Source organism: Salvelinus sp. IW2-2015, linkage group LG4q.1:29 (genome assembly GCF_002910315.2).
Source record: "Salvelinus sp. IW2-2015 linkage group LG4q.1:29, ASM291031v2, whole genome shotgun sequence".
In the NCBI taxonomy this organism is placed as follows: Eukaryota; Metazoa; Chordata; class Actinopteri; order Salmoniformes; family Salmonidae; genus Salvelinus; species Salvelinus sp. IW2-2015.
The window spans coordinates 58,556,130-58,628,218 of record NC_036842.1 but is presented as its reverse complement, the minus strand read 5'-3'; the positions used below and the strand labels follow the sequence as shown (position 1 = coordinate 58,628,218).

Genomic DNA, 72,089 nt, shown 5'->3' with positions numbered 1-72,089 from the left:
CTGCTAATCCCGTCTGTCATGTTTTGTCATGATATCATGTCTTGTCCCTGTGCTTCCCTCTATTCGTTTCCCTCTGTGCTGCTATTAGGTCTTTTCCTCTTTCTATCCCTCTCTCTCCCTCTTTCGCTCTCTCTCTCTATTTTCCGTTCCTGCTCCCAGCTGTTCTCATCTCCTAACTACCTCATTTACTCTTTCACACCTGTCCCCTATTTTGCCCTGATTAGAGTCCCTATTTCTCCTCTGTTTTCCGCTTCTGTCCTTGTCGGATCCTTGTTTTGATGTTTGCTGTTCTGTGTCCTTGTTCCGCCCTGTCGTGTTTTTGCCTTCTTCAGATGCTGCGTGTGAGCAGGTGTCTATGTCAGCTACGGCCTGTGCCTTCCCGAAGCGACCTGCAGTCTGTGGTCGCGTCTCCAGTCGTTCCTCTCTACTGACGAGAGGATTTCAGGTTCCTGTTTTGTATTTACCTAAGATATATCCAGGAGTATCGTTTTTGTTTAAGACTGGAATAAAGACTCTGTTTCTGTTAATGCGCTTTTGGTCCTCATCACCAGCATAAACAGAAGGATCCGACCAAGAATGGACCCAGCACTACGGATTCCGCTACACTGCCGTCGAGATCCAGGAGAATGCTCTGGCAGACACGAGCAGGAATTGTCTGCTGCTCGTCATGCCTTTGAGACCTGCCGCTCAGGTCTCCGACCCTCAGAGCAGTTTCAGAGTCTTCGCTCGTGCCCCAGCTACTTCTGCCTCCGAGTCTCCGGAACCTAGGGTTAATAACCCACCATGTTACTCTGGGCAGCCCACTGATGCCGCTCCTTTCTCACCCAGTGTGATATTGTGTTCTCTCTCCAGCCCAACACATACTCAAGAGAGAGAGCTCGGATCGCCTACGTCATATCACTCCTTACTGGTCGGGCTCGGGATGGGGCACAGCTATCTGGGAGGCAAGGGCTGAGTGTACTAACGATTATCTGAACTTTAAAGAGGAGATGATACGGGTTTTTGATCGTTCAGTTTTTTGGGAAGGAGGCTTCCAGGGCCCTGGCTTCCTATGTCAAGGTGATCGATCCATAACGGATTACTCTATAGAGTTTCGCACTCTTGCTACCTCCAGTGACTGAACGAGCCGGCGTTGCTCGCTCGTTTTCTGGAGGACTCCACGCTGAGGTTAAAGATTATTCTCTCCCGGGAGGTTCCTTCCAGCGTGGACTCTTTGATTGCACTCGCCATCCGCATAGAACGACGGGTAGATCTTCGTCACGAGCTCGTGGAAGAGAGCTCCGCGTTAACGGTGTTCCCCCTCTCCGCATCTCAACCATTCTCTCCACCGGCTCAGAGACTGAGCCCATGCAGCTGGGAGGTATTCGCATCTCGACTAAGGAGAGAACGGAGAATCACCAACCGCCTTTGCCTCTATTGCGGTTCTGCTGGACATTTTGTCATTTCATGTCCAGTAAAAGCCAGAGCTCATCAGTAAGCGGAGGCTACTGGTGAGCGCTACTACTCAGGTCTCTCCATCAAGATCCTGTACTACCTGTCGGTCCATCTACGCTGGTCTGGTTCGGCTGCTTCCTGCAGTGCCTTGATAGACTCTGGGGCTGAGGGTTGTTTTATGGACGAAGCATGGCTCGGAAACATGACATTCCTCTCAGACAGTTAGGGAAGCCCACGCCCATGTTCGCTTAGATGGTAGTCTTCTCCCCAGTATCAGATGTAGACACTACCTTTAACCCTCACAGTATCTGGTAACACAGTGAGACTATTTCCTTTTTGATTTTTCGTTCACCTTTTACACCTGTTGTTTTTGGTCATCCCTGGCTAGTATGTCATAATCCTTCTATTAATTGGTCTAGTAATTCTATCCTATCCTGGAACGTTTCTTGTCATGTGAAGTGTTTAATGTCTGCTATCCCTCCTGTTTCTTCTGTCCCCTCTTCTCAGGAGGAACCTGGTGATTGTACAGGAGGCCGGAGGAGTAATCATGATCTGCGCACGGTCTTCAGTCGGTCCAGAGCCAACTCCCTCCTCCTCACCGTCGTATGATTGTTGTATTGATCTCCTTCCCGACCACTCCCCCTCGGGGTAGACATACTCTCTGTCGGCTCCCGAACGTAAGGCTCTCGAGGATTATCTGTCTGTTTCTCTCGACCGGGTACCGTGGTCCTTCTTCCTCTCCCGCCGGAGCGGGGGTTTTTTTTGTTAAAAAGAAGGACGTACTCGCGCCCCTGCGTGGATTATCGAGGCTGAATGACATAACGAGTAAGAATCGTTATCCGCTTCCCTTATGTCGTTCAGCCTTCGAGATTCTGCAGGGAGCCAGTTCTACGTAGTGGACCTTCGTAACGCTTATCATCTCGTGCGCATCAGAGAGGGGACGAGTGGAAAACGGCGTTTAACACTCCGTTAGGGACATTTTGAATACCGGTTCTGCCGTTCGGTCTCGCTAATGCTCCAGTTGCTTTCAGGCATTAGTTAATGATGTACTGAGAGACATGCTGAACATCTTGTTTTCGTTACCTTGACGATATCCTGATTTTTTCACCATCACTCGAGATTCATGTTCAGCACGTTCGACGTGTACTCCAGCGCCTTTTAGAGAATTGTCTCTACGTGAAGGCTGAGAAGTGCGCCTTTCATGTCTCTCTGTCACATTTCTCGTTCTGTTATTTCCGCTGAAGCATTCAGATGGATCCCGCTAAGGTCCAGGCTGTCAGCGATTGGCCGTCCCTAAGTCACGTGTCGAGTTGCAGCGCTTTCTCGGTTTTCGCTAATTTCTATCGGCGTTTCATTCGTAATTTCGCGTCAAGGCGGCTGCTCCTCTCACAGCTCTTACTTCTGTCAAGACGTGCTTTAAGTGGTCCGTTCCGCCCAGGGAGCTTTTGATCTCCTCAAGAAGCGATTTACATCCGCTCCTATCCTTGTTACTCCTGACGTCACTAAACAATTCATTGTCGAGGTTGACGCTTCAGAGGTGGCGTGGGACCATTCTGTCCAGCGCTCCATTCAGACGATAAGGTCCATCCTTGCGCTTATTTTTCTCATCGCCTGTCGCCATCGGAACGCAACTATGATGTGGGTAACCGCGAACTGCTCGCCATCCGCTTAGCCCTAGGCGAATGGCGACAGTGGTGGAGGGGCGACCGTCCTTTTGTCGTTTGGACTGACCATAAGAACCTTGAGTACATCCGTTCTGCCAAACGACTTAATGCACGTCAAGCTCGTTGGCGTGTTTTTCACTCGTTTCGAGTTCGTGATTTCTTATCGCCCGGAAATAAGAACACCAAGCCTGATGCTTATCCCGTCTCTTTAGTTCTTCTGTGGCTTCTACCGACCCGAGGGGATTCTCCCTGAAGGGCGTGTTGTCTGGTTGACTGTATGGAATTGAGAGACAGGTAAAGCAAGCTCTCACTCACACTGCGTCGCGCGCGCTTGTCCTAGTAACCTTCTTTTCGTTCCTGTCTCTACTCGTCTGGCTGTTCTTCAGTGGGCTCACTCTGCCAAGTTAGCTGGCCACCCCGGCGTTCGGGTACGCTTGTTTCTATTCGCACGGTTTGGTGGCCTACTCAGGAGCGTGACACGCGCCGTTCTGTGGCTGCTTGTTCGGACTGCGCGCAGACTAAGTCAGGTAACTCTCCTCCTGCCGGTCGTCTCAGACGCTTCCCATTCCTTCTCGACCATGGTCTCACATCGCCTTAGACTTTATTACCGCGTCTGCCTTCGTCTGCGCGGGAAGACTGTATTCTTACGGTTGTCGATAGGTTCTCTAAGGCGGCACATTTCATTCACCCTCGCTAAGGCTTCCTTCCGCTAAGGAGACGGCACAAATCATCATTGAGAATGTGTTCAGAATTCATGGCCTCCGTTAGACGCCGTTTCAGACAGAGGTCCGCAATTCACGTCACAGTTTGGAGGGAGTTCTGTCGTTTGATTGGTGCTTCCGTCAGTCTCTCTTCGGTTTTCATCCCCAGTCTAACGGTCAAGCAGAAAGGGCCAATCAGACGATTGGCCATATTACGCAGCCTTTCTTTTCGAAACCCTGCGTCTTGGCAGAACAGCTCCCCTGGGCAGAATACGCTCACAACTCGCTTCCTTCGTCTGCTACTGGGCTATCTCCGTTTCAAGATAGTCTTGGTACCAGACCTCCTCGTTCTCGTCCCCAGTCGCCGAGTCCAGCCTTCCCTCCCGCTCAGGCTTTTGTCCAACGTTGTGAGCGCACCTGGAGGAGGGTCAGGTCTGCACTTTGCCGTTCTCGGACGTGGTCACCAGTACTTAGTGGATTGGAGGGTTACGGTCCTGAGGAGAGGAGTTGGGTTCCATCTCGGGACGTGCTGGACCGTTCGTTGATTGATGATTTCCTCCGTTGCCGCCAGTGGTTTCCTCCTCGAGTGCGCCAGGAGGCGCTCGGTGATGGGGGTACTGTCATGTTTTGTCATTGATTATCATGTCTTGTCCCTGTGCTTCCCTTCTATTCGTTTCCTCTGCTGGTCTTATTAGGTTTCCCTCTTTCTATCCCTCTCTCTCCCTCTTTCGCCTCTCTCTCTATCGTTCCTGTTCCTGCTCCCAGCTGTTCCTCATCTCCTAACTACCTCATTTACTCTTTCACACCTGTCCCCTATTTGCCCTCTGATTAGAGTCCCTATTTCTCCTCTGTTTTCCGCTTCTGTCCTTGTCGGATCCTTGTTTTGATGTTTGCTTTCTGTGTCCTTGTTCCGCCCTGTCGTGTTTTGCCTTCTTCAGATGCTGCGTGTGAGCAGGTGTCTATGCAGCTACGGCCTGTGCCTTCCCGAAGCACGACCTGCAGTCTGTGGTCGCGTCTCCAGTCGTTCCTCTCTACTGACGAGAGATTTCAGTTTCCTGTTTGTATTTACCTAAGATATATCCAGGAGTATCGTTTTGTTTAAGACTGGAATAAAGACTCTGTTTCTGGTTAAGTCGCTTTTGGGTCCTCATTCACCAGCATAACACCGTCAGTTCAGCATCACCACCGGCACCACCGGCACCTCCACTAGCTAGTAGGCCTACAAGGGAGGGGGGCAGTGCATCCACCACGAAGTGCTCTGAGCAGTAGTCATTTGCTGTTCAAGAACAAGCAAACGTATTTCCCCTGGCTTGTCATTCAGAATTCAAAGTTGGGCTGTACAACATGCAAAAAGGTAGGGAACTTGGGTCTAGAAATGACTGGAGGGATTAAACTAGCAAAAGAGTGGGTGGAATGTACAGTAAATTAACATCATATGCATCAGATGTAAAAAAACAAAAAACAAAGAGCACTCAGAAAAAAGGTTTTTGAACATGCCTGAACCAAGGTGCATTTGGTGGCAGCAAGCCTTGTAGACAAGGCTAAAGAGGACACCCAAGTTAACAAATTTTTGGGTGTAATACACACAACAGTCAGAGTCTTCAGAACAGACTTAGAAGAGGCTAAACATCACAGCCACATGCCCGCTCGTGGCTTTGAGCAAGAAGTTGACTCTCAGGAGTTAAATGGACTTGACATGGGGAGAGTCATTGTGGGAGGTTTTGAAAACTAAGGTAGGATTTTTTTTCCCCTTTACCTTCACAGCACAGAACACATTTGTATTCTGAATATGTGCTTTATATTATCACATAGGCAGGAGGTGTTCTGCTGTAGCCTACAAGTTATATTCCGATATTTGTTCTACTGCTACATTGATGTCTTTAACATTATATGAAATTGGGGTTTTGTAAGCCCCACAGCTGAGTATGTGTGCATATGGCAGGTGTTCTGCAGTGTCGTCTAAAAATGTTGCTGTACATTGATGTCTCGAAAATTTGCCTAAAAGAAATTCAGCCTTGTGTAAACCTCGCAGCTATACTCAAGTATGTGTGCATACTGCAGTGACGTCTAAAATGCTTTGAATTAATTAACCTTGGGCTGTCGGTTTCAACACCATAGATAGTAGGCWACTTGGCTGCTACGTTGTGTTTTTTTCCTCATTAGCTGTGTTCGAATACTCATACTAACCGTACTATTTGTGACGTAAATAGAGTATGTAGCATGCCATAGTTAGCATGCCAAAAGTTCCCTGATGTCGTACTAAATTCACCAAAATACAAAGTATACAAGCAGTGAACACTATTTCTGTGCTTTTAGGGCCCATAATGCAATTCTTCAGAAAATGAGCGTGGCTTCACAACGTTTTCAGATTTGAAGAAAATGGCGGAAAAWATGCAGCCGAAGTCTGACGAGAGCGGATACAAATTCATATTGCTTTAATAACTAATTATGACAAATGTTAATAAAATGTTGAGCAACATAATAAAGTAATGACTTTTCAAATAAGTTACGTTAAATGTTATGTTAGCTGACAAATTGTTAGCTACGCTATCCATACGATCCGCATAGTATTACAGCAGTATGTACAGGTATGTTGTTGCCAGCAGCACAGTTACAGTTACCAACACTCTGGATAGCATGAAAACAGCTTAACCAGCTCTGCTAGGGCGAGTAAAATGGTCAGAGTGAGGTGTTCTTTCATTTGTYTCTGGAAACAGCTAGCCAACGTTAGCCAGTTAGCTTGGGTACTTGACTGCCATTGTGAGGTCAGAACGCTCGGACCAACCCTACTCCTCAGTTAGAGCGTCCAGTGACGCACTCCGTGAGAGAAACGCTCTGAGTTTAAGAAATGACAATCTGACAACGCTCTGGATTTACATAAACCCAGCACTCTGAGCGCACTCTGGCACTCCAGATTGAATTTACGAACACACCCGAAAAACGTAAAATGTCTAGCTAGTCACCTCGTTGGTCTTTTCAGTTCGCTGCAGCTAGCGACTGGAACGAGCTGCAACAATCACCCTAACTGGACAGTTTAATCTCAATCTCTTAATTCAAAGATTCAATCATGGACACTCTTACTGACAGTTGTGGCTGCTTTGTGTGATGTATTGTTGTCTCTACCTTCTTGCCCTTTGTGCTGTTGTCTGTGCCCAATAATGTTTGTACCATGTTTTGTGCTGCTACTATGTTGTGTTGCTGCCTTGCTATGTTGTTGTCTTAGGTCTCTCTTTATGTAGTGTTGTCTCTCTTGTCGTGATGTGTGTTTTGTCCTATATTTATATTTAAAAAATATATTTTTAATCCCAGCCCTCGTCCCCGCAGGAYGCCTTTTGGTAGGACGTCATTTTAAATAAGAATTTGTTCTTAACTGACTTGCCTAGTTAAATAAAGGTAAAATAAAAAGCCACTTTGTTTTCATACTGCTATACTCATTTCATATGTATATACTGTATTTTAGTCAATTCACCTCAGACATTGCTCGTCCTAATATTTATATATTTCTTAATTCCTTTACTTTAGATTTGCGTGTATTGTTGTGAATTGTTAGATATTACTGCACTGTTGAAGCTAGGAACACAAGCATTTCGCTACACCCATAATAACATTTGATTTGATACACTTCCGGGAGACAGGCAAAACGCTAGTAGGCTCAACTGAAAGGATACCGTTTGTTTACAGTATACTAAAATGAGCTAATAGTACAGTATATACTACACTCATTAAGTATGTAGTATACAGTATGTTAGTATGGGTATTCAAACGTATTCATCCCCCTTGGCTTTTTTCCTATTTTGTTGCATTGCAACCTGTAATTTAAATTGATTTTTATTTGGATTTCATGTAATGGTCATACACAAAATAGTCCAAATTGGTGACGTGAAATGAAAAAAAACACTTCTTTCAATTTATTTTATTTAATTACAAACGGAAAAGTGGTGCGTGATTTTGTATTCACCCCCTTTGCTATGAAGCCCCTAAATAAGATCTGGTGCAACCAAATTACCYTCAGAAGTCACATAATTAGCTAAATAATGTCCACCTGTGTGCAACATGATCTGTCACATGATCTCAGTATATATATACACACACCTGTTCTGAAAGGCCCCAGAGTCTGCAACACCACAAGGCAAGGGGCACCACCAAGCAAGCAGCACCATGAAGACCAAGGAGCTCTCCAAACAGGTCAGGGACAAAGTTGTGGAGAAGGACAGATCACGGTTGGGTTATAAAAAATATCCAAAACTTTGAACATCCCACAGAGCACCATTATTAAAAAAAGGAAAGAATATGGCAACACGACAAACCTGCCAAGAAAGGGCCGCCCACCAAAACTCACAGACCAGGCAAGGAGGGCATTAATCAGAGAGGCAACAAAGAGATCAAAGATAACCCCGAAGGAGCTGCAAAGAGGAGATTGGAGTATCTGTCCATAGGACCACTTTAAGCCATACACTCCACAGAGCTGGGCTTTACGGAAGAGTGGCCAGAAAAAAGCCAGTGCTTAAAGAAAAAAAATAAGCAAACACGTTTGGAGTTCACCAAAAGGCATGTGGGAGACTACCTAACCATATGGAATAAGGTACTCTGGTCAGATGAGACTAAAATGTTGCTTTTTGGCCATCAAGGAAAACACTATCTGGTGCAAACCCAACACCTCTCATCACCCCGAGAACACCATCCCCACAGTGAAGCATGATGGTGGCAGCATCATGCTGTGGGGATGTTTTTCATCGGCAGGGACTGGGAAACTGGTCAGAATTAAAGGAATGGTGGATGGTGCTAAATACAGGGAAATTGAGGGAAACCTGTTTCAGTCTTCCAGAGATTTGAGTCTGGGATGGAGGTTCACCTTCCAGCAGGACAATGACACTAAGCATACTGCTAAAGCAACACTCGAGGGGTTTAAGGGGAAACATTTAAAGGTCTTGGAATGGCCTAGTCAAAGCCCAGACCTCAATCCAATTGAGAATCTGTGGTATGACTTAAAGATTGATGTATACCAGTGGAACCCTTCCAACTTGAAGGAGCTGGAGCAGTTTTGCCTTTAATGGGCAAAAATCCCAGTGGCTAGATGTGCCAAGTTTATAGAGACATACCCCAAGAGACTTGCAGCTGTAATTGTTGTAAAGCAACAAAATATGAAAAATGCCGAAGGTGGTGAATGCTTTCGCAAGCCACTGTAGACTGACCAGGTAAATCCAGGTGAAAGCTATGATCCCTTATTGATGTCGCTTATTAAATCCACTTCAATTAATGTAGATTATGGGGAGTAGACAGGTTAGGTTATGATTTTTAAGCCTTGAGACAACTGAGACATGGATTGTGTGCAATTCAGACAAAATATTGAAGTGCCTTTGAATGGGGTYTGATAGTATTTTAGCACTTAGTTAACCCTTATTTTACCAGGTAAGTTGACGGAGAACACATTCTCATTTACAGCAATGACCTAGGGAATAGTTACAGGGGAGCTGGGGATGATTAGGTGACCATAATAGTATGAGGGCCAGATTGGAAATTTAGCCAGGACTCTTACAATAAGTGCCATGGGATCTTAAGTGACCACAAAGAGTCAGGACACATTGTTTAATTTACCATACGAAAGACGGCACCCTACAGAGGGCAATGTCCCCAATCACAGAGGAAAGAGTGCCTCCTACTGGCCCTCCAACAACACTTCCAGCAGCATCTGGTCTCACGTCAAGGGACCGARCAGGACCAACCCTGCTTAACTTCAGAGGTAAGCCAGCAGTGGGATGCAGGGTGGTATGCTGCCAGGCGCACCAGTTTGTGTCAAGAACTGCAATATTTCTGGATTTTCACGCTCAACAGTTTCCTGTGTGCGGCAAGAATGGTCCACCACCCAAAGGACATCCAGCCAACTGGACACAACTGTGGGAAGCATTGGAGTCAACAAGGGCCAGCATCCCTGTGGAACACCTTGTAGGGTCCATTCCCTGACGAATTGAAGCTATTCTGAGGGCAAAAGGGGGGGGGTCAAAAACATCCCACTCCCCAACCCCTCGATCCCTGGTACCCAGCAGTTAAGAGCAATTGGCCAGTAACCGAAAGGTTGCTGGTTAGAATCCCAGAGCCATTGAGCAAGGCTGTTAACCACCAAATGCTTCCCGATGACGTCGAGCAAGGCTGCCCCCCCCCACACCTCGCTGATTCAGAGGAGTTGGGATGCATGTGGAAGACACATTTCGGTTGAATGCATTCAGTTGTGACATCCCTCCACCAAATCAAATGAGACATTTCCTCTGATATTTTTGGCAGGAACACCTGGGAGACAGGGAGTCAGAGAGGGACTAGTCCGTAAAATCCCAGGCTAGAACCATAACATAACAAATAATACTAAACAAACGATACAGAAAGAGAGAGCGGTTACAAGGGAGAGAGAGTGCTATCAGGCCCCCTGTGGAGCTTTGAAGCACCGCTCTGGGGGCCACGGTGGGCACCCGTAAGAGAAGCTGGCCCTGCAGGGCTCTGGACAAACTCCTCTGAGGATTAGTTTTGCTATGATTTCACGTCGTTCTCAGTGGCCTCTTGAATGCGACAGATGACGGATCTATTTTCCTACACTGTTTCACCTGCTCTAAATGGAACCACATGCTGCACACACAGGGCCGCCTCTCCTTTGTCTGTAATTGGAAGCACATGCAGAGCAGCGGAAAAGAGAGGAGAGGAGAGGAGAGGAGAGGAGAGGAGAGGAGCAGAGTAGAGCTGAGCCCGACAGGGGACCTCTGTCGGGGTGCGACACTCTAGGCGGGGTCAAGTGGGAGAGAGGGAGGGGGAGAGGAAGATGGGCGGGGGTGGAGGGCGAGAGGGTGTTGGTAAGGGCAGCGGGAGGGAGGGAGAGAGAGAGAGAAGGATAGAGGGAGAGAGAGTGGGATGGAGGAAGGGAAGGCCACAACAGGGGCCCTCAATACAGGATAGAGAAGTGTTTCAGTTCATTGGGGGTGACAATAGGTGAGTCAGATAGTACGAGTACGGTGTGAATTGTTTTTCCACTAACCGACTTAGGTTTTAACGGACAGTGTTTTGTCAGTGAAGTTGTGGAAGAGACCTTGACATTCAGCCTGACTTGCTGGGAGAACATGAGCTGTCTAACTGTAAGCACGGCTGTGTGATGCCTGACTCTGCACAGCACAGGACAGCTAGGCCTTGGACCCAGGGAAGAGGGGAACACGCACACTTACATCACCACTCCTCTCCGCTTCTCTCCTCCACACCAGGGGAAGATTTCAGAAGAGGTGTACTGCATCTTATCTATCTGTTAACCTCGTTGGTCTGCTGTCCCTCATGTGCACTGCTCATAGATTTAAGGCCTGGTTATAAACAGAAATACTACCATAGATACTACAGAGTCATCTAAGAACTCTCCAATGACCAGACTAGTGCCTTACCTTGGGTTCTGTCACTTGATTGGTTAATCAAATTATAGGAGGCTGATCCTGCAGACTTTTGGCCTTCTGCTATTGTTCACAATAGTATAGTACCAGTCAAAAGTTTGGATACACCTACTCATTCAAGGGTTTTTCTTTATTTTTACTATTTTCTACATTGTAGAATAATAGTGAAGACATCAAAACCATGAAATAACACATATGGAATCATGTAGTAAATAAAAAAATAAAAACATAAAATGAAAATATATTTTATATTTGAGATACTTCAAAATAGCCATGCTTCGCCTTGATGACAGCTTTGCACACTCTTGGCATTCTCTCAACCAGCTTCATGAGGTAGTCACCTGTAATGCATTTTTATTAACAGATGTGCCTTAAAAGTCAATCCGGGAAATTTCAAGAAGTTTTWAAGTTTCTTCAAGTGCAGTCGCAAAAACCATAAAGCGCTATGATGAAACTGGCTCTCATGYGGACCGCCACAGGAAAGGAAGACTTAGAGTTTCCTCTGCTGCAGAGGATAAMTTCAATAGAGTTAATTGCACATCAGATTGCAGCCCAAATAAATGCTTCACAGTGTTCAAGTAACAGACACATCTCAACATCAACTGTTCAGAGGAGACTGCGTGAATGTCATGACTTCCGCCGAAGTTGGTGCCTCTCCTTGTTTGGGCGTTGTTCGGCGGTCGACGTCACCGGCTTTCTAGCCTCCACCGATCTACATTTCTTTCTCCATTTGTTTTGTCTGTATTGTACACACCTGGTTCCCATTACGTTTTAATTATTTCCCTATTTAACCCTCTGGAGCCATCATGGTTTTGTGTGTGTTTATTGTTGTCAMTTGTCTCGTTTATGTGATTCTGGATTTTCGTTCTCCTTGTTGGAAGATTATTTTTGAGTAAAGTTACTATTATTACTCATCTGTGTCCTGCGCCTGACTCCGCCTTACCCACATCACCTAGACTCTGACAGTGAATCAGTCCTTCATGGTCAAATTACTGCAAAGAAACCACTACTAAAGGACACCAATAAGAAGAAGAGACTTGCTTGGGCCATGAAAAACGAGCAATCGACATTAGACCGGTGGAAATCTGTCCTTTGGTCTGATGAGTCCAAATGTGATTTTTTTTCTCCAAACGCCGTGTTTTTGTAAGACGCAGAGTAGGTGAACGGATGATCTCTGCATGTGTGGTTGCCACCGTGAAGCATGGAGGTGGTGGTGTGATGGTGCTTTGCTGGTGACACTGTCAGTGATTTATTTAGAATTCAAGGCATACTTAACCAGCATGGCTACGACAGCATTCTGGAGCGATACGCCATCCCATGTGGTTTGCGTAGTGGGATTATCATTTGATTTAACAGGACAATGACCTAACACCTCCAGGCTGTGTAAGGGCTATTTGACCAAGAAGAGTGATGGAGTGCTACATCAGATGACCTGGCCTTCACAATRACCCGACCTCAACCCAATTGAGATGGTTTGGAATGAGTTGGACCGCAGAGTGAAGGAAAAACAGCCAACAAGTGCTAAGCATATGTGGGAACTCCTTCAAGACTGTTGGAAAGCATTCCTCATGAAGTGGGTTGAGAGAATGCCAAGAGTGTGCAAAGCTGTCATCAAGGCAAATGGTGGCTACTTGAAGAATCTAAAATATATTTTGATTTGTTTAACACTTTTTTGGTTACTACAGGATTTCATGTGTTATTTAATAGTTTTGATGTCTTCACTATTATTCTACAACGTAGAAAATAGTAAAAATGAATAAAAACCCTTGAATGAGCAGGTGTCCAAACATTTGACTGGTACTGTTTATCTCAATGGAGGCTGTTGAGGGGAGGACAGCTCATAATAATGTCTGGAACAGAATAAATTAAATGGCATCAAACACATGGAAACCATGTGCTTGATCTATTTGATACCATTCCACTCATTACCACGAGCCTGTCCTCCCCAATTAAGGTGCCACCAACCTCCTGTGGTATATGTCCCCAGACCCTTCTCTCGGCTGTGATGGCAATGATGGTTAACAGCCAAGCCCAGCAATTGCCAAGAACATTGGGTGCAAACATCCATTTTCAAATTTAAACCACATTACTCCGAAAACCAACAAATTGCGTTCCTGATTGAGACTGACACCAGTTGTAAACTCATCAGGGTAAGTGGGCGTACCATGGGGGCCTGTTAAGTGGCTTGATTGCGATGGAAAAGCTGGAGGGCCATTCCACCAAACTGTGATTAGCACCTTATTACAGTCATTTTGGGCTAGATTAGCTGTCCGAAAACAAAGATTATCGCTATTCTACTCCAGCAGCTAACTGGAGAGAACTACTTTTGGTCACTCTGGAACAGACCATAGAGAAAGAGGCCCCTATCTCACAAACAGTGTAGATGGAATTCAGAAATCTGGGTTTATGTTTTGTATATCCAGCACAGGAACAACACTGTTGCCTTGCAGACAGGCACTTTGGTTGTACTACACTGACACCTGTTGGTACGAACCAGAACTGCAACTGATTATCCACATTTTGTTATTTAAAAAGGCAAGTCAGTTAAGAACAAATTCTTACTTACAATGACAGCCTACCCCAGCCGGCACTCGGAAAATTGTGCGCTTCCCTATGGGACTTCCAATCACAGCCAGATATGATTCAGCCTGGATTTGAACCAAGGACTGTAGCGACGCCTCTTCCACTGAGATGCAGTGCCTTCGACCACCACGCCACTCAGGAGTCTTGTGTCTTTTTTCTTTGACTTCTTGTGCACTCTTGTCTGGTTCCCTTTTGAATGATTGAAAAAGCTGCAAATAATTAATGGGTAGAGAATACATTTGCTTGATTAGCTTTTCAAGGTTGTGAGTACCTCAGTAGACCCGCCGTAACCCCTAGAGCACTAGGTCTGAGATGTAATTAAATACAGTGCATTCAGACAGTATTCAGACCCCTTGACTTTTTCCACATTTTGTTACGTTACAGCCCTATTCTAAATCATCCCCCCCTCATCAATCTACACACAATACCCCATAAAGACAAAACAAGAAGGAAATATCACATTTACATAAGTATTCAGACCCTTTACTCAGTACTTTTTTGAAGAACCTTTGGCAGCTATTACAGTATCGAGTCTTCTTGTGTATGACACTGCAAGCTTGGCACACCTGTATTTGGAGAGTTTCTCCCATTCTTCTCTGCAGATTCTCTCAAGCTCTGTCCGGTTGGATGGGGAGTGTCGCTGCACAGTTATTTTCAGGTCTCTCCAGAGATGTTTGATTGGGTCCAAGTCCGGGCTCTGGCTGGGCCACTCAAGGACATTCAGAGATTTGTGCCAAAACCACTTCTGCGTTTTCTTGGCTGTGTGCTTAGGGTCGTTGTCCTGTTGGAAGGTGAACCTTCATCCCAGGCTGAGGTCCTGAGCAGGTTTTCATCAAGAATCTCTCTGTACTTTGCTCTGTTCATCTTTCCCACAAACCTGAATTGTCTCCCAGTCCCTGCCACTGAAAAACATCCCCACAGCATGATGCTGCCACCATCATGCTTCACCGTAGGGATGTTGCCAGGTTTCCTCCAGACGTGACTCTTGGCATTCAGGCCAAAGCATTCAATCTTACCTTCATCAGACCAAATAATCTTGTTTCTCATACTTTGAGAGTCCATTAGGTGTCTTTTGGCAAACTCCAAGCGGGCTGTCATTTGCCTTTTTTCTGAGGAATGGCTTCCGTCTGGCCACTCTACCATAAAGGCCTTATTGGTGGAGTGCTGCAGAGATGGTTGTCCTTCTAGAAGGTTCTCCCATCTCCAGAGAGGAACTCTGGAGCTCTGTCACGGGGACCATCAGGTTCTTGGTCACCTCCCTGACCAAGGCCCTTCTCCCCCAATTGCTCAGTTTGGCTTTGCAGCCAGCTTTAGGAAGAGTCTTTGTGATTCCAAACTTCTTCCATTTAAGAATGATGGTGACCACTGTGTTCTTGGGGACCTTCAATGCTGCAGAAATGTTTTGGTACCCTTCCCCAGATCTGTGCCTCGACACAACCCTGTCTCGGAGCTCTACGGACAATTCCTTCGACCTCATGGCTTGGTTTTTGCTCTGACATGCACTGTCAACTGTGGGACCTTATATAGACAGGTGTGTGCCTTTCCAAATCATGTCCAATCAATTGAATTTACCACAGGTGGACTCCAATCAAGTTGTAGAAACACCTCAAGGATGATCAATGGAAACAGGATGCACCTGAACTCAGTTTCGAGTCTCACAACAAAGGGTCTGAATACTAATGTAAATAAGGTATTTCAGATCTTTATTTTTAATACATTTACAAACATTTCAAAAAAACTGTTTTTAACTTGTTATTATGGGGTATTGTGTGTAGATTGATGAGGAATTGTTTTTATTTAATCCATTTTAGAACAATGCTGTAACGTAACAAATTGTGGAAAAGTCAAGGGTTGGAATACTTCCCGAATGCACTGTATACAACAGAGAAAAGGGAAAAGGGGCAATGTCACTGTTGATAGGACATTTCAGCAGGAGGCAAAGCAGGTGTGATCTGGTCGTGACCAGATGTACATATGATGTGATTAGGGACGTGTGCTGCATCACGTAGCTACCCCTCATACACACACAAACACATGCACACCACACACACGCATGTGTACACACACACACACACACACACACACACACACACACACACACACACACACACACACACACACACACACACACACACACACACACACACACACACACACACACACAGCACAGTCTTATCAACGTCAGCCACCCCAGTGGTGACTCACCAGCCTGTAGACTATCTATCCCAATATAAAGATGTTGTATTGTCACATACACCGGATAGGTGCAGTAAAATGTGTTGTTTTACAGGGTCAGCCATAGTAGTACGGCACCCCTGGAGCAAATTAGGTGCCTTGCTCAAGGACACATCGGCTTACTTGCTTCATGAACAATGAACGGCATGAATAAATGTCAAAACATGATAATCAGTGGTGAGAATGGTCCCCAGATAGCCTTGGTCAGATTCCTCTTTCTTTTAATGTCAGACTGTGTGAATGTGATCTACATTTTCACACTTTGTGAAAGAAAAGTTGATTTCATAGGAAGTCTTCCTCTTTCATAGGAAGGTTTGGCCTTCTGGATGTGCTCACTGCTCTCCCGTTGATAACTTATGCGTCCCAAATGCAACCTTATCGCCTATATAGTGAACTACTTTTTGAGTCTGCATGGTCAAAAGTGGTGCACTATTAGCCTGTAGGGAATAGGGTGCTATTTGGGAGGCAYCCAAACACGGTCGGTTGTGATCTCATTAGCTGCTGCTGGGAAGAGTAGTCTACTATCTGGTGCTGCTGAAGATAAAACTGAAACGACAGGTCATATGATATTTATGATGCGGCAGGCAGCAACTGAACCGGGGTTAGTTGAGATTTATGCCGGCAGGCCTACGATCAATGAAACAATACATTCTTTATTTCTTTATATAGATAGTCAAAGCAGTGTTTATCTCATTTACAGCCATGTAACACTAGATGCCAGGGCAATAGGGCACTGTAGTCTTTATCTTTCTATCTAACTTTTTGTGTATTTACATACTGTGTGTGTGTGTGTGCACGTGCATGCATGTGAGTGTGTTTGCAGGCACATCCTCTGGCAGTAAACTGCAAGTCAATAATCTTGCTCTCTGTCCCACAATTGTCTCATTAATTAAGATGGCACTAGAATATTGCTTTCATTCTAACAGAAGCTTTTGTGGTACTCAAAGCGAATAGTATGACTTCAGTTTGAAAAACATACCTCCCTGGAGGGCAAATCAAGGAAGTGGAAAGAGAAATGCAGGGAAAAAACACCTCCTCTTCCGCCTCTCTCCCTTCTCCTGTCTCCCTCCTCCTCCATCTACTCCCTATACCGTCAATTACCGAGCTGGAAGAATGATTTGATACTGCTTGAGGGACTTCGTTCAATAACGACAAATGTTCCTCTAAGCAATGCTTCATTTTGTTTCTCAGTCTGTAATGCCACTAAGAATGGATGTATTGTAATCCCTGAAGCATGGTCATATTGACTGGAAGACACAAATCCATTTCACAAAGACCACAATCAAGAACTACAGCAGTGCACAGACAATAGAAAATACTTTAATAATAAATAGATCAGTGATAGGACAAGTAATACAGGGCATGTCAGGTTATAAACAAGAATGACTCTCTAAAGCAGCTGTGGTCCTTCTTACTGTGTTTGAGAGTGTACTGTGTGTACACAAAGTGACCCAGAACAAGTTAGGAGCATCAATGATTAGGAACAGTATCTCATACAGTAGTAAATAGCATAAAAAGTCATCAATTGGTTCTCAAGTGATCATCTACAGTGGTTTTCTCATGTGTTTTCTCTTTTCCCAAATGTGTTATGGACACATGTACACAAGGAGATAAATCCAGAATAAGAAGCCTCCAGCACAGCTGCTTTAGCCTCAAATTACTCCAAAGTAATCAATTCCCCTGTCGTCGTAATCATGTGCAGCACCATGAACAGTATACCAGTGAGACTTCCATGAGCTATATGCTAATATAAACTGGGTGGTTAGAGCCCTGAATGCTGATTGGCTGACAGCAGTGGTATACCAGACCGTATACCACGGGTATGACAAAACATTTATTTTTACTGCTCTAATTACGTTGATAACCAGTTTAGAATAGCAATAAGGTAACTCGGGGGCTTGTGGTATATGGCCAATATGCCTTAATGCTTAAAGGAACCACAATACAGTAAAAAATACCAGGGTTCCATGGACGCTGCTTTTTTAAACACAATTTCTCATACCTTTTCTCCATCCTCCTAAGAGCTACATTCATTCTGTACACAGCTAGCTATGCTTGGTTATCAACTCCTGTGTTGATATTCTGTAGCAACTTTTCCTTTCCCAGTGTGGCTTTTGAATACCCTTTTTTCCATCCTCTTCCCTCCCAGTCTTCCTAATTGAATAAAGCAGGATTATCTCAGTGACATTCACCTGTGTGTTACAGTACAACCGTCTGTAAAGGGTGGAGGAGTTGGCCAGAGCAGAGAACAGATGAAAAGGCAGACCCACTGGGCACGGACGTCCAATTCATTTTCAACGACATGGAACAGCGTTGATTCAACTAGTGTTTGCCCAGTGGGAACTGCGTTGCACTGTGCATTGTGAAAGACAAAGGCCAGAGGATTCCGATGGTGAAACTGGAGGAGCCTCAATAGAAAGGAAATGTAGACATCAATGAAAAGGGGCACCGCTGCATTCAGTGTTTGGTGGTAGCCGTGTAGTGGGAGAGCAGAAACTGCGGGGTGCTCTTTAATCAGTACCCATCGCATTCATAAGCCTCACACGCGGCCTGACACAGATTACTGAGTAGATGGTTGAACGCCAGGGAGCATTCATAATCTACATTTATATTCCATATAAATATGATGTATATTCCATATTCGTATCTCAAACCAGGTAGAGTGGAGTAGAGAATATATAATAGGACTGATGTATTGAAGAGAACAAAACATCTCGAATCTCAAGTGTGTGAGCATGGTTAGCATGGCCTACTTCCCTGTTCCTCTGTGGTCGTGGTGGTGAAGATGCTGTACATTCATACATTCATTAAATCACGAACAGGAACTGCATGTAGATGAATGACATTGGATGGATTCTCTTTTCCCTTCAGACTTCTAATTCATGCTCTGGGGGGGAGATATTGTGGCGTGTGAATATGCTGCCTGTGTTATGGTTTCCAACTAGATTCACTGATACAGTTGTTCATAATGAGAAATATAGATTCAAATATGTTTAGGCAAACCTTTGCTAAACAATGTAGTTCCGATTCTTTTTGACTGATCATCTTTCCAATGAACTGTTATAATAAAATTTGTACATTTCGTTTTCAAAAGGAATCATTTTTGAATTTTACAAATAGAAAAGACAACATTTTACAAATTGCAGTTGGAGAGTTTAACTCTTCGTAAACAACAACGAGTTCTGGATGGTGACGCAGCTGCTAAAATAGCCAACAAGAGCTACTGTATGTGGAACACTGAGATCAGCTGCTGGCACCTGGAGTAATAATGCATGCATTGTTAACAATCTGATGACGTCAGATCTCAGATCAGTTCAGACCTTTGTGGGTAAATAAATGTAAGAGTAGTATCCTCAATGCATCTTAGCCCCACCCAGACTGACGATGTCATGTTAGCATGATTCACAGGTTAAATGACAACACAACACTTAACAATCTCAGACATGAATGACGCACACAACAGATGCTCGCTACAGTACAGTCAGGCTACAGTACAAGCCAGTACACCCACAGGAGGTCCCCCATCCGTTTGGTACCAAAAGTTACAAGTAGGTCAATTTGTATTTAGACAGTAAATGCAAGTGGTTTAAAAAGCAATGGCAGCAACCAACTAGAAAATAACACAACACAATCTCCAAATGGGTTATAGAATGTTGTTTTCATGAATCTCTGAAATTATTTACAGTATTTGACACTGAAAAAAAACAAAAAACTGGGTGACCTAAAATACTCCATAATCATAAGTGAATAGCACTGCTTGTGTTTGAGCCATTGTGTGGGTCCACTATCCCTCCCACCACATAAAACATCTATCTACACCAGCCACAATATATGCACTTGGATTAAATGTTTACAGAGCCGGTCGAGGAGGTGTCTCAGTGTAACAGGGCTGTGTGTGTCACATCTCTTCCTAAACACAAGGAGCTAGTCCAGAACATTGCCCCGGATTCCATAATGTTGGTCCCAATATCCATAGTCGTCCCGTACCCACCCGACCTCTCTGCTGCTGCCCGGCTTCCTGTGAGGGTCAGAAAGGGCAAAGAATCCTCAGACAAAGGCATCCATTGAGGGTCTACTCGGTGCCATTCTGAGGCAGTTTCCTCCTCAGGACCCAAGCAGGCTGACCTCATATCTGCCTGATTCCCCAGGGTCTTTCAGTCTGTCTCACTCCTACGGAGGCAGGGTTGTGAGGATGAGTCAGTAATCCTCCTCTCAACGTAGGAATGTCATGTCTCTGTATGTTCTGAATATTGTAGCTACAGTCCTGAAAAGAATAATAGCACATAGCCATACAGAGGTCAAAGTCAACCACCAGGTTACGTAAGATGTTTGTGAGTACAAAATCAAGAATCAATGCAGGCTGCCACTCAATTGTGCTGTATTATCATGTCAAGAAGATAGAATGAAGGGATGTGTAAATGGTTGTCTACCTGTGATGCATGTCAATGATTCCCTTCTATATCTGTTAGTCTACAGAGAAAAAGAGAGACAGCATAATTAGGAACATTAGGAAAATTGTGAACATCAGCCTTGAGTCAAATGCCCTTGTGTTGTCTACTTCAACCCTTTATATTATTCACACACACACACACACACACACACACACACACACACACACACACACACACCACAACACACACACACACACACACACACACACACACACACACACACACACACACTCTTACGGAAATCTACATTACCAAGAATTCACAGCCTCTGGTTCCCAGTCTCTCTTTCTAATAAGGACACAGATGCCACACTACTGGCATCAGATGTCTCACAACTCCTAAACCATCAACAGCCATATGTTCTGCAGACTCCCCGTGGCTGTTTTTGCTCATCAAACAACCTTATAGACTTCTGCATCTCATAACCAACAACAAGGTCAATAGAAGCTGACAGTTGACTCTACACACCATACCAAGGTCCTTGGCTGATTATCTTTGAACTCATGTTTAGGGCACACACACACACACACACACACACACACACACGCACACGCACACCACACACACACACACACACACGGACTGATTCAGAGAATAGTGACCTTCCCAAAGGGCTCTATAGAAACATGTTCATGTTCACAGCCCTCACACACACACTGAACTCTTTTCCCCTCTACTCCCTTTACGACTGAGACCAACTTTTGTTTGAAGATGACGTGGGGTTCTCTTTGAACACGGAGAACAAAAACTAGAAAGATGTAGTCTTCAAGGGACTTTTATGTACATTATTTCCTTTTTTGCTTGATGTTGTCTTTTACTGTAGCAGGGCGTTACATAGTAAAGCCACGGTTAATTGAAGGACAGCGATTGGAGGTTGTACTGAAATCACATAATGGAGGAATCAATTAGTCTATTCTGGGGAGGGGTGTGTCCATGTCCAGGAGGGGTAGATCATCTGATATGTCCCGTACAGTCAACACAAGTAGAAAACTTGACAACTACGTTACAACCAATTGTATTGCAATGACTATACACTGATGACCATCCTGTCCAATCATCCTCACATCCCCACTACACAGACGCTGTACAGTATACATAGTTGTCATATTTACTTTTATCTGTAGACTTGGACTGGCTGCCTGCAACGGTGGTCATGTCAGATGGTAGACCTACGTACACCCCGCCATAGTTCCTGAGGGAGTAGGAAAAAGGGTCAAAGGTCACATCAAAAGGCACATGACTAAGCCTATGTACTTTGGCAGACTCCCACCAAACAACAGGGCATCCTGTGAGTTAGCACTGCAGTGTGTGTGTGTGTGTGTGTGTGTGTGTGTGTGTGTGTGTGTGTGTGTGTGTGTGTACAGTATGTAACCAAAACACATTAGGGAAGCAGCAGTCCAGGGGACTACTCTAATCCAACCATCTAATGACTGTAAGAACACACATGGTTTGAATTGTGTTTGGGAGCAGGAGGAAAACAGTGAGGAGTAAGACGAGAGGACAAGCACTTACCTTCTTTTCTCATCGTCTGGTGAGGACTCATCTGTCCTGATTGAGACAAGAATCACAGATCAGCTCACAGGACTTGATACAATGCTCAGTGCTCAAACATTGTACAGTCGTGGCCAAAAGTTTTGAGAATGACACAAATATTAATTTCCAGTTTGCTGCTTCAGTGTCTTTAGATATTTTTGTCAGATGTTACTATGGAATACTGAAGTATAATTACAAGCATTTCATAAGTGTCAAAGGCTTTTATTGACAAGTACATGAAGTTGATGCAAAGAGTCAATATTTGCAGTGTTGACCCTTCTTTTTCAATACCTCTGCAATCCGCCCTGGCATGCTGATCAAATTAACTTCTGGGCCACATCCTGACTGATGGCAGCCCATTCTTGCATAATCAATGCTTGGAGTTTGTCAGAAATTTGTGGTTTTTGTTGTCCACCCGCCTCTTGAGGATTGACCACAAGTTCTCAATGGGATTAAGGTCTGGGGAGTTTCCTGGCCATGGACCCAAAATATCGATGTTTTGTTCCCCGAGCCACTTAGTTATCACTTTTGCCTATGGCAAGGTGCTCCATCATGCTGGAAAAGGCATTGTTCGTCACCAAACTGTTCCTGGATGGTTGGGAGAAGTTGCTCTCGGAGGATGTGTTTGGTACCATTCTTTATGCATGGCTGTTTTCTTAGGCAAAATTGTGAGTGAGCCCACTCCCTTGGCTGAGAAGCAACCCCACACATGAATGGTCTCAGGATGCTTTACTGTTGGCATGACACAGGACTGATGGTACCTTGTCTCTCCGGACAAGCTTTTTCCGGATGCCCCAAACAATCGGAAAGGGGATTCATCAGAGAAAATGACTTTACCCCAGTCCTCAGCAGTCCAATCCCTGTACCTTTTGCAGAATATCAGTCGTCCCTGAGTTTTTTCCTGGAGAGAAGTGGCTTCTTTTCTGCCCTTCTTGACACCAAGCCATCCTCCAAAAGTCTTCCCTCACTGTGCGTGCAGATGCACTCACACCTGCCTGCTGCCATTCCTGAGCAAGCTCTGTACTGGTGGTGCCCCGATCCCGCAGCTGAATCAACTTTAGGAGACGTGCTGGCGCTTGCTGGACTTTCTTGGCGCCTGAGCCTTCTTCACAACAATTGAACCGCTCTCCTTGAAGTTCTTGATGATCCGATAAATTATTGATTTAGGTGCAATCTTACTGCAGCAATATCCTTGCATGTGAAGTCCTTTTTGTGCAAATCAATGATGATGGCACGTGTTTCCTTGCAGGTAACCATGGTTACAGAGGAAGAACAATGATTCCAAGCACCACCCTCTTTTGAAACTTCCAGTCTGTTATTCGAAGTCAATCAGCATGACAGAGTGATCTCCAGCCTTGTCCTTGTCAACACTCACACCTGTGTTAATGAGAAAATCACTGACATGATGTCAGCTGTTCCTTTTGTGGCAGGGCTGAAATGCAGTGGAAATGTTTTATGGGGATTCAGTTCATTTGCATGGCAAAGAAGGACTTTGCAATTAATTGCAATTCATCTGATCACTCTTCATAACATTGGAGTATATGCAAATTGCCATCATACAAACTGAGGCAGCAGACTTTGTGAAAATGTATATTTGTCTATTCTCAAAACTTTTGGCCACGACTGTACATAAACACCAACATGACACAAACAAATGATTGATATATAGTTGACCTGGATGACTGGTTATGAGCTGGGCAAGACTTGGTATGGCACTGTGAGGGCACTGATCAAAAGGGAATCAACAATGTGGATGGTTTCCTACCTACAATGAATGTAGGTTAAATGGTTAGTGGACTATGTCATGTACATTGTCACATACCTTTCTTCTCTGTCCATAGAAGAGGCATGAAAAATAAGTGTATACATGAACTGCCAGTAAAGTGTGTGTGTGTGTGTGTGTGTGTGTGTGTGTGTGTGTGTGTGTGTGTGTGTGTGTGTGTGTGTGTGTGTATTGGCAGGACTAGAGGTTATTGTGTTGCAGTGCTGAACCCTGGGAGCTGTGTGACTGACTGGCCGTGGTTGGCAGTGTGCTGCTGTCAATCCCCATTGGTCCTGGATTAAGCACTGTAGCTGCTCAGATGTTTATCAGAAAGCACACACACCACACGCACACACACACACAAATTGATTCAAGAAAATGTTTTGGAAATGGGTGCCTGCTCTCCCTTCCCACGCCATGATGATGGAGGTGGCTCACCGTGCCTAGTGAAGACGTATGTTCCCTTATAACATAATTCATGCAATTTGCCTTGAATGGAAAATTACTGTTCCTCGATTTACTGAACAGGGCTAATTCATTGTAATAGCAGATCTGGAACATGTATTAATTTCTCTACACATTAAGTATTCTATAGGCAAAATATTTGAAAGGCTTGATACAAAAGACTGAACATTAATTTGATTACATGACAGTAGGCGTTTTGAGGTCTTGCAATGTAATATCCATAAGACCAGTGTAATAGCCCATTTAACTTAGTCAATTACATTCTCTATATCTTTCCTACCATTACTAATACTAAATCAGTGTTTCTAATGATAACCGAATAGGTTTATGCCATACAGGAAACTCATGCTTTTTATTAGAGGTCGACCGATTAATCGAAATGGCCGATTAATTAGGGCCGATTTCAAGTTTTCATAACATCGGAAATCGGTAATTTTGGACACTGATTTGGCCGATTTTTTATTTATTTATTTTTACACCATTATTTAACTAGGCAAGTTAGTTAAGAACACATTCTTATTTTCAATGACGGCCTAGGAACGGTGGGTTAACTGCCTTGTTCAGGGGCAGAACGACAGATTTTTACCTTGTCAGCTCGGGATTCAATCTTTGCAACCTTACGGTAACTAGTCCAACGCTCTAACCACCTGCTTACATTGCACTCCACGAGGAGCCTGCCTGTTACGCGAATGCAGTAAGAACCAAGAGTAAGTGCTAGCATCAGACATAAACTTATCTTATAAAACAATCAATCAATCAAATCAACTAGGTTACTACACATGGGTTGTATGATATATATACAGTATTTATTCTAGCCTAATCCGATCTTGGCGCTTGGTCTATCTGATGTGGTGCGCATATCGAAGCCAGGACTGTCGATCTGCACGGTATCCATAGAATCGGTCTAAATCCGAAACAGATATTGTTTCCGCTATTTCAAAATAACATAACCAGGCAGCTGTATGAGATTGGCTTCTCTGATAACTAACATATAAACCCCAAGGCTACTCAGGAGATATTAAAACTTGCATTAGCACTTACAACGTCCACAGTGCGAGTCATCACTCGTCGCTTATGGACTTAGTTGCACTTCTCTCCTGCACGGCAGTCAGCGGTATATCAACAGTTTGGGCCCGCCTGGCTCGTTTGCGAACTAATTTGCCAGAATCCTTTATGACATAACATTGAAGGTGTGCAATGTAACAGGATATTTAGACTTATGGATGCCACCCGTTAGATAAAACTATGGAAAGGTTCCGTATTTCACTGAAAGAATTAAACGTTTGTTTTCGAATTAGTAGTTTCCGGATTCGACATATTAATGACCAAAGGCTCGTATTTCGTTGTGTTATTATGTTTATACATTTAAGTCTGATTTGTGAAGTGAGAGACTGATGCTGCACTGATGCTGTGAGTGTACGGGCCACCAGCAGGCTCGTAAGCATTATTTTCTCAAACAGCCACTTTGTTGTGCGTTTTGCAGCAGCTCTTCCGCATGCTTACAAGCATTGAGCTGTTTGATGACTTCGAAGCCTAATACATTCAATCTCCCGAGAGATTAGGTGGTAGTAACCGATGTGTGAAATGGCTAGCTAGTTAGCCCGTAACTACCGATACTAATCCAACGCCTCCACCATGTGCGCGGCTAATAGCCCCAAGTTTTATACAAACGTCACTCGCTCTGAGACTCTGGCATAAAGTATTGTTCCTCTGCCTCTGCATGGGTAACGCTGCTTCCGAGGGTGGCTGTTGTTGATGTGTTCCTGGTTCGAGCCCAGGTAGGAGCGAGGAGAGGGACGGAGAGCTATACTGTTACACTGGCAAATACTAAAGTCTCGCCAATAAGAACACTCCAATAAAGTCACCAAGGTATATGAAATACAAATCATATAGAGAGAAATAGTCCTATAATTCTTCTAACAACTACAAACTAAAACTTCTTTAGTTTGGAATATTGAAGACTCATGTTAAAAGACACCACAGCTTTCATATGTTCTCATGTTCTGAGCAAGGAACTTAAATGTTAGCTTTCTTACATGGCACATATTGCACTTTTACTTTCTTCTCCAACACTTTGTTTTTGCATATTTTAAACCAAATTGAACATGTTCATTATTTATTTGAGGCTAAATTGATTTTATTGATGTATTATATTAAAGTTAAAATAAGTGTCATTCAGTATTGTTGTAATTGTCATTATTACAAACATATTTTAAAAATCGTCCGATTAATCGGTATCGGCTTTTTTGGTCCTCCACATAAATCGCTATCGGTATCCGTATCGGCGTTGAAAAATCCTAATCGGTCGACCTCTACTTTTATCCCTCCCTCCCAGGAAGGCAATACTAGTCATGAAAACCGTGATCTATGAGAACGGTTGCTGTACTTACAAACTTTTGGAGGTTTCTGCAGCGCGGTCCGTGAACGAAACAAAAGAGAAAGAGAAAAAAAAATCATTACACAATTCTCATGATTTTGTTCTGGATGTACATAACGTGTGGATTACAATAGAAATGTACATTTACCATAAGTGGGAGGAGGGGGGGGGGGGTGATTTGAGGTGGTCTTGTCTCACAGCAAAAGACCACTCCACCACCCATCACATCAAGCCCCACCATTACTTATCCATTGACAGTGTCTGTCGCTCCTCTGTACTCTGTCTGGTTATTTATAGGGATGCAGTGCATTACATGCAGAAACATCAACATGAACAAACTCTGTTTGAATCATTATACAAAAACTTTTATTTTTATTTTATTTATAATAAAAAAAATGGAAAGAAAGAAAACAAACCACACTAAGTGACCAAATGCCTGCAACCCACGTTGTGTCAAACAAAAATAGCAGTTGGGTCAAATAAACAACCCAGCGTTGGTCAAACAAACAACCCAGCGGTTGGGTCAAAACAAACAACCCAGCGGTGGGTCAAATAAACAACCCACGCGGTTGTCAAATAAACAACCCAGCGGTGGGTCAAAATAAACAACCCAGCGGGGGTCAAAAACATCCCAGGGGTACAAAACCCAGCGGTTGGTCAACCAAACAACCCCAGCGGTTGGGTAACAACAGCCGGTTGGGTCACCAAACAACCCAGCAGGTTGGGTCAACAACAAACACAACCCCAGCGGTTCTGGGTCCAACCAAACAACCCACGGTATGGGTTACAATCACCCAAAACATCCCAAGCGTTGGGTCAACCAACAAACCCGCGGTTGGTCAACCAAACAACCCAACGGTTGGTCAACCCAACAAACCCCAGCGGTGGTTGTCAACCAACAACCCACGGTTGGGTCAACCAAAACAACCAAGCGGTTGCCGTTCACCAAACATCCCCAACCGGCTTGGGTCAACCAACAACAACCCAACGGTCGTTGGGCGCTCTTTCCAACCCACCCACCCCCCCCCTCCCCAACCAACAATCCCCAACCATCCCACCGCACCCAACACGCCCTTGCGCGGTTGAGTCAACCAAACACCAGACCTCCCAACGGAATTAGACTAGTGTAACCTGCACACAATCTCTCTGCGCTCCGGAGCCTGGAGAGTCTTCTATAACAACCAAAAACCCACAATATCACCAATGCAACCGCAAGCGTTCTCTTGCTGGTCGCGGATCATACAAACCAAACAACCCAACGGTTGGGTCAACCAAACAACCCAGCGGTTGGGTCAACCAAACAACCCAGCGGTTGGGTCAACCAAACAACCCAACAACTCGTTGAAGATGTTACAGAAGTCAATGAGGTACAGCTTAATGACCACCACTTCAAATCAAATTTTATTTGTCACATGCGCCGAATACAACAGGTGTAGGTAGACCTTACCGTGAAATGCTTACTTACAAGCCCGTAACCAACAATGCAGTTCAAGAAATAGAGTTAAGAAAATATTTACTAAATAAACAAAAGTAAAAAATTAAATAAAAATGAACAATAAAATAACAATAACAAGGCTATATACAGGGGGTACCGGTACCGAGTCAATGTGCGGGGGACAGGTAAAGGTCAACTGTAAAGGCTCCTGGAATTGCCTGGTCAAAAGGACAGAAAGAGCGCTGAGGGTGATGTGGGCTGACTGGGCTCTTAGTGCGTCCTGTAATTTGACAGAGGAGTTATTGGCGGATTTCAAGTGGCACTCCAGAGCTCTCCTGGGTAGACTGTATGGACGCCTGACCCTAATCACCAACTTCACTCTGAGAGGGGCCTTGACATAGATGTGTAGGTAGGCCATGTAGGGCAGAGATAAGTAGTGGAGACAGGTAGAGGTCACAACGCAGCTAGGACTGCCTCTGAGAGAGAGGAGGGCGAGATATGGGTGGACGGGCTCAGAGGAAGAGAAGGGATAGAGAGAGTTGGACAGGCTCTGAGGGAGGAGGGATAAGGAGGGATGGATGGACCTGGATGGATGTCAGATATATTTTCCTCTGTATTATGGAGGTTGTCAGAGAAATGTAGAGATCACAACAAAGCCAGCATTGGCTCTGGGGGACAGGAGAGATAGAGAGGGCAGGACCTTAGAGAGGATTGGACCTTGATGGATGTCATGTATACTCTGTATCAAAGACGGCTAACCTTGATCAGCAAGGGTCAAATGGATTAACAGCCTGCAGTGGACTTAGCTTATGTCAGGTAGATAGTGTCATGTAGCTATGGTCATACATCATCTAGCTTAATAAACTCAGAAAAAAAAGAAACGTCCCTTTTTCAGGACCCTGTCTTTCAAAGATAATTCGTAAAAATCCAAATAACTTCACAGATCTTCATTGTAAAGGGTTTAAACACTGTTTCCCATGCTTGTTCAATGAACAATAAACAATGAATGAACATGCACCTGTGGAACGGTCGTTAAGACACTAACAGCTTACAGACGGTAGGCAATTAAGGTCACAGTTATGAAAACTTAGGACACTAAAGAGGCCTTTCTACTCACTCTGAAAAAACCCAAAAGAAAGATGCCCAGGGTAGGGTCCCTGCTCATCTGTGTGAACGTGCCTTAGGCATGCTGCAAGGAGGCATGAGGACTGCAGATGTGGCCAGGGCAATAAATTGCAATATCCGTACTGTGAGACGCCTAAGACAGTGCTACAGGGAGACAGGACGGAAAGCTGATCATCCTGGCAGTGGCAGACCACGTGTAACAACACCTGCACAGGATCAGTACATCCAATACACCACACATGCGGGACAGGTACAGGATGGCAACAACAACTGCCTGAGTTACACCCTGCCTTTCTAAGGTCTTCGAAAGCCAAGTTAACAAACAGATCACCGACCATTTCGAATCCCCCGTACCTTCTCCGCTATGCAATCTGGTTTCTGAGCTGGTCATGGGTGCACCTCAAACACGCTCAAGGTCCTAAACGATATCATAACCTCCATCGATAAGAGACAATACTGTGCAGCTGTATTCATAGACCTGGCCAAGGCTTTCGACTCTGTCAATCACCACATTCTTATCGGCAGACTCAACAGCCTTGGTTTCTCAAATGACTGCTTCGCCTGGTTCACCAACTACTTCTCAGACAGAGTTCAGTGTGTCAAATCGGAGGGCCTGTTGTCCGGACCTCTGGCAGTCTCTATGGGGGTGGCACAGGGTTAAATTCTCGGGCCGACTCTTTTCTCTGTATACATCAATGATGTCGCTCTTGCTGCTGGTGATTCTCTGATCCACCTCGACGCAGACGACACCATTCTGTATACTTCTGGCCCTTCTTTGGACACTGTGTTAACTAACCTCCAGTCGAGCTTCAATGCCATACAATTCTCCTTCCGTGGCCTCCAACTGCTCTTAAATGCAAGTAAAACTAAATGCATGCTCTACAACCGATCGCTACCAGCACCTGCCCGCCCGTCCAGCCTCACTACTCTGGACGGTTCGGACTTAAAATATGTGGACATCTACAAATACCTAGGCGTCTGCTTAGACTGTAAACTCTCCTTCCAGACTCACATTAAGCATATCCAATCCAAAATTAAATCTAGAATCGGCTTCCTATTTCGCAACAAAGCATCAAACATACCTTCGTAAAACTGACCATCCTACAGATCCTGGACTTCGGCGATGTCATTTACAAAATAGCCTCAAACACTCTACTCAGCAAATTGGATGCAGTCTATCACAGTGCCATACGTTTTGTCACCAAAGCCCCATATACTACCCACCACTGCGACCTGCATGCTCTCATTGGCTGGCCCTCGCTTCATATTCGTCGCCAAACCTACTGGCTCCAGGTCATTTATAAGCCTTTGCTAGGTAAAGCCCCGCCTTATCTCAGCTCACTGGTCACCATAGCAGCACCCACCCGTAGCACGCGCTCCAGCAGGTATATTTCACTGGTCAACCCCAAAGCCAATTCCTCATTTGGCCGCCTTTCCTTCCAGTTCTCTGCTGCCAATGACTGGAACGAATTGCAAAAATCACTGAAGCTGGAGACTCATATCTCGCTCACTAACTTTAAGCCCAGCTGTCAGAGCAGCTCACAGATCACTGCACCTGTACATAGCCCACCTGTAAATAGCCCATCCAACTACCTCATCCCATACTGTTTTTTTTTTTTTTGCTCTTTGCACCCCAGTATCTCTACTTGCACAATCATCTTCTGCACGTCTATCACTCCAGTGTTTAATTGCTAAATTGTAATTATTATTTCGCCACAATGGCCTATTTATTGCTTACCTCCCTTATCTTACCTCATTTGCACACGTTGTATATAGACTTTTTTCTATGTGTTATTGACTGTATGCTTGTTTATTCCATGTGTAACTCTGTGTTGTTGTTTGGGTCGCACTGCTTTGCTTTATCTTGGCCAGGTCGCAGTTTGTAAATGAGAATTTGTTCTCAACTAGCCTACTTGGTTAAATAAAGGTGAAATAAATCAAATAACAAATATACCAGAACGCACAATCCTCCATCAGTGCTCAGACAGTCCGCAATAGGCTGAGAGAGGCTGGACTGAGGGCTTGTAGGCCTGTTGTAAGGCAGATCCTCACCGGCACAATTCGCCTATGGGCACAAACCACCGTCGCTGGACCAGACAGGACTGGCAAAAAGTTATTTTCACTGACGAGTCGCGGTTTGTCTCACCAGGGGTGATGGTTGGATTCGCGTTTATCGTCGACGGAATGAGCGTTACACCGAGGCCTGTATTCTGGAGCGGGATCGATTTGGAGGTGGAGGGTCCGTCATGGTCTGGGCGATGTGTCACAGCATCATCGACTGAGTTTGTTGTCATTGCAGGCAATCTCAACGCTGTGCATTACAGGGAAGACATCCTCCTCCCTCATGTGGTACCTTCCTGCAGGCTCATCCTGACATGACCCCCAGCATGACAATCCCACAGCCATACTGCTTGTTCTGTGCGCGATTTCTTGCAAGACAGGAATTCAGTGTTCTGCCATGGCCAGCGAAGAGCCCGGATCTCAATCCCATTGAACACGTCTGGGACCTGTTGGATCGGAGGGTGAGGGCTAGGGCCATTCCCCCCAGAAATGTCTGGGAACTTGCAGGTGCCTTGGTGGAAGAGTGGGGTAACATCTCACAGCAAGAACTGGCAAATCTGGTGCGGTCCATGAGGAGATGCACTGCAGTACTTAATGCAGCTGGTGGCCACACCAGATACTGACCGTTACTTTTGATTTTGACCACCCCTTTGGTCAGGGACACATTATTCKATTTCTGTTAGTCACATGTCTGTGGAACTTGTTCAGTTTATGTCTCAGTTGTTGAATCTTGTTATGTTCATACAAATAATTTGTTAATGTTAGGTTTGCTGAAAATAAATGCAGTTGACAGTGAGAGGACACTTCTTTTTTTGCTGAGTTTGTCACACTGCATATATGTAGCTTACATTACAAAATGAATTCCATTCCAATCAAGTTGCCTTCAATCACCTTCGTCAACTACAACTAAATTCCAAGAAATTGTCAATTCAATTGGCCTTCATTCACCTTCCTCATCTGTATCACAAAGGATTCTACTTTATTCGGTGAATAATTGAATGTTCTGTATTCACTACTGTGTCCCAAGAATCCGTCATTGTATGCAATGGAATGGTAAATGGTGCCGACAGCGAGGGCTGCCTTGCTTTTAGCTCTTAGGAAACTTTGCAGTATTTTGTGTTATTACATACAGCCGGGAAGAACTATTGGATATCAGAGCGGCAGTAACTCATCAGCATTACAACCAGGAAAACAACTTTCCCGAAGCAGATCGTTTGTTCGCACCCCCCAGGGCAATTTAACTGATTCCAGAGGCACGACCCAAAACAATGCCGGCGAAGGAGAGGTACTCGGAGTGGTCTTCTAGTCCGACTTAAGAGGCGCGCACACCACCCACCGCTTCCGAGTATATTACTCACTCATGATCAATCTCTGGATAATAAAGTTGACGAGCTCAGGGTGAGGGTTTCTTTCCAGAGAGACATCAGGGATTGTAACATACTCTGTTTCACGGAAGCATGGCTCTCTCGGGATATACTATCTGAGTTAGTCCAGACACCTGGGATCTCAGTTCATCGCGCAGACAGGAATAAATATCTCTCCGGGAAGAAGAAGAAGGGGATGTGTGTTTCATGATTAACAACTCATGGTGTAATTGTGATAACATAAAGGAACTCAAGTCCTTTTGTTCACCCGACCTCAATCAAATGCAGACCGTATTATCTCCCAATATAATTTTCTTTGGTTATAGTCATGGCCGTGTATATCCTCCCTCAAGCCGATACCACGTTGATCGTCAAAGAACTTCACTATACTTTATTCAAACTGGAAACCACATATCCTGAGGCTGTATTTATTGTAYTACAAACCAAATTTGAGAAAAAGGCTGCCGAAGTTCTATCAACACAGACTGGTGTTTGAGGGTACTATTTAATGAAGCTGCCAGTTGAGGACTTGTGAGGCGTCTGTTTCTCAAACTAGACACTCTAATGTACTTGTCCTCTTGCTCAGTTGTGCACCGGGCCTTCCACTCCTCTTTCTATTCTGGTTAGAGCCAGTTTGCGCTGTTCTGTGAAGGGAGTAGTACACAGCGTTGTACGAGATCTTCAGTTTCTTGGCAATTTCTCGCATGGAATAGACTTCATTTCTCAGAACAAGAATAGACTGACCAGTTTCAGAAGAAAGGTCTTTGTTTCTGGCCATTTTGAGCCTGTAATCGAACCCACAAATGCTGATGCTCCAGATACTCAACTAGTCTAAAGAAGGCCAGTTTTATTGTTTCTTTAATCAGAACAACAGTTTTCAGCTGTGCTAACATAATTGCAAAAGGGTTTCCTAATGATCAATTAGCCTTTTAAAAGGATAAACTTGTATTAGCTAACACAACGTGCCATTGGAACACAGGAGTGACGGTTGCTGATAACGGGCTTCTGTACGCCTATGTAGATATTCCATTAAAAAATATATTTTTTAAATCAGCCGTTTCCAGCTACAATAGTAATTTACAACATTAACAATGTCTACACTGTATTTCTGATCAATTTGATGTTATTCTAATGGACAAAAATGTGCTTTTCTTTCAAAAACAAGGACATTTCTAGGTGACCCCAAACTTTTGAACGGTAGTGTATGTTTTCATGGAAAACAAGGACATTTCTAAGTGACCCAAAACTTTTGAAAGGTAGTGTATATATTCTTAATTCCATTCCTTTACTTAGATTGTGTGTTTTGGGTATATGTTGTGAACTTGTTAGATATTACTCGTTAGACATACCAATACCATCTGCCAAACACGTGTATGTGACCAATACATTTGATTTGGAACATTATATAACTTTTGAAAAACAAGGTAACAACACCCCCCCGTCCTCCATCTTCTCCATAATAACACCACTTTTCTACAAAGCTGTCCACCGAATTATACTCATGTAATTGAAGGAATGACGTTAGAAAAATATGAAATATATCAAATTCATAACAAACACCACAGTTCTATCCTTAGTTATAGAAGGGGAGACCAAAGCCTTTATACAGAAACAGTACATGGGGTGTGCCTTAAGACAGAACAGAGTGGCCCATTCACAACCCTTACAAAAGCTTATTCATCATCAAGGCCACTCAGATCTGCTTACACAAGAGGAGGGATGAGGAGCCCAATATCCAGTACGTTCAGAAGGCACTGTCCCATTGAGTCTCAGGACAAACACATGGGTGTGGAATGAAAAACGGAGTGGGAATCGAAAGATAAAACAATTGGGCTACAGGTTGTGAGGAGATTTTAAAATAGACTCACACACATAATACCACTGGTAATTTATCTAACACCTGTGTTGTGCAACACTGCTGATATGATCACATTTAGGTCTACACTACCGATTCCGATACTGTTACGGATGGGTGTAGTGTCACTTTAGCATTGGCCAAATTGAGGTTTCCAATAGGATATGTGAAATCCGTAGACCTTTGCATTGAAAATTGACAGATGCACTACACTGCCAAAAGTATATGGACACCTGCGTGTTGAAAATCTCATTCCAAAATCATGGGCATGAATATAGAGTTAGTCCCATCCTTTGCTGCTATAACAGCCTCCACTCTTCTGGGAAGGCTTTCCACTAGATGTTCAAACATTGCTGCGAGGACTAGCCACAAGAGCATTAGTGAGGTCGGCACTGATGTTGGGCGATTAGGCCTGGCTCGCAGTCGGTGTTCCAATTCATACATCCCAAAGGTGTTCAATGGGGTTGAGGTCAGGGCTCTGGACAGTTCAGTCAAGTTCTTCCACACCGATCTCGACAAACCCTTTCTGTATGTACCTTGCTTTGTTCACGGGGGCATTGTCATGCTGAAACAGGAAAGGGCCTTCCCCAAACATTTGCCAGAAAGTTGGAAGCACAGAACCATCTAGAATGTAATTGTATGCTGTAGCGTTAAGATTTCCCTTCACTGGAACTAAGGGGCCTAGCCGAACCATGAAAAACAACCCCTTATTCCTCCTCCACCAAACTTTACAGTTCGCACTATGCAATCGGGGAGGTAGCAATCTCCTGGCATCCACCAAACCCAGATTCGTCCATCGGACTGCCAGATGGTGAAGCATGATTCATCACTCCACTGCTCCAGAGACCAATGGCGGAGAGCTTTACACCACTCCAGCCGACACTTGGCATTGCGCATGGTGATCTCAGGCTTGTGTGCGGCTGCTTGGCCATGGAAACCCATTTCATGAAGCTCCCGACGAACAGATCTTGTGCTGGCATGGCTCCAGAGGCAATTTGGAACTCGGTAGGGAGTGTTGCAACCGAGGAAAGACGATTTTTACACGCTGCGCACTTCAGCACTCGGTGGTCTCATTCCGTGAGCTTGTGTGGCCTACCACTTCGCGGCTGAGCCGTTGTTGTTCCTAGACGTTTCCACTTCACAATAACAGCACTTACAGTTGAACGGGGCAGCTCCAGCAGGGCAGAAATTTGATGAACTGACTTTTTGGAAAGGTGGCATCCTATGATGGTGCCATGTTGAAAGTCACTACAGCTCTTCAGTATGGGCCATTCTACTGCCAATGTTTGTCGATTTCATGGCTGTGTGCTCGATTTTATACACCTGTTAGCAACGGGTTTGACTGAAATAGCAGAATCCACTATTTTTAAGGGGTGTCCACATACACTACATGGCCAGAAGTATCTGTGCACAGAAAAAGAGTGCCAATTCCATTTGATTCTATCCCATTCTGTATATGTAACTAAGCTGTTGAGTTCATAGATCAATAGTTCTGACCTCTACCACACATGCATCATAATGACAGTGTCACATGTCCTCACATGCCCTTGTCCCTGAGCTTGAGAGTGACCTCTAACCATGGGCTTAATGATCCCTCACAGAGACCCTCACACATCTTCCCTTTGTATTACACTCATGCATAATCATGCTTCTCATCTACTATACAGCTAGACTACTAGTTCACAGCATTTTCCTCCAGGGTCTCCCTTCCAGGAAGTGGAACTAGAGCAAATTCAGAGAAAATAAAACATGAACCTGTTTTTCGCATTAGCTGCCTGGGGTTCTGTTAGAGAAGGAGCCTGCCTGGCCTTTGCTGAGAGACACACACACACACACACACACACACACACACACACACACACACACACACACACACACACACACACACACACACACACACACACACACACACACACACACACACACACACACACACGTTGTTGCTCTGATGGTTAGTGAGGTAATTCCACAGGCGCTCTGATTCTATCGCCATCATTTTCCGACCACAGCAGCAGCCAGTGATTGCTAAAAAGAAAATGTATTTTTATTCAGTCATTCGGTCATCGCTCATTGATTCAGAAAAACAGTATATTACTTCAGATTAAAAAATGTGTAGTGTGTATTAAAACCTCTTAACCAGAAACATTCACAAGTAGAAGTAAGACCTTAAGGTGTTTGCCCAGTGAAATGTATACTTTTGTGGGCTTTTGATGAACAAAACTAGGATATTGAGTAAGCATTTCAAAATTAGCAGAGTCCCAAGGAGAGCCAGCATCAATCACCTGGAGATACAAAAACGGACAACCGATAGCTGCTGAGATGTCAAAGTCATGTCTTTCTTTCATCCACAATAACCATTGAGAGAACTGGACGCCACAGACTTATTTGAAACCACACACACAGCCTATACACAGCCTATAGACTTGTTCTTGAAAGCATTACAAGACTATTTCTGTTTTAAATTCCTAAAAACTTTGCTGTCTCCTGGTTACCAGGGGTCATATTCTGAGCCTAAAAACCCTGAGGCAACCTCTGCACCCAACCTCTGTCAACCCCTGAGATCACCATACACATACGGTACACACCTGGATGCAGAAAACCACTGCATAAAGCACACACACACACACACAGTGAAAACATCCAACCCTCCTCACCCCCAAACACCCATATGATCTGGAACAGGAACACTCACCCCCTCCTGAGGTGCTGGCGGCTGAGGAATTGCCACAACCCATTTTGCATAGACGCTGCCACTGGGAAGGAGTTGTATTATGTGTCTCAGTCACACTGATTTACTATTTGGTGGTATGCTCCTGCACTCTGTGTGCATCCCCTCTGCAACGCTGAACTGAGTGGTGTGTGTGAAAGCATGGAGATACTGTTATATACACAGAGGGAGGGGGAGATGTAGTGGGGGAGAGGGAGGGGGAGAGAGAGKGAGAGATGCTCTGTCCTCACATGATTTGCTATTTTTCTCCACCCTGACAGGGTTGTCCAGGAAACGGGGGAATGGGCAGCAGGGTGTCGAAGAAGCCAGCCAATGGCAAGCTTCCAGTTCGGTAAGGCTTTATAAGGGACGTTCCAGCTTTTATGTATGACTCTCCAAATTCATGATATTGTAACACATGTTATGCCGCTCTGGATAAGAGTGTCTGCTAAAATACTAAAATATAAATGTATGTTAAAATAAACGAATAAAGAGTTTTCACCCCCGCCCCCGGAAACCTCTCTCAAAGCTACGGATCCGGATAACGTTATGCGCATGTTATTTACAGACACATTTCTTTCTACTTAGCTGCTGCTCACACACTCCTCTTCGTGTTTATCACCTTCTTCCGAACCATGATGATGTCGCCTATGTCTCGGTCTCAGCTGAAATAAAAACCCTGTGGCGATTTGAACGAACATTCAATGACATATGTATGTTATAACGTATATTGCAGTTGCACAAGCAGCATGTAGTCGCTACACATTGCATTGGAGCGAAATCAAACTGCGTTTTGGGTGATGTAAGCTAATATTTGTAGTTGCTGCCATATCGTCGCTGAAAACTAACACTACTAATTTGACTGCTTGTGTCTGTCTCTTGCTTAGCCAATGTTTGCAATGATGATTAGAAAATAACATTAAATCGCTAATTATACTGCGTGTATGATACGCTGCCTAGATAGCTGCATGGAATGCTGCGTTCATGTGCTAGTCGGAACTAGGAAACTCTGACATATCCGACATTTTAACTGATTGAACGCAGCACGTGTATAACTACAACCGAGCAAGTCGGAAATGTCAGAGTTCCCTTGTTCCAACTAGCTCTTGAACGTGGCATAACGTGCCAAAAAACTGGGAGTTTGTCCGAACATGTTGAAAATGTATTTTGTGCACAACATTTAAGGGTTAGATTTGTAAAAAAAAAAAAAAAAATTCCATTAAGTAGAGACTAAAATAACCTTAAACTTTTTTTTTCAGCTTTCAATGTTTTTTTATTTTATAAAGCATTTCCTGTCTGGATTTCACAGCTTTGCGCTGTTTTTGTCCTGTCTCACACCCAGACTTTTTACATTCTGCTATGTATTACACTTACAAAAGTCTTCATAATAAAAAAATATTGAATGCACCTGTTAAAAAAAAGAGTCAAATAAATGGAAACTATATACATATTAGATGTGCACAAGCCATTTGTTACCTTTTTTACACAAAATACAGTCGTCACTAAGTATCATTACCACCACGACAAGCAAATTACATGATAATAAAATAAAATGTTGAAAAATTACGTTTGTGTACTTGGTTACCATGGATATGAATAGTGACAATGGAGCACATAGATGCCATGGAGGGAGATTATACAAAAATAAAGTGAAATGACTCGAGAAGATAATATTTTTTATTGTACGTCATTACCAAATAGGCTATGTCGTCACATTATGTTCGATTTAAAAAAAWWTMTTTTGAATATGTGTATTTAGGATACATTGTATGATACTGTATCTGTTCAACTGGATTTAAAATACTAGAATTCCTATTTATGACAAAATAATGTAAAAATTTAATTTCCACCACATAATGAACTGTGATGGTAAGTGCAGAATGTGGTGGTAATGACAAAATGTATTAGTCAATTCATTTGTACTTACTTTAAGACCTGAAAAGACACACAAATTACATATACTGTATGATCATGATTAAGTTGAAATTGAACACTTATTTGCTAAATAAGACCACGACATTTTGTATTATGTTAGGATTATTGAGTGATTTGATCTCCATTTATGTGACTTACTATGGTTATTACTGTCTTTATTTATTCATTTATTCTTCTATAAGATACCCCCAAATTCAACCAAGGATAGGACAAGGACACATAAACAAAGTCAAACAAGATCCTATAAGATACCAATATTATATATTTGTATTTATTTATTTAACCTTTGTTTAACTAGACAAGTCAGTTAAGAACAAATTCTTATTTACAATGACGGCCTAACCCGGCAAAACTCAAACCCGGACGACACTGAGCCAATTATGTGCCGCCCTATGAGTATCTTAAGAAACACAAAGAAAGACAAATCAAGAGACAAGAAAGTGGTGAACTGAAACCAATCTCACAACTTTCCCAGTGAGAAAAACGGGGAGAAAAAGGAGGCAATGGAAAATTAACCAAAGAAACAGAAGATCAACTATCCAGAGAAGAGTGGTTATGGAGTCATACCTGTCAAGGAACACACCACCACACTCACAGGAAGTCTTACAGCTACAGAATGATGACCTACCTGCCCCTCAGATGGCACCGGATTCCCCCTCCTATTCAAACTCAGAAACCCCAAGACAGAGAGGCTGTAGAAAGGTGCAAAAAAACAGATCCAAGTCTACAAGGATCTATGAATGGCCAATATGAAGTTGAAGGCCGCGAAAAGAATACAGAGGGAATTTTTTTTTTTTAAGATATGATAGATTGTCAGAGAAGATCAGAATTTTGGATTTCTCCAGAACAAAAACAAAACAACAAATGCGGTCAAAGCCACAGAGTCTGAGAAGAATTACAGAAGACCGTCATCTCAGAGCTGAGAGAGAAATACCAGAAGCAACCGAGTGCAAAAGACCCACCAGTGATATCCAAGGTTTTGGCTGGGAAAATACTGAAAAAGTATTGCATGGTGAAAATGGCAAAGAGAATTTGGATTCTCTGCGAAGACAATGCGGGCAAACAACAAACGGCCAACCTGTCTGCGGTACTCAAGACGTGATGGTAACAGTTGAGCATCAACAGGAAAAAGGGAAACATTGACAAGACAACAAGAATAAAATGCAGAAGCAATACATGAACGACACACTGGCAAAACTCCATCAGAAGTTCAAGATAGAATTACCAGAGGTCAAGCGGTCATACACAGAGTTCACCAAAATAAGTCCCTTTTGAATTGTCAATCCATCAGTGAAAGGCAGGGAGACAGTGTTAGACACATGCCAACCTTCAGTTCATGGCAGACAAGTTGTTGTATCACAGAGTGGTTAAAAGCAGCAACATTGAAGAATTGATTGGGTCTTTGTGTTGCGATTAGATGACCAAAGAGTGCATGTATCGAGAGTGCTCTCTTTGCAAAGAGAAAGAGCTCCAGACTTCCTCTTTTAATGGTGGACAACAAACATGGTGGTTTGAGTGGAAAGGTAAGGAAGAAGAGAGAGAAAAAAAACTAAAAAGATGGAACAAAATAGAAGTTTACTCTCCATTTGACTTTAAAGGAGAAGGTGTACGGTAGCCTTCAAACTCTACTGGAAGACTTCACATCCAATTTGAAGAAGAAAACTTGGGAAGCATGTCTTCAATATCAGACATCAGTACAAAAAAATAAACATGTACAACTGTGACATTAAAATGTTTTATGTGAAATGTTCTTTCCATGACACTGTCATTTCCACAATGCTAAGTCATTATCATCAGGGTACATGTTTTTTAGGAAACAGTGTATTCAATTAATTTTGATGATTTCTCCCATATGCTTGTTCTTAATCCCTAAAATAATGTCAAATATAAAGATTTTGATGTGGTAAAAACATGTTTCTGAGTATCATCAAGACGTATATATATATATGACAATGATGAATACATATAATTAAGAAAACTTCCAAATTGTAAAGAAAAACATTACAAAAAAAATCATAGAAAATACCTTAGATACAATTTCTGTAATTTCCTTTTCAACTAAAATAGCACATTTTATGACGTTGTGGTAACATTGTACAAATTGCAATTTGTAACATATCATACGAAATGGATGATGCACATCCACAAATGAATACATACCATATCATACTAAATGGAGTGTCCCGGATTTAGATTTACTATGTTACGTCTACCCCGGAGTCCAGGTTGAGGACAGTTTTCACAATAACAAGTGTGTGTATTGGCAGTAGTTTGTAGGCCTAGTAAACCCCAAAAACATGTGTAGGTTACTGATTCCCTTCAAGTTAATCGTTCTTATGGTTTCCCTACTCAAGACCACAGCAACAACAATTTTTTTTCTTCTGGTGACATGCATGATGTTTCAGGTGTTGACCATAAACTGTTTAACAATGTCGGCAGTGCATGCTTGGCATCAGATGGAGCTATGTGGTCCAATTCCTTGATAAATACAGAGATGTTTCTCTGCCCTCTCCAAACCCTGAGGGCAGAACCTTCATTAACTCTGGGTACGCACACGCGCACGCACACAATGTTAACAGCATTTGATGAATACAGTACACTCAGTCTTCACCTTTGTGTAGGATTATGAGTAACCTACAAGGATGATTACAGASCTAGATGCCTTGCTATTTCAAAAGCCAAGACCTCTTTCCATCTCAATGTGTTACCCAACGACTCATCACCCAATGTTCTTTTTGGGGGGGAGGGGTACATTTTGTAAGGCACTGAACAGAGTTCAATGGAAGTGATATAATTGCATAAACTGAGTCCCCTAATAGTCCCTTCAAACAAAATAATCCCTCAAAACGAGGTCATATTCAGGCAAGTCTTGTCACTGGGCGCGTTTGAGTGGTAAGGCGAAAGCAACCGACTGTAGACTAAGGTTGAAGAGTGAAGTCGGGGAGGTGCATCTGCAACTGCCGAAAGTCAGACACTGTGGCTTGCCAACAGCAAGGCCCAGATCAACATAAGAAAGTTTTTCTTTATAATGTCGAAATAAACATGGCTCCAACCCCCATATCACACTCACAAACTGAAATCATATGTGTTCATTGTACAATCAATTACCGCAAGAGAGAGTCAAATATCACATGAGTTTGTATATAGGCTATCCATGAAGATGGTTCCTGRTTCAGTCATGTCTTTGGTCACATTCGCGTGGGTCAAACAAAAACACCCTTTGATTGGATGACACTAGAGCCTCCCACTATACAGGCAATGGCTGCAGGATGAAGTTGGTGAAGAGCAACTGCAGAAAACAGATGTCTTGAGATGTTACTTCAATATATCCACATAATTTTACTTCCTCATGATGCCATCTATTTTGTGAAGTGAACCAGTCCCTCCTGCAGCAAAGCACCCCCACAACATGATGCTGCCAATCCCGTGCTTCCCGGTTGGGATGGTGTTCTTCGGCTTGCAAGCCTCCCCCTTTTTCCTCCAAACATAACAATGGTTATTATGGCCAAACAGTTATATTTTTGTTTCATCAGACCAGAGGATATTTCTCAAAAAGTACAATCTTTGTCCCCATGTGCAGTTGCAAACTATAGTTTGGCTTTTTTATTGCGGTTTTGTTGCAGTGGCTTCTTCCTTACTGAGCGGCCTTTCAGGTTAGGACGATATAGGACTTSTTTTACTGTGGATATAGATACTTTTGTACCTATTTCCTCCAGCATCTTCACAAAGTCCTTTGCTGTTGTTCTGGGATTTATTTGAACTTTTCGCACCAAAGTACTTTCATCTCTAGGAGACAGAATGTGTCTCCTTCCTGAGCGGTATGACGGCTGCGTGGTCCCATGGTGTTTATACTTGCTTACTATTGTTTGTACAGATGAACGTGGTACCTTCAGGCGTTTGGAAATTGCTCCCAAGGATGAACCAGACTTGTAGAGGTCAACAATCTTTTGTCTGAGGTCTTGGCTGATTTCTTTAGATTTTCCCATGATGACAAGCAAAGAGGCAGTGAGTTTGAAGGTAGGCCTTGAAATACATCCASAGGTACACCTCCAATTGACTCAAATTATGTCAATTACACTATCAGAAGCTTCTACAGCCATGACAACATTTTCTGGAATTTTCCAAGCTGTTTAAAGGCACAGTCAACTTAGTGTATGTAAACTTCTGACCCACTGGAATTGTGATACAGTGAATTATAAGTGAAATAATCTGTCTGTAAACAATTGTTGGAAAAATTACTTGTGTCATGCACAAAGTAGATGTCCTAACCGACTTGCCAAAACTATAGTTTGTTAACAAGAAATTTGTGGAGTGGTTGAAAAACGAGTTTTAATGACCCCAACCTAAGCGTATGTAAACTTCCGACTTCAACTGTATATATACACTAGATGACAGACAGGGGGAACCTCCGTTGAAGCCACTGCACCTCTATCTTGGCACTCCCCCACCATTGTAAAAACATTTTGCAATCTATAGAAATACCTTTATTAATGTCTACATTTGTTTTTGCCACATTTATTCTGACTCGTTAAAGACATGCTCCGGTACTTTGGTGAATAAGAAAGTATTTTCTAAACCTCCCGCTTTGGGCTGGATGTGTCAATGTGTTGTTCATACATGCATAATCTATGAGCAGAATTACTGTCTTACCTCAATTAGCCACAAAATCCCTAGTTTGAAAGCAACTGATTTCTTGAAGCTGTGTTTTGCCATTTTCCCTACATTTCCCCCTGTGGGCCAGCCCCCTAGCAATTTTAGTTTTATACAATGAGCTTCAGCCTCTAGCATTTGAGTGACAGCTAGCAAGAGGCCTAATGAGAGTGTTATCCAATGAGGTTGCAGGGCAGGCCCAACGAGAGAGAGAGCAATGATGTGATGCACATATCTCAAATTAAAATAAAATGTTATTTGTCACATGCTCCGAATACTGGTGTAGACTTTARCGTGAACTGCCTACTTACGAGCCCTTCCCAACAATGTAGAGTTTAAAAATAAAATAGTAACACAAGAATGGAGCTATATACAAGGAGTACCGGTGCCAGGCAGGATAAAGTTACTAGGCTTCAGGAAAGATAATAATGAGTAAAAGCAGCAGCAACAAATTATGAGTGTAAAAGTGAGTGTGAATGTGATTGTGAGAGTGCGAGTGCATGCGTGTGTAATGTGTGTTTGTGTTGTGTGTGTGTGCGTATGTACTGTACGTACATGTGTGTGGGATTGTCAATGTAGTGTGTGTGAGTGAGTGTGTACTGTATATGGTTTGTGTATATATAGTCTAGTCAGTGCAGATAGTTTGAATACCATTAATTGACTATATAGCAGTCTTATTGCTTGGGGGAAGAAGCTGTCTCGGAGCCTGTTGGCTCGAGAGCCGATGCTCCGGTACCATTTGCCGTCCGGTAGCAGAATGAAGAGTCTATGGCTTGGGCTTTTGGACCTTCCTCTGACACGGCCTGATATAGAGGTCCTGGATGGCAGGGAGCTCGGCCCCAGTTATGTACTGGGCTGTCCGCACCACCCTCTGTAGTGCTTTGCGGTCAAGAGCGGTGCATTTGCCATACCCAGCGGTGATGCACCCAGTCAAGATGCTCTCGTTGGTGCAGCAGTATAACTTTTTGAGGATCCGAGGGCACATGCCAAATATTTTCAGCCTCCTGAGGGGGAACCGGCACTGCCGTGCCCTCTTCACTACTGTGCGGGTATGTGTGGACCATGTTAGGTCCTTAGTGATGTGGACGCCAAGGAACTTGAAGCTCTCGACCCGCACAACAGCCCTGTCGATGTGGGCGTGCTTTCCCTATTTCTCCTATAGTCCACAACCYGCTCCTTCGTCTTACTAACGTTGAGGGAGAGGTTGTTGTCCTGGCACCACACTGCTAAATCTCTGACCTTACTCCTGTAGGCTGACTCGGTGATCAGGCCTACCACCGTCATGTCGTCAGCAAACTTGATGGTGTTTGAATCGTGCGTGGCCATGCAGTCATGGGTGAACAGGGAATATAGGAGGGGACTAAGCTCACACCCCTGAGGGGCCCCGTTTTGAGGGTCAGCGTGGTGGAGGTGTTGTTGCCTACCCTCACCATCTGGGGCCGGCCCGTCAGGAAGTCCAAGATACAGTTGCAGAGGTAGGGGTTCAGTCCCAGGGTCCCTAGCTTGGTGATGAGCTTGGAGGGGACTATGGTGTTGAACGCTGAGCTGTCATCCGGAAAAACAGGGGCTTTCACGTACTGCAAGGCACAGTGTTATATTCCTCGAAGCGAGCTTTCTTGTATGCGTCCATGTCCCGTTCCTTGTAAGCTCAAGCCTTTAGCCCAGCGCTGATATTTCCTGTAATCCATGGTTTTTGGTTTGGATACGTTCTTATCGTCACTGTGGGGACTACTTCATCTATGCACTGATTGATGAAGCCCGTGATTGGTGTGGTAAACTCCTTAATGCTACCGGATGAATCCCGGAACATATCCCAGTCTGTACTAGCAAAAGTCTTGTAGCTTCACATCTGCTTCATCCAACTACTTCCGTATTGAGCGCATCACTGGTACTTCCTGTTTGAGCTTTTGTTTGTAAGAAGGAAGCAGGAGAATGGAGTCATGGTCAGATTTGCCGAAGGGAGGATGTGGGAGGGCCCTGTATGCGTTTCTGTGGATAGAGTAAAAATTATCTATAGTTTTAACGCCGCTAGTGGCGCAGGAGACGTGTTGGTAGAAGTGAGGTAGGAGGGTTTTAAGTCTCCCCGCATTAAAGTCTGCGCCCACCAGAAATGCTGCCTCTGGGTGAGCGGTTTATTGCTTCTTTATGGCCCCATACAGTTTGTTGAGTGCCAGAGTGGTGTTGGCTTGGGGCAGGATGTAGACAGCCATAATTATGGATGAGAACTCTCTTGGTAGATAAAAGGGTCTGCAGCTTACCATGAGGTATTCTATATCAGGTGAACAAAACCTTGAGATTTCCACACTCCTTTCGACACTAGTTGTTATTTATGAAAAAACAGACTCCACCTCCTTTCGACTTCTCCGAAGCTGCTGTACGATCCTGTTGCTGCATGGAGAAAATTGGCACGTATGTCCCACACTACGCAGTTTTCGGTGACCACTTTTGGCTCGTGAGTGCTACTTTTAAAACAAATGGCTAAAAAGTATACAAAACCTCTTTAATGCATAATTTAAAATTATTTTATGTGAGCTAAACATATCTATTTTTTTTTTTTAATTGATAACATTTTCCTTAAAGTATAATATTGAGAGATGTTACTGTCCCCACTACCACGACAAAAATACTTAAATACATGTCATTTTGTCTTTTAAACATTTAATTGAAATACTGTAGAATTRCATTCATTCCTATGGAGGACTGCTCCTACTGGGGAGTACCAATATGGCCGACCGGTGGCTTCAAAGCCTCTCAATGGGCGGATTCAATTATGCTGAGCAGTGGGGCACCGGCACTGAGGTATAATAAGAATGGGGCACAGGTCTATGGCCCATGATGTGACCGGGCAAAAGCAGTGAAGGAGGAGTGTCCTTCTCAAATTGAACAGTAATCTGCACCGCTCTGTCATGTCGTCAACAAGGCAGCACGGTGCATCGTCCAGAAACATACATCTCCTCTTTTCCATAAAATATGTTTGAATTTTCAAATTAGTTTTCATGTGAAAAAACAGAATCATACTCATTAACCAGTCAACTTCTAGTGAATCTTTGTTTTAATTTAAACAATTTACTGTCTGTGATTTGCTAGATGTCTTGCTTGAGATTGATGTAAAATAAATTATAATAATCAACTGGGGCTGATATGCTTGATCCATTTTTACTGCAGCTCTCTGCCACCCTGATTGCTGAATCATTAACCCATATTTTTAACCTGATGATTATATCTGGTACTATCCCCAAGGTTTGGAAGGCGGCCCATGTACTCCCTCTTCACAAAAGGTGGTGACCCTTGTGACCTAAATAATTAATCGCTGTCACACCCTGGCCTTAGTTATCTTTGTTTTCATTATTATTTTAGTTAGGTCAGGGTGTGACATGGGGAATGTATGTGTTTTGGTTTGTCTAGGGGTTTGTACGTTTAATGGGTCAGTGTCTTGTCTAGGTGTTTGTATGTCTATGGCTGCCTAGATTGGATCTCAATTAGAGGCAGCTGTGGTTTATTGTCTCCGATTGAGAGCCATATTTAAGGCAGCCATAGTCATTTGGGTTTTGTGGATAATTGTCTATGTTCTATGTTGCATGTGTGCACTTAGTTCGTTTTAGCTTCACGTTTTCTTCACGTTTTCTTCATTAAAAGAAGATGGCTTTCTTTCACGCTGCGCCTTTCGTTACTGTTGATCACTCACTACTAATTCAGAGGCTTTCCTCAATTGGCCTAGAACAGGCTGCATGTAACTGGTTTAAAAATTACTTTACAGACAACTCAATGTGTCTCTAATGACGGTTTTAAATCAGTTTTCCTGGATATTTCAAAAGGTGTCCCACAGGGGTCGATTCTGGGTCCTGTACTTTTTACTGTTTACATTAACAATATCAACTTCTCTGTAAAAAATGGTAACCTGCACTTGTATGCCGATAATTCTGTTGTGTATGCTATTGCACCCCATGGTTAACCAGGCTCTATCTGAACTACAGTCTGTCTTTATTGTATTTATTGACCTGAAATTAGTATTGAATGCAGTTAGAACTAAGTATATGTTGTTCTCTAGAGCGCATAAAAATAACTCTGATTTAACAATATGTACTTTGGAGGGTGTCCATATTGGTTGTGTCGATGCTTTCAAATATTTGGGCATCTGGACAGATGAAAGGCTGTATTTAAAAAAAATCATATACTTAAGAAGCTGAGAATAGAAATAGGTCCTGCCTCTTGCTAAATAGTAGAAAGCAGATTATTCATTCAACGTTCCTATCGGTCATAGACTATGGCGACATCATCTATATGAACACAGCTGCCACTTCATTAAAGCCATTAGATGCAGTTATCATAGCGCACTGTGCTTTATTATAGGCAACAATTGTTGTACTCATCGCTGCATTCTCTATCAGAAAGTTGGTTGGCCCTCTTTGATCTCACATAGTTTGATACATTGCTATGTTTTCATTTATAATGCCATTTTACAAAAAGTTCCACTGTACCTAACATCTTTCCTAAACTTTAGACATACAAGTTACCACACCCGGTCTCAGGAATGGTTAACTCTGGAAATTCCTTTGGTCTCTATACTGAGTTAACTAAAAGCTGATTTACCTTTCTTGCACCTTGTTTGTGGAACAATCTTCAAACTGTTCTTAAATTTGATGTTTTGGTGCCTCTAGGGCAATTCAGAAAGCTGATTGAGGACCTTATTACCATAGATAGAACAATGAGACAGATATTTCACTGCATGTATAAATGTGAAGCATCAACTTGGCGTTTCCACTCACTACCAAATATGGTAGTGAAAGGAAGCCCATTGGCCAACATTGGGAGAAGAGGGAACGAGATGGATTTTGGTTGACATTCTGCACATTTTCTAATCAATGAAACATTTGATCTCAATACAGTTTTCTGTTCCCAGAACTAGAAAATGTTGTAAACTTTACCCTTTGCCAAAGTAAAAAAAAAATAGCAATGTTTAGAAGGAGTGCAAAGGCGAATTGAGTTATTGCACACACGCGCTTCACAGAGTGGGCGTTCCCTAACCGAAATATGCAAATATCGCCAGAACCCGCCAATAGCATCTCGCTAGCTCGTGCCCACCTCCTTGCTTGTTCTGCCCACTATGACTAATTTGTTCCTATTGGAAAAAACAGCCTGTGGTCCATCTTAGTTATAAAAATCTTAGTTAATACTGACGAATGTGTTTGTTGTTTATGACCATGTTATTCTTTCTGCTTGCATTTTGTATTTATATTGATGTGTGTATGTTCTGTAATTGATGTAATTCAGGGCTCATCTGTAAACGCGACCTATGACCTATGACTCCCTGATAAAATAAAGGTTAAAAKCGACTTCTCCGTGGGCTTTGAACGGTTGCCTGGCTACCCAGACTCGCAGCCAAACGCTACGCCACGTCCATGGACGTTAGWGTCTTCTTCGCAATAAAGTATGTAGCGAACGACAGAGGGATGGCAGAATTTCTAGTGTGAGTCATCAGGGTATTTGATCGGGGCACCTGCTTAACGCCTGGGAGGCAGCCCTGCTTGCGGTCCAAACACTTAAAAGACACACCCTATCCCCTCAGCCCTCAAATTAAGTGGACACTTCTGATGACGTTTCATTACGTCTGATGAGTATACACTTGCAGGGCAAAGGAGGAAGGAATKATTTTTAAATGGACCACCCTTCATCCCGCGATGATGGGTTTTCAGCCACCGGTAGCTTGTGGGTGCTTTATATGCGCTACAGTCAATTATGAGTGCATGTCTACTTATATTAAATATATCATTGTTAATATACGCCTACTGAATGATAGCTAGCAAATTAATTACCGTAGCTAACGTTAACTAACGTTAGCCTGCCTAGCTGGAACTTCTGAAGAAGGAAAATGTTTTATTTCTACAAAAACATATTTACTTTTTACGAGACGTGTTTGTGCCGTCAGGTGCATTAGTAGCAKAATTTCTATTATTTGCATTAGTTTTTACTTACACTTGTATGTTGACTTCTCCATTGATGTTGTTTTGTAAGTTTTCGAGGACTTTTCTTAGCGGATGTCCAATCGTCACGAATTGAATTGTGGGGAGTTTCAGGCCCCGGAGTGAACATAATTGTACACTCGCAAAGCTGACTAAAAACGAGGACTGGAGGCTTACTTTTAAAAATTTTATTTTATTTTATTAYCAACAAATCAATACAGGAAGGACATGTGGGAACACAAGTATATATACATAATATACAATATACCCTTGGGCTATGGGGTACAATATCACATTACACAAGGACCTTAAGGGACATACATACYCTTATTCTTCTAACTAATTTGTTAGTAGAGTATTTAGTTGTCTTAAAATACAGTTCAATTTATTTTTGTAAGGTAAGAAAATGTGGTGTTTTGTTTGTAAATTTACATTTGTGAACATGAAATTTGTCCAAAAGAATAATGAAATTAATTACATAAAAATGTTTCAGCTTATTTCTATCGTAGGARTGGGGGGCTTACGTTGCAAACTTCCCTTGCTTGGCTAATCATTTGGCCTGGACTGCAGTCCTGTTCAATTTTCACCTGGTGCAAAACACGCCTACCTGGGCGCCCAAACCAGATTAATCGAATCTCCTAACTTGTTCAACACATAGCATCAGCAATCCAGGGTTAAAATACATCATTGGTCAGGACATCATACTTGCATGACTGCTCATTGGTGTTTTTTTATACCTTTTTAAAAATATATATTTTTTATTGTAAAGCAATTCTACAATATAGAAAAAACAAACCGAGTATACAACATATCGTATACAAACAACCACAGGAGGCTGCTGAAGGGAGGATGGCTCATAATAATGGCTGGAACAGAATCAAATACATTGAAACAATGTGTTTGATTTATTAGATACCATTCCACTGATACTGCTCCAGCCATTACCATGAGCTCACCTTCCCCAATTAAGGTTCCACCAGGGTAATACAGAAAATACATTATATACTGAACAAAAATATGAACGCAACATGCAACATTTTCACTGAGTTACGGTTCATATAAGGAAATCAGTAAATTTAAATATATTCATTAGGCCCTAATCTATGGATTTCACAAGAACTGGGACTTTTGCAGCTTCCAGGAATTGTGTACAGATCCTTGTGACATGGGACCATGCATTATAATGCTGAAACATGAGGTGATGGCGGCGGATGAATGGCACGACAATGGGCCTCAGGATCTCATCACGGTATCTCTGTGCATATATGCCATCAATAAAATGCAATTGTGTTCGTTGTTCGTAGCTTACGACATGCATGTGGTCTGCAGTTGTGAGGCCGGTTGGACGTACTGCCAAATTCTCTAAAACAAAGTTGGAGGCGGCTTATGGTAGAGAAATTAACATTCAATTATCTGGCAACAGCTCTGGTGGACATTCCTGCATGCCAATCGCACTGCTCCCTCAAAACTTGAGACGTCTGTGGCATTGTGTTGTATGAGAAAACGGCACATTTTATTGTCCCCAGCACAAGGTGTAATGATCATGTTGTTAAATCAGCTTCTTGATATGCCACACCTGTCAGATGGATGGATTATCTTGGCAAAGGAGAAATGCTCACTAAAAGGTATGTTAACAAATTTGTGCACAATATTTGAGAGAAATACGTTTTTTGTGAGTAGGAACATTTCTGGGATCTTTTTTTCACCTCATGAAACATGTGACCAACACTTTACATGCTGCGTTTATATTTTTGTTCAGTGTATAAAGACCTTGTAAAAAGTACAAACATCAAGAGTTTTGATTGCTTTTTTGTTATGAGAAGAAATTGTATTTATATATTTTAAAATTGAATTATTATTTTTGACAGAGGTTTTAGACTCTGTTTAGAGCGTTGGGCCAGTAACCGAAAGGTTGCTATATATATATATATATATAGTTGAAGTCGGAAGTTTACATACACTTAGTTTGGAGTCATTAAAACTCGTTTTTCAACCACTCCACAAATTTCTTGTTAACAAACTATAGTTTTGGCAAGTCGGTTAGGACATCTACTTTGTGCATGACACAAGTAATTTTTCCAACAATTGTTTACAGACAGATTATTTCACTTATAATTCACTGACTGTGCCTTGAAACAGCTTGGAAAATTCCAGAAAAGGATGCCATGGCTTTAGAAGCTTCTGATAGGCTAATTGACATAATTTGAGTAAATTGGAGGTATACCTGTGGATCTATTTCAAGGCCTACCTTCAAACTCAGTGCCTCTTTGCTTGACATCATGGTAAAATCAAAAGAAATCAGTCAAGACCCCAGAATTTATTTTTTGACCTCCACAAGTCTGGTTCATCCTTGGGAGCAATTTTCAAATGCCTGAAGGTACCACATTCATCTGTACAAACAATAGTACGCAAGTATAAACACCATGGGACCACGCAGCCGTCATACCGCTCAGGAAGGAGACACGTTCTGTCTCCTAGAGATGAACGTACTTTGGTGTGAAAAGTGCAAATAAATCCCAGAACAGCAAAGGACCTTGTGAAGGTGCTGGAGGAAACAGGTACAAAAGTATCTATAGCCACAGTAAAAAAAAGTCAAATTTCGACATTACCTGAAAGGCTGCTCAGCAAGGAAGAAGCCACTGCTCCAAAACCGCCATAAAAAAGCCAGATTACGGTTTGCAACTGCATATTGGGACAAAGATCGTACTTTTTGGAGAAATGTCCTCTGGTCTGATGAAACAAAAATAGATCTGTTTGGCCATAATGACCATCGTTATGTTTGGAGGAAAAAGGGGGATGCTTGCAAGCCGAAGAACACCATCCCAACCGTGAAGCGCAGGGGTGGCAGCATCATGTTGTGGGGGTGCTTTGCTGCAGGAGGGACTGGTGCACTTCACAAAATAGATGGCTTCATGAGGAAGTAAAATTATGTGGATATATTGAAGCAACATCTCAAGACATCAGTCAGGAAGTTAAAGCTTGGTCGCAAATGGTTCTTCCAAATGGACAATGACCCCAAGCATACTTCCAAAGTTGTGGCAAAATGGCTTAAGGACAACAAAGTCAAGGTATTGGAGTGGCCATCACAAAGCCCTGACCTCAATCCTATATAATATTTGTGGGCAGAACTGAAAAAGTGTGTGTGAGCAAGGAGGCCTACAAACCTGACTCAGTTACACCAGCTCTGTCAGGAGGAATGGGCCAAAATTCACCCAACTTATTGTGGGAAGCTTGTGGAAGGCTACCTGAAACGTTTGACCCAAGTTAAACAATTTAAAGGCAATGCTAACAAATACTAATTGAGTGTATGTAAACTTCTGACCCACTGGGAATGTGATGAAAGAAATCAAAGCTGAAATAAATCATTCTCTCTACTATTATTCTGACATTTCACGTTCTTAAAATAAAGTGATGATCCTAACTGATCTAAGACAGGTAATTTTTACTTGGATTTAATGTCAGGAATTTTGAAAAACTGAGTTTAAATGTATTTGGCTAAGGTGGATGTAAACTCCTGACTTCAACTGTGTGTGTGTGTATATATATATATACAAACACACGTATACATATACATCTATATCAGAAGTTGGCTTCAGAACCAAGTGCACAATTAGTCTGTGCATCACTATTTCGAACTATGATCAGTCAGACCTACTTTCATACAGTAGGTCTTGAATCAATTGATTATCTTTTCCAAAAACATTTCAGTCATTTTGATTATTTTTCCTTTTTCGTCAACTTTTCTTTCTAGAGTCCGTTGTACTGCTTCTCCTCACCCTTTATTGACTGTTCTATTTTTCTTTTATTGGCTTTTTTCAGCCCTTATCTCCCTTTCTACTGTCCGTGGTATATCTTGAAGCACTCAATGTGCAGTGGCACTTTGCATTTCTCACATGCATAGGTAGTGCGTTTGTCACAATGATGACATCTCTGGAACCGGTGCATCGTGTTGATTGTCCAGTGAGAAGCTTTGTCATATCTTGCCTGATCTTCAACTGTAGCAGCCAGTAGAGATCTCCTTCCGTGGCTCAGTGGTTTCGTGCCAAACTTTTGCATAAAAGAGTGTGCCACTATCCATGAGAAGGTGAGCAGGTTGATTGTCCCTCCCATAACATCTCTGTAAAATAAATGGCTGTTTTCGAGTGCACTTTTGCGAGACCATACAAAGATGGGCCACCACCACTTCTTAGAACTGATGGATATATGGTATCTTGAAACCTGCAGGTTGTGAAGTTCAACACCACCCATGTGCTCATTGTATCGGTTGATGCATTTTGTTGTAGGACTTTGTCAAAAGGCACATCGCTCCTTGTTCCATCTCTTGACAGAGGTCTCACTGTATTTCTCCATGTTTGTTGCCTCTGTGACAATGTTATTGTCTTTCTAACGGGCCAGCAACTTGTCTCCTTGGGTCAGAACCTCAGAGGTTCACCGGGGTAACTTCATGAAGTCTTTCTGTGGCTTGAATAGGACATCAAAACAGACGATTTTGCCTCATCGTTCCAGAGCTCCCTTATCCTCTTTTTGTCATTTCATCGAGGAGTGCAAGCATAGTGAAGAGGTTGTCATGAAGGAACTTGCAACCATGAGGCGCCTGAGATTGCTCTGCAACACCAAGTACGACACTGGGTCCATGACCCAACCCAGTCTCAGGGAGGAGAGAATGTGGGGTGGTGAGGGGTAGGTCATCATCACTGATAACGTTGTTCCTGTCATGATCTGTTTGCATAGGTTCAGCATATACATTCAACAGCCTAGCTGGCAAATGGCCTGTCTCCCCCTCATAGTCCATATCTGACCCATCACTATCACAATCTCTGAGGGATAACTGCAATGTTGCACGTCTTGTGTGGGCAGTCACCTAGATCCATCATATCCAGAACTTGACTCAAAGTGAAACTAAAAGAAAGAACAGAGTAGAAAGTTAGGTAGAACAAGAACTATGTATGTGTATAAGTATGTGTATACCTAGACACACTGTGTTATCCCGCCGGTCACTATTGTTTCCGTCAACATGTTTACACATTCTATGACCACACTGAACAAAGTTGAGTAATTGCAAATGCATATATCAATACTAGACACCTTAAAGATGATGTGTACCAAAAATCTTTGTCCTATCTTTATGTTAACATAATTTACTAACCTTTTGTTTGAGAGCTTTGATGCAGCCATCCTCTTCTCATGGTGCAACCAGGAAGTAAACAGCTCTGGTCATGTGACAATCTACAATAAACATGTGACACTGCACATATTTCATTGAGACCCTTTATTATTTCAATATTTACTGGAAATGCATTGATATATCATTCAGTAAAGATTTTTGAGCCTTTGAACTGAAAACGTTTTTTACGGTCACTATTGTGACTGATGGGATTAAATAGGTTAACTGACTAACCTAGTTAAATAAAGGTTAAATAAAAAAATAAAAWAWAAAAATATGGAATTTAGCTAAAAGACCTCTCACTGTTCGCTAAAGGACCGCCTACAAAATGCTAATTTACGTGTCACCCACATCCGCACAAAGCTCTCTGGGAAAGAGAGTCCACTCGCTAAATAATTCAAGCCTGTTCTCTTCGCTGTGAACAAGATGCCGGGCGTCCATAAATTGCTTTTAGAGGAGGCTTTGCAGGACAGTCCTCAGGTAGGTCTATACTATTTAATGTTATGTGCTGTTATTGAGAGGAATGGTATTGCAGGAGATGCCAAATTGGGCAATCCGGCTCCACTGTTGTAGGCTATAGTACTCTAGTCGACGATGAATGACAGCTTTGAATTGCCTCATTCTTATAGGAATGTAGCCTATTCCACTCATTGGCTATGTATCCGATACAAAGTTGATACAATGTGTCACAAATCGTAATTGTTATCAGGAACAWATCCCGCCTCTAATTTGCATATTGCTCGAGATTCGAGAAGGGCTTTCCCTGTCTAGTCTTGAGCAGTATCGTGATGAGTCGCGCATCGCCCAATTAGTAGGTCGGATGTTGATAAAGTCTGCGTCAAAACATCGATTAGTTGTTTATTGTGACAGTCACAGTCTTCTTTGGACTATTTTGGGGTGCGATTGACATGGATTATTTGTTTGACAAAATAAGTGTTCATATCTGTTGGTTCTGAAAACACCCCGATTCGGGCCTATTTTACGGGCTGTGGGAGGGGTTTTTGAGTATTAGAATCCATTGGAATTGGTCAACCCAACTATGGGACTTAATGGACTGCACATGTGGAATATTTTTTTTTAAGGCACTGACTAAACCTAATCGTCCTCAGTAGCTTTGATGGTGTGGAGATGTAATCCAGTTAATCGGTTTAGTTTACTGTTTAAATAACACTATCTTAATAACGCTTACTGTAATACTACTTAATATCAGTTAGGCTAAGAGTATTCTTGATATCGTTCACTTCCAGACACAACCAAATGTAGGCTACATTTCTTTAGCCTAGGCTACTTCACTGGCACTTATGCTACAATAGGCGGTGTCAGAAAAATCTAGCATACATGAAATCACATTATCTGGTCGTCTTCATTATGTATGTAGCTTATGGCTGACTCCTCTGAGTTTGATAAAAATTCAACATATGCCTGGGGTTTATGTCTAGCTCTGCATAGTTCAGCATAGTTCTTCCTCTTCAAATCAAGGAATCAATTTGAGTGAGTCACTCTAAATCCAGGGACTAGAACATGTCAAGACGCACATCTGCATTGCATTACTGTGGCGTTTTAAAAATGTAATGCAGATGCATCTGATAGTAATATAGACTATGCCTACAAAATGGTGTGTAAATATGAACCTATACACAAGATAAGGTTGTGTTCCTCTTTGCTGCATCCATACCAGTTTAGGGACAGATTGATATTTACTGGGGAGGAGGGGCTGGTCCAACTCACATGACCCTACCCATGTACTGTACAATAAATTGAACACTCAAAATKATGTTTACGACCAAAAATAACAACTGTAGTGACCCTGTGTCTATAAACGTGGATATCAACTTTGCATCTTCAGCATGCTTTTGTGGCACAGTGATGCCACGCAGGGCTATGAGCCAGAAGGTTGAGGGTTCACCAACCACCACAGATGAGCTCAGTCTTCCTGCCTGTTTCATTACACTACAATCAGAGCTGGCTGCAGACAATGATCAGCTAGGGGGAAATCAAATTTTCAACATTATGATGCCATATTTATAATTATATATAATATATGCAACAAATTTTCCACCAAGAGGTTTCTGTGTCTATGCACTACACAACATAAACAAAGCATACTGACTTCGAGCACTTCACCATCATTGTTTGTGTTTCAACACCACAATAAATAGACAATGTCAATCTCAACAAACAGAAAATACATCCCTCCCTACCTTGTATGCTTACCCAGTATCAAAGGCTTGGCTTGACAATCTCCGATAGTCATAAATGTTGTTGGTGTTTTGTAACAAGGTTTCTTTCCATTAATTATTTGCTGCATTGATTGGATTGATTGATTTTGATTTTATTGGTCAGTGAAATAAAAATACAGATTTACACCAATATTTTTTTTTAAAGTGACCAGGATTTCACTATAAAGTCGGGGACTTATTTCTATTGTGGTCTCTGCTCAACCTCCAGATGAGTATGAGGGGGGAGTTTAAGTACAATTCTTACAAGCTTGTTTTGCTAAGGGCTTATTCTTTAGATGTTTGGGGCTGCTGGTGAACCATGATGTGCAGGCATAATCAAAGTGACACTGGACTAGCYCACTTGCCAGAGTCTTTAGGGTGTCTATAGCTAGGTTCACATCCAATTGGTGACAGATTTTCATGTGAATATTCAACAATAGTTCTAAAAACCTCACGGTCTACCTCACGGATCAGCTGTCAAATTTGAGCAATAAATGTATCAGTGCATTGCATGCAAAGGCTTAGGTGTCCACTGTATGATATTTATATATTCAGTACCAGTCAAAAGTTTAGACACTCATTCAAGGGTTTTTCTTTATTTTTACTATTTTCTACATTGTGGAATAATAATGAAATAACATATGGAATCATGTAGCAACCAAAAAAGTATTGGTCAAATATCCCTTATACAGCCTGGAGGTGTGTTGGGTCATTGTRCTGTTGAAAAACGAATTAAAGTCCCACTAAGTGCAAACCAGATGGGATGGTGTATCGCTGCAGAATGCTGTGGTAGCCATGCTGGTTAAGTGTGCCTTGAATTCTKAATAAATCACAGACAGTGTCACGAACAGAGCACCCCCACACCATCACACCTCCTCCTCCATGCTTCACGGTGGGAACCACACATGCGGAGATCATCCGTTCACCTACTCTGCATCTCACAAAGACAAAGTGGTTYGAACCAAAAATATAAAATTTGGACTCATCAGACCAAAGGACAAACTTCAAACGGTCTAATGTCCACTGCTCWTGTTTCTTGTCCCAAGCAAGTCTCTTCTTATTGGTGTCCTTTCATAGTGGTTTCTTTGCAGCAATTCAACCATGAAAGACTGATTCACGCAGTCTCCTCTGAACAGTTGATGTTGAGATGCGTCTGTTACTTGAACTCTGTGAAGCATTTATTTGGGCTGCAATTTCTGAGACTGGTAACTCTAATGAACGTATCCTCTGCAGCAGAGGTAACTCTGGGTCTTCCATTCCTGTGGCGGTCCTCATGAGAGCAGGTTCATCATAGCACTTGATGGTTTTTGCGACTGCACAACAATTCTTGACATTTTCCGGATTGACTGACCTTTCATGTCTGAAAGTAATGATGGACTGTCATTTCTCTTTGCTTATTTGAGCTGTTCTTGCCATAATTAGGACCTTGGTATTTTACCAAAGTAGGGCTATCTTCTCTATACCCCTGCTTTGTTACAACACACGGATTGGCTCAAACGCATTAAAAAGGAGAAATTCCACAAATGTACTTTTAACAAGGCACACCTGTTAATTCAAATGCATTCCAGGTGACTACTCATGAAGCTGGTTGAGAGAATGCCAAGAGAAGCTGTCATCAAGGCAAAGGGTGGCTAATTTGAAGGATCTCAAATATATCTATATATTTTTTTGGTTAGTACATGATTCCATATGTGTTATTTTCATAGTTTTGATGTCTTCACTATTATTCTAAAATGTAGAAAATAGTCAAAATAAAAGAAAAATCCTTGGAGTGAGTAGGTGTGTCTAAACATTTGACTGGGTACTGTACATACATACATACAGGAAGAGAAGCTTAGGCCTAACCCCAGAGCGACAGAACACGGTGGCATGCTATGACACACTGACATGCATTTATTTTTGTCAGATGGCTTCTCCTATACTAATACCGAAGGAGGGTAATTTTCAATCCGAAAATACATGAAGTTGGAAGTGTTTACATCCACCTTAGCCAAAATACATTTAAACTCAGTTTTCTTAACAATTTCTGACATTTAATCCTAGTAAAAATTCCCTGTCTTAGGTCAGTTAGGAACACCACTTTATTTTAAGAATGTGAAATGTCGAATAATAGTAGAGAGAATTATTTATTTCAGATTGTTTTCTTTCATCACATTCCCAGTGGGTCAGAAGTGTACATACACTCAATTAGCATTTGGGTAGCATTGCCTTTAATATGTTTAACTTGGGTCAAACGTTTTCAGGTTGCCTTGCACAAGCTTCCACATATGGGGTGGGATTTTGGCCCATTCCTCCTGACAGAGCTGGTGTAACTGAGTCAGTTTTGTGGCACTCTTGCTCGCGACACGCTTTTTCAGTTCTGCCACAAATTGTCTATAGGATTGAGGTCAGGGCTTTGTGATGGCCACTCCAATACCATTGACTTTGTTGTCCTTAAGCCATTTTGCCACAACTTTGGAAGTATGCTTGGGTGTCATTGTCCATTTGGAAGACCATTTGCGACCAAGCTTTAACTTCCTGACGGATGTTTTGAGATGTTGCTTCATTATATCCACATAATTTCCCTCCTCAATGGTGCATCTATTTGTGTAAGTGCACCAGTCCTCCAGCAGCAAAGCACCCCACAACATGATGCTGCCCCCTGTGCTTCACGGTTTGGGATGGTGTTCTTCAGCTTTGCAAGCATCCCCTTTTTCCTCCAAACAACAATGGTCATTATGGCAAATCTGTTCTATTTTTGTTTCATCAGACCAGAGGACATTTCTCCAAAAAGTACGATCTTCGTCCCCATGTGCAGTTGCAAACCGTAGTCTGGCTTTTTATGGTGGTTTTGGAGCATTGGCTTCTCCTTGCTGAGCGGCCTTTCAGGTTATGTCGATATAGGACTCGTTTTACTGTGGGATATAGATACTTTTGTACCTGTTTCCTCCAGCATCTTCACAATGTCTTTGCTGTTGTCTAGCTGGGATTGATTTTGCACTTTTTTGCACAAAGTACGTTCATCTCTAGGAGACAGAACGCGTCTCCTTCCTGAGAGGTATGACGGCTCGCGTGGTCCCATGGTGTTTATACTTGCGTACTATTGTATGTACAGATGAGCGTGGTACCTTCAGGCATTTTGGAAATTGCTCCAAGGATGAACCAGACTTGTGGAGGTCTACAATTGTTTTTCTGAGTTTTGGCTGATTTTCCATGCATGATGTCAAGCAAAGAGGCACTGGGTTTGAAGGTAGGCTTGAAATAGATCCACAGGTACAGCTCCAATTGACTCAAATTATGTCAATTAGCTCATACAGAAGCTTCTAAAGCCATGACATCCTTTTCTGGAATTTTCCAAGCTGTTTCAACTTAGTGGTATGTAAAACTTCTGACCACTGGAATTGTGATACAGTGAATTATAAATTAAGTAATCTGTCTGTAACATTGTTGGAAAAATTACTTGTGTCATGACAAAGTAGATAGTTTAGTTTGTTCAACAAGAAGTTTGTGGAGTGTTGAAAAACGAGTTTTAATGACTAACCACTAAGTGGATGTGAACTTCCGAACTTCAACTGTATGTTAATAAAGATAACTATCAAGTTCAACTGTCGCAGTCAGTTGGAGGCCGGGCGTACTGCTTTTACATTTCATCGGCCTGAAGTAAGCTACAAGCTTAATAATAGCCACACCATACCAAACCTTCATAAAGGTTTCTAAACTTTATCAGGGTAATATCAAAAGTAAGTATAGCCATTGTWTATAGGGAAAATACGAGCAGAAGAGTGAATGTAAACCAGGGGGAAAAAATGCACAACCCTCCCGTGCCCCCGAAAAAAAACCGTACTACCCCCCCCTATTTTGGACCACCCCTCCCCCCTTTACATTTCGATCTGTTCCTTACCACACCACACCTTTTATCGAAACAATTACAGGTTAATAACAGSTGAACAATCAGGCTAAAGGTCTTAAAAGCCCGACAATTAGGCTTATAACAGTGCCTGTCTGCCTGTTGATTCTATTGTCATTCTCAGTCTGCCTGGCTGTCAATGATCATATATTTCAGTATGTCCCTCTGTCTGCTTCAGACTCGCTCCTTGCTCAGTGTGTTTGAGGAAGATGCAGGAACACTCACAGACTACACCAACCAGCTGCTTCAGTCTATGCAGAGGGTGTATGGAGCCCAGGTAACACACACGCACGCACGCACGAACAAAAGCCTGTGTCCAATCCAATTTGAAGAGTCATYGATTTTATTTTGGAGAGCATACWATAGCTTAGTTTGCATGATGTGTSCCGTTTCTGATAGTTAGTTTCCTGTAAGAGGGGTCATCCAGGGGATAAACTGCTAATAACATCACTTCCTGTGTTCGTCAGAYTGAGATGGGATTGGCTACAGAACAGCTGTCCAGACAGCTACTGGAATATGAGAAGCAAGTAAGTATTTTCCTACTGAGAATATTGGACAACACTCATGCGCTTAACTGCAGTGTATTGTGATGCAACCTGCTGCCTCACGTTATTTCAGAAAGCACAAAACTCTGCATTCTACCATTTGGATTTATAAGCATATTGTCCCTTTTACAGGAGAAGGCAACATGTCAGCACTGATGATAATTGTGTATTTTTTACGTAATAGCCTCAAGTGTATTACTCTTTGGAATGTGCTAGAGGAAGTGCTTTTTGGAATGTTTAAGTCACTGTCTTTTTTTCCCTCCAGAATTTTGCCCTTGGTAAAGGTGATGAGGAGGTGATCAGCACACTGCAGCAATTRGCCAAAACTGTGGGGGAGGTGAGGCTCATGCATCAGTGTGTTTGTGTTACTGTGTTTGTGCTACTGTGTTTGTGCGCATATAGGGGATGTATTGCATGTATATTGGGGTGCAACAGTCTTGGAATCTATGGAGGTAAGAAGAAAACCAAAATTTMATATACCAAAAATAACCTGTCACATTTGTATAAATCGGGAGTTGAATAAAAGGTTTCCCCTTATCATTACAATGAACACATTTCATCATTGGAGCTTTGATAAATTCTCTGTAGAGGCTATGGGGCGCAGGCTGCCAGGATGAGAGGTAGACAGGTGGAGGTGTAGCCAGATAGAGAATCACTCTGGCTGGCCTGGAGGTGTAGTCTAGTGGTGGGAGTGTTTGGARGGATGGACTGAGCAGCAGGGGGCCTTGCTAGCCTGTGGTGGAGTGGCATTAGAGCAGCCACAAAGAAATGAGGTCATTGTTTGGCCTTCTAACCCAACAACTTGTGCCTAGAGCATACATCCATCTCCCTGCAGGTTATACCTAATCCTGCTCTGACCTTTGTTCCACAGTCCACAATAAACTGAAGAGGTTTTAGGTTTTCCACAGTGTTTACTTGATAGATTATTTAGCATTTCTGAATTCGGCTTCTTTAAAGATCACTCACATTTAATTAATCTGTTAGTAACTAAATGCACCAACCAGTCCAGGTCGAGGATAGCCGCATAGGGTATTATGCTTAATATTGATAACAAATTACAGGATTAAATTAATCTGCAGACCAAGAAAATGTGTTTTGGCTGGCTCTCAAATTGCAGAATGGAGATTGATCACCACATTCTGATCAGTCATTTTAATTAACTGCTTTTGAACTCATTTTTGAACCACAATCAATCATCCCCTGCTGTTTTCAGGGATTACAGGAGAGCCGAGGGTGCCTCTGGGTAATTTAGGTTTGGTGTAAGGCTGAGTGTGTCTGTCTCTGTTCTACCCAGCTGAACACACTACACTCAGAGCTGGCCTCTCAGATGGCTGACAGAATGATTTTCCCCATGATCCAGTTCAGAGAGAAAGACCTTACAGGTAGACACAATTTACAAACATCTGCTTATCAGCCTGTTGCTTTCATACATTTTTGAATACAATTTCCGTGTGTTTGATGCAGACTTTTTGCGTTGTCGTGGTTTTTGACACTGAGTCTCTATTTGACTTCTCAGAGATAAGTACTTTAAGAGAAGTATTTGGCATCGCCTCTGATGGTATGTATGTTCCAGCATTTGATATGATTTTGTTTCGGAGTTGTTACAACACAGCAGCTGATCGTCAGACTCATGTCTACAACCTTCCCCTTCACAGAGCACGAGGCTGCCATGGTCAAGTACAGCAGACTGCCCAAGAAGAAGGAGAATGAGAAGGTAGTGATGGGGACTGATGTGTACTAGCCAAACCTCTAACAGTACAACAATGCACTGGAAGTGTCTGTAGGCTTGGATGAGATCTTTAAGAGTCAGGGCCCTCAGCGAAGCTCACAAAATAATTTTAGACCTAAGCCACCCCCTGTACCCAGACTTTGAACTACACCCCCCCCCCCCCCCCCCGTAGGAAAAACAGAACTAGATAATAATTTGTGTCAGGTGTTAGATCCCTTCTAAACAGCTTGGGCTAATGTTCCTATCAACCCAGTAAGGCCAGCAGGCTAGTCTCTTCTTATTGCAACGTAACTGTTATGAATGTTTTATTGTCAATTTGTTTTCTACTGTATTTAAATGCCACTTTAAACATGTACTGCAACAAAATGCCCCCATGGGGACAACAAAGTCAGTAAAGCTGGTACTATTAGATGACATGTACTACTGTATAACTGCCTCATAATAGTTGAGAGGTCATGACATACTTCAGTTGAGGTGATGTTGCTCTATTTTTATTTATTTTTATTTTTTTTAGCGTTATTTTACCAGGTAAGTTGACTGCTGACTCTTATACACATCTAGATGTGTATAAGAGACAGCCCCTACTCTTACGATAAGTGCCATGGGATCTTTAATGACCTCAGAGAGTCAGGACACCCGTTTAACGTCCCATCCGAAAGACGGCACCCTACACAGAGCAGTGTCCCCAATCACTGCCCTGGGGAATTGGGATCTTTGTTTAGACCAGAGGAAAGAGTGCCTCCTACTGGCCCTCCAACACCACTTCCAGCAGCACCTGGTCTCCCATCCAGGGACTGACCAGGACCAACCCTGCTTAGCTTCAGAAGCAAGCCAGCAGTGGTATGCAGGGTGGTATGCTGCTGGCATATAGCTCTCCCACTGATTAACTGGGTATTTGGGTTAGTAATTACTTGCGTGCTTGTGAGTGCATATGCTTGTGTGTGTGTGTGTTTGTGTCTCACGAACTACTGTGTTGTGGTGCAGGTGAAGGCAGAGTTGGTGGGGGAGGTGGCCTACTCCAGGAGGAAGCAACACCAGGCCTCCATGCAGTATTACTGTGCCCTCAATGCCCTGCAGTACCGCAAGAGAGTAGCTATGCTGGAGCCCATGCTAGGATACACACAGGCCCAGGTACAACCACCATAGTCAATACAAACYCACACCCAAACCCCTACTACAAGTAGTAAACCAGTCATTAAACCAATATCAACACAGACTTTATTCCTACCTCAAGTCAACTACAGTATGTAAATAAACCAGGATAGCACACATTGCTGTGGTCCCACAGCAAGTCAGAACTGGAGAAGCAATGAATGCTCAGATGTCTTCTGTCTTTGTGTCCCTCTCAGATCCATTTCTATAAGAAAGGCATGGATCTAGTCTCCAAGAAAATGGACAGCTTCCTGGTGTCAGTGTCCAGCATGACACAAAGTATCCAGGCTCAGTTGGACTCGGAGGCTGAGGCCATGCGTCTGACCCAGCGAGAGCTGCTCTCCATGGAGGATACTGTGTACATGCCCGACCGTGACCCCGTCCCAGTCAACCGAACGCTTATACAGAAGGCAGGCTACCTCAATATCAGGAAGTAAGGATAACTTTGCTTTCATTGTTTCAAGGGTGTTTTCTTAAAATGTGTCTACCATGCATCTGATGTCTCTTCTCCTTGTTTCATGGTTTCAGGTCTTTCTGGTATTCATGGGTCTTTTTTATTATTCCCTATCAAAGGAAACTTTAMTTGCGCCTGTTTTAATCCATTACACTCCAATAAAAATGTGTCTCAATGTTACACTCATTGTACTTCAGAGAAAGCAATTTGTTTGTCAGCCCTGGCTGTCAGCTACAATTCTAGTTACATATAAGAAGGTAGAATTGCAGAACCAACATTGTGCTTTAGTAAAGGCAGGCAAGTAGCCTAGCGGTTAAGCGCATTGGGACTGTAACCGAAAGATCGCTGATTCAAATCCCCGAGCAGACTAGGTGACAAATCTGTCGCTGTGCCCTTGAGCAAGGCACTTAACCCTAATTGCTCCTGTAATCGCTCTGGATAAGAGCGTCTGTTAAATGACTAAAATGTCAAATTACATTAAAATGCCAGAGCTGTCAGATGCAGTCTTTTCCTCATATACTTTGCCAGTCTTTMACAAATGTCTGCAGCACAAAAGAAAASGTTCTGCAGAAAGCAATTTTATTTAATGACACATCCATGTCATCTGAGTCATCCATACATAATTGTAGAGAAGTTTCTTGATTTGACTTCTCAGCACTTTCTGAGTGCTTTTGCTGTAGATTTCCWATTTTAGGTCCATTCGCTGAGTCATGGAGACGGCAGCTGCTCCAAATCTGTGACCTGGGTCGTATTCACTAGGAACAAAACGGAAGCAAACGGGCAAAAAAGGCAGGAGGGACTACCTGAACGCTTGTTCTCGCTTTCAAAAGTTTTTTTCTACTTTTTGCTATGGTGTACACTAATGAACACGGTCCTGTCCTGCTTTCCCTCACAGTAAGACGGGCCTGGTGACAACAGCCTGGGACCGCCTTTACTTCTTTACCCAGGGAGGGAACCTCATGTGCCAGCCACGAGGGGCTGTGGCAGGGGGCATGGTGCTGGACCTGGATAACAGCTCCGTCATGGCCGTAGAGTGCGAGGACAGACGCTACTGTTTTCAGATCACCTCCCCCTCCGGTAAAACGTACGCTAAACCTTCACTGAACCTCCCCAAGACCATGGTCCYACACAGAGTTGTGAGAATAAGTTGRATTGTCCTACAAAYCAATGTGCTTTAATTTTGTTCTTGTGATGTTGCAGGTCAATGATTCTACAAGCAGAGAGCAAAAAGGAGTACGAGGAAGTATGTATCATATCAGTCAAATCTTTTGTATCTGTTTGTTTTCTAGGATTCTTTCATCCATGTGTTAAAAGCCATTTCTACACATTCAATCATGTTRGTTTTTCTGGCCTGCTTGTCACAAGCAGAGGAACTATTTGAAATCTCTGATGTTTGTTGAGAGATGGCTGTCAAATACGGCCAATACTAGTCTAATACTAACTTCTGTTTCTTCTCCCCAGTGGATTTGCACTTTGAACAACATTTCCCGACAGATCTACCTGACTGACAACCCTGAGGTAAAGTGCATATTATATACCACCTCTAGAACCAGCTYGTTATAACGATACTTATCAACTAAAATGAAGTAGTGGTAAATCAGTCATTTTTCCTAGCACTTAAAAGCAGTTGTGATGAATAATCAATACTATGTAGGATCTTAATTTGATCACCCTGTCGCAGGAGAACTTTCCTGCYACGCAGGACATTTTAAACGTGTAGTGTATTTGAGGTTTTAAAAGGCTTCTGAAGTTTGTAATTTCCACTMTGACATTTCAGACTTGATTTTCCCTTACAAAAAATGTACCAACCCCTACACAAATGTCCATGAATTATAATCTACATAATAATTCACATTTCCTCTTACTGCAGGATTATTTTCCTTCTGTATCAAACTCTCACATCTATCTGTATGTTGTGATAAGGCGAAGACACACCCTTTTGTTTTTAAACCAAGCCCATTCTGAGTAGCAACAGGGCAATGCGATTTCTGTGGGCACAGTGATCGACTGATAGAGGACAGGATGTTTCCAGCTCCAGAGTCCGGTCTGGTCTTGTTTTTAGCACATTTCCTGATTGTTTTAGAGCTGATACTGTAGCTCCCATGAGATATGTCTGAACTGTGATTTTAGTGTTTTATGACACAGACCTTGTCTTATCTAATGACCCTGAGGAGTCCACATTATCAGAGGCTGCTACTTCCACCCAGTTGAACTTCCACCCATTCCCCCTGCACATAGCAACACAGACAATCTGTCTATACGGTGGTGTGTATGCATGCTTACGTGTGTGTGCACCAGCGGGTTCTGCGTGTTTGGATGTGTGCTTTGCCATAATTTGTATACATTAACAAATGCATCGTCTGTTCTGTTGCTTCCTCTCTGCCCTCATGACTCCCTAGTTCCCCCCTGTAATTTGTTGGCTTCTTATTACATTTGGAATATTCTAAATCTGGCACAAATCAGACTAGGAAGTATGATGCAAACAACTGGTGGGTCAGTGTAAGGTCAAGTACTGCTTCCAATTGATACTTTTGATAGGCCTATATGGTGTACATAGCCTGTTATGTATTATGAATGTCTGATATACAGTACCAGTCAAGTTTGAACACACCTACTCATTCAAGGTTTTTCTTTATTTTTACTATTTTCTACATTGTAGAATAATAGTGAAGACATCAAATCTATGAAATAACACCTATAGAATCATGTAGTAAGCAAAAAAGGGTTAATATTTTATTTGAGATTCTTGAAAGTAGCCACCCTTTGCCTTGATGACAGCTTTGCACACTCTTGGCATTCTCTCAACATTTCATTCTGAGTGGAATGGACTCTGCAAGGTGTCGAAAGCGTTCCACAGGGATGCTGGCCCATGTTGACTCATGCGTCCTACAGGTGTGTCAATTTGACTGGACTATTCTTGATACACACAGGAAACTGTTGAGCGTGAAAAACCCAAGTGTTGCAGTTCTTGACACAAACCTGTGCGATAGGCACATAGAACAGAGTGTGGTATTAAGGCACTTAAAAATGTTGTCTTGTCCATTCACTTTCTGAATGGCACACACACACACAATACGTCTCAAAGCTTAAAAATCCTTCTTTAACCTGTCTCCTCCCCTTCATCTACACTGATTGAAGTGAATTTAACAAGTGACATCAATAAGGGATCATAGCTTTTACCTGGTCAGTCTGTCATGGAAAGAGCAGGTGTTCTTAATGTTTTGTATACTCGGTGTATTTGATCAGATGTCTGCTGTGCCTGCCTCAACCTATGTTTTCAATAGAATTAGCCAAACTACACCCTTTTGTGGCATCATGTGTTWCTCACAGAGCATAATGTTAGGACTGTTATCAGTATTACAGTGTAATGACAGAAGCTGCACCCTGTTCCCCTCTTTAGGCAGTGGCCATCAGACTGAACCAGACAGCCATCCAGGCGGTCACGCCCATCACCAGCTTTGAGAGGAGAGGAGAGGGCTCGCCCAACCCAGACAGGTTAGCCTCTCATGTAGAGGAACCACCTTGCTTTTCCTGGAAAATAAAGAGTATCGGCATGTGTTATTTCAGGAATTCTGATCGTGTACTCATCATACTTATACAAAAAAATATTTTTCACTCACTCGTCCTCTCCCTCCCTCTCTCTCTGCAGGGCTAAGCCAGGTGGGGTGCAGTCCTCTATCAGTGCGTCCCAGAAGAGCTCCAGTGCTCCAGTGGCAGAGGACCTTATAGTTCCAGGGACACCCATCCAGTTTGACATCATGCTGCCTGCCTCGGAGTTCCAGGACCAGAACAGGGTCGGAGGGAGGTAAAACCGTCACCATAGGGGCTGGTGTGTCAGAACCATTTCCTGTTTGCTGATGTGTCCAATAATAGCTCTACCAGGTTGAATAGTGTACATTTCCTCCCTGACAGGCGTACAAACCCATTCGGAGAAACAGATGACGACTGCTCCCCTGAAAGCGATGGTAGGAGTGTCTCCAGTCCAGTTTTCATTGGTGCCATACTCTTGTGCACTACATATCCCATGATCCTCTCTGTCTCCTGATGCGTGTGCGTGTCTGCAGACTCCCTGCTGCAGCAGGTGTTTGCGGTGCGGTTCCTGGGCTCCATGGCGGTGCGTTCGGGACAAACCCAGGAAGTGATCTATGAGGCCATGAGACAGGTGCTGGCGGCTCGAGCCATCCATAACATCTTCAGAACCACAGAGTCCCATCTCATGGTCACCAGCAGCTATCTCAGGTACAAACACAGGGCAGACAGGAGGCCCATGAAGTGCCTAGGGAGCTTAACATTGCRAATATGCATCGGCTCTGCTTGCTATGTTGAGAAATTGTGTTTCCTTTACGACAGGTTGATTGACCCCCGGACACAAGTCACAAGAATCAGTGTAAGTTCCATGGAAATCTTACTTAGTTGACGCTGATCACTGTAGGTTGGTGGCACCTTAATTGGGGAGGGAACGTGGTAATGGCACGAGTGGAATGGTATTAAACACATGGTTTGATGCCGCTCCGTTCCAGCCATTATTATGAGCCGTTCTCCCCTCAGCAGCCTCCACTGACTCTGATAGTAATCTATGTAATGAATGTGTATTGTCTGTTACCTAGTGCTTCATTCCTGGTGATAGCAGTAGGTATTCAGTATGAACGAATTCCTTCCTCRCCCCTCAGTTCCAGCTACAGGAGGTGACCCAGTTTGCGGCSCACCAGGAGAACGGCAGGCTGATGGGCTTCGTGGTTGAGGGGCGAGACTGGAGCGAGGGGACCGAGGAGGGAYAGCCCTCCTTTAGTGCGTTTGTCTTCGAGAGCAACACGGAGGGAGAGAAGGTAAGTATCAGAAAACACATTCATGTGCTGCATTCATTATGTGGGTTTACATGTTGTTTACTTGCCGTGGGTTAGTCAGTTTCAAAGTGTAATTCGTGTCATATCTTTATTCACAGATATGTTACACGATAAGCTTGGGGAAGGATATTATAGAAGCAAAGAAGGTTAGTTTTAAAATCTACATTTTTGAATTCTCAATCTAACCCTATAATGTTTGGTATTTCTATGCATCTGAATCTCTCTCTCTCTCTCTCTGTGTGTGTGTGTGTAGGACCCAGAGGCTCTAGCTCAGCTGATGAAAAACATGCCTCTGACCAACGATGGCAAGTTCCTCCTGCTGGACAGCGAGACGGGTGACACGGCTAARGGAGGAGCACCGGATGAGGAGGAGTCTGAGGCCTAGCCATGCCTCACAGTACCAGGACCAGGGGAGAGCGAGTCAGAGGTTCTCCCACAAAACGCCTCCTCACGTGGGGTTGCGATGTTCTCATGTGCCCTTCCCCCTGGCTCTAGTCTGGTACCTGTTGACCAGGAAACCCCCCTGGGTTTATATGGTGTATCTCTCTCATGACCACTGAAGTGATGTACAGTTACTTATACAAAAGGGACAATGTTTAGGTTGACTATTTTATCCCTTTATTTTCCCTGGTGGAATTAATATCCTCAGCCATCCTGTCAGTTTAAACTGTCAGTTTAAATCCCTTTCTCCAGCATGAATAMGTTTACATTTCATAGCTTTGAGTTTAGTGGTACTATTGTGTTAATAATGCTGCAGTATAATATTGTGTAGAGATGGCTGGCTATGATGACTTACATGTAGGTCTTGTCAGCAGCACTTCATATCACATTTATACTGTACATCTTTCATTCCAACGAGACCATAATGCACTTCCAAGGTTTCTATTTAATCAAAGGCTTGATGTCTGTAGCAGAATGCACTGACTTCAGATATTATCCGGCAACATTTATGAACTAAGGTTTTAATCTGAAGGAAGGACAGGTGAAGGTACTGTATAGTCAGAATTTTGGCYTACCATGTGACGCTAAACTCCCATTCCTTGTTGTCTGGGAGGCAGCAATAGATAATGAAGAATGTGACAATGAACCAACCATATGTGTCTTCGAACAGTGGGCATAGTGGCATAGAAGCCTGTTTGGGAGTATGAATGAGTCATGGTAGGGCAGAAACCATACAGTAAGATGATAGGCACATTGTCCCGTCCATTTCCTTAATGCTATTTTGTATTTTATAAACCACTACCTATAGAATCTGCTTGGAGCTTTTTTTTMGGCAACATTCCTTACTAGTCGGTCTTCGGATGGTACTTGGTGTGTGAAAATATTTGTCAAATGTTTTTTCAACGACCTTCGCAAAGTGAATATGACCTATATGTCAAACATTGAAGACTGCATAGAGGTCTGTTATTTTCTGAATCAGTATAACATGAGTGATACAATGCACGAATTATTTTATGATGTGCTTCCAGTGGGAAGGTGTCTAGACTGTCTGCCTTTGGCACTGAACCAAAATCAGATACAGAATATGACTTGTTCCATTAACCAACCGCAAGTAAGCAGAATGCCTACCATTCACCAATAGAGGAATGCTAATCTAAACAAGACTAAGGCCTAGATTCAATCGGATCCAGCGTTAACCGGCGATAGCAGACAGCTGCATAGCGGATGTTTTGGAGGTGGAACTGCGTTAGTTCCGTCAAATCGGTGAGCAGCTGCTCTTGCGATCACTGAGGGGGATTTGATTAATCTCGCCCGGCACCTGTGTAGGTTTGTTTTTCACCGCCAGGGCATGAGCCAGGTGCCCCATTCAAAGCCCACGGCGAAGTTGGCTCAAAACAAAAGTGATGTAATTAAGCACGTGGAGTAATGAGTAGGATTCTGTGTTCACATGCAAAAGTGATTGATTTTGATAAAAAGCCTTAWCTGCCTTCCCAATGAAAACTAGTTTGAAAATTCAAAAATGTTATGGAAAAAGGGACGTATTTTTCATGGACGATGCACCAAAAACTAAATGCATCAAAAGTAAGTCATGTTGCCTTGTTGACAACATGACAGAGCGGTGCAGATTACTGTTTGATTTGAGAAGGACTCTCCTCCCTCACTGCTTTAGCCCGTTTACGTCACAGGCCATAGACCTGTGCCCCGCGGCTCAACATAGACGAATCCGGCCATTGTCACAAAGCCACACCCGCCCCACTCGATTAGAAGTTCAGAACAAGAAAGTGTAGGCTATAAAGAAATAATTACACCCAAATTGAAAATCATTAAACTAAATAATGTGGATTTCTAATCAGCCTAATAAACAAGGCTGCGTGGGATTTATTTAATGCGACTGCGTGCAGCCAGTGGCAATGTCCACTGTGGGTATAATGCCAGGAGCCGCT

General features: G+C 43.0%; 1 protein-coding gene and 2 long non-coding RNA genes across 3 annotated transcripts; 1 reads left to right on the top strand and 2 right to left on the bottom strand.

Moving 5' to 3' along the window:
- Positions 1–17,330: 17,330 nt before the first annotated feature.
- On the bottom strand, positions 17,331–20,502 carry LOC111962240 (uncharacterized). Its single transcript, XR_002877089.1, has 2 exons — positions 20,463–20,502; positions 17,331–20,296 (listed from the first exon to the last, which is right to left on the bottom strand). It is a non-coding gene; the product is annotated as an uncharacterized lncRNA (long non-coding RNA).
- A 29,383-nt stretch (positions 20,503–49,885) lies between these two features.
- LOC139027566 (uncharacterized) lies at positions 49,886–55,001 on the bottom strand. The gene is made up of 2 exons (XR_011479680.1): positions 54,859–55,001; positions 49,886–54,611 (listed from the first exon to the last, which is right to left on the bottom strand). It is a non-coding gene; the product is annotated as an uncharacterized lncRNA (long non-coding RNA).
- Positions 55,002–55,238: 237 nt separating this feature from the next.
- appl2 (adaptor protein, phosphotyrosine interaction, PH domain and leucine zipper containing 2) lies at positions 55,239–70,956 on the top strand. Its single transcript, XM_023985177.1, has 20 exons — positions 55,239–55,356; positions 61,160–61,258; positions 61,449–61,508; positions 61,792–61,863; positions 62,821–62,908; positions 63,043–63,084; positions 63,182–63,240; positions 64,240–64,386; positions 64,605–64,840; positions 65,757–65,945; positions 66,062–66,104; positions 66,323–66,379; positions 68,262–68,356; positions 68,511–68,666; positions 68,774–68,826; positions 68,926–69,100; positions 69,212–69,248; positions 69,532–69,687; positions 69,804–69,851; positions 69,959–70,956. Exons 1-20 carry the CDS (start codon positions 55,303–55,305, stop codon positions 70,088–70,090), a joined length of 1,998 nt encoding a protein of 665 aa, XP_023840945.1. The 5' UTR covers positions 55,239–55,302; the 3' UTR covers positions 70,091–70,956.
- Positions 70,957–72,089: the final 1,133 nt, after the last annotated feature.